This window comes from Telopea speciosissima, chromosome 11 (genome assembly GCF_018873765.1).
Source record: "Telopea speciosissima isolate NSW1024214 ecotype Mountain lineage chromosome 11, Tspe_v1, whole genome shotgun sequence".
Lineage (NCBI taxonomy): Eukaryota > Viridiplantae > Streptophyta > Magnoliopsida > Proteales > Proteaceae > Telopea > Telopea speciosissima.
In genome coordinates, this window is record NC_057926.1 from 16,505,303 (window position 1) to 16,577,391 (window position 72,089).

The 72,089-nt window shown below is 39.8% G+C and overlaps 2 protein-coding genes across 2 annotated transcripts; one reads left to right on the forward strand and one right to left on the reverse strand.

Moving 5' to 3' along the window:
• Positions 1-27,492: 27,492 nt before the first annotated feature.
• Positions 27,493-37,056, forward strand: LOC122644654. Its single transcript, XM_043838041.1, has 5 exons — positions 27,493-28,295; positions 28,422-28,523; positions 36,184-36,254; positions 36,352-36,417; positions 36,508-37,056. Exons 1-5 carry the CDS (start codon positions 28,235-28,237, stop codon positions 36,802-36,804), a joined length of 597 nt encoding a protein of 198 aa, XP_043693976.1. The 5' UTR covers positions 27,493-28,234; the 3' UTR covers positions 36,805-37,056.
• A 1,709-nt stretch (positions 37,057-38,765) lies between these two features.
• LOC122645929 (O-fucosyltransferase 36-like) lies at positions 38,766-49,579 on the reverse strand. Its single transcript, XM_043839342.1, has 3 exons — positions 48,099-49,579; positions 39,738-39,987; positions 38,766-39,116 (listed from the first exon to the last, which is right to left on the reverse strand). The coding sequence occupies exons 1-3, from the start codon at positions 49,385-49,387 to the stop codon at positions 38,940-38,942; spliced, it is 1,716 nt and encodes a 571-aa protein (XP_043695277.1). The 5' UTR covers positions 49,388-49,579; the 3' UTR covers positions 38,766-38,939.
• Between the last annotated feature and the right edge of the window lie 22,510 nt (positions 49,580-72,089).

Below are 72,089 nucleotides of genomic sequence, written 5' to 3' on the forward strand. Positions count from 1 at the left end.
ACTCCTCCCCATGGGCAGCCCAAATGGTGGGTTGGTTTCTCCATGCGGAGTTTCTTTATTATGGAAAGGAAAGTGTATAGAATTTTTCCTAGGTTTCCATTGTAATTTTAGAGGAGCTAGGACTCCCAAGGCATGTTGATGGTGATCCACATGTTGAGCTCAAAGTTTATGAAGATGCAAATCACTTACTTTGAAGACGTGATAGGGCAGAGGAGGTGATTGAGGCATGGCATCCATGGCATGTTTGATGCACCCAAGTTATTAGTTTTATTTTTATTGGGAGGATTCTTTAATTACTTCTGATAAAAATGCTGTCATCCCATAATCACTTTTAATTAATGTTGATTAATTATGTTGTTTAAATCTATCCATGATATGTGAGAGTTGATTAATCCCTCTTTGATCATAATACATGTATGATATGGACTAGTCTTAATCGATAGACATGTCCATGGCCTCCGATTGAAGATAAATGTAGAAAGTGTATAACATGACCCCGCATAAGCCGACAGGACATTGTCAGGACCTATGTCATACAGTTATCTATATTTACCTCTATCTAGATACGTTAGGGTATGGATAGTGAGAGGGCACTGCGACAGTGGGCCATCTTTCATGATTCCATGATTCTAACTAATGCAATAGGTAGGTACATGACTTGGGTGTATGTCACCTGACAGGATCTGGACATGACACCCAGGTGGCCAAAAATAATGGAAGCCCATGAGGCGGATAGCTTAGTCTACAATATCACGGTGTGTATAATGACTCCCGACAGGGTAAGTTATGCATGCAAGAGTTTTAGGTAGCCAATTCATCTTTTGGGTCATGAGGGAGACCCAAATCATGAAAGACCATTGATATGTATATGCTCAATTTTTATTTCCATGGTTGTTAATTAGTGGCCAAAAATAATGGAAGCCCATGAGGCGGATAGCTTAGTCTACAATACCACGGTGTGTATAATGACTCCCGACAGGGTAAGTTATGCATGCAAGAGTTTTAGGTATCCAATTCATCTTTTGGATCATGAGGGAGACCCAAATCATGAAAGACCATTGATATGTATATGCTCAATTTTTATTTCAATGGTTGTTAATTAGCATGTGGTTTTTACTTGTACATGTGTAGATTATTATACGATGGCTGCCTTTAATTCCAACCTATTAACACTTATTAACGAATACAAACTTAATTGTACAAACTATGTTGATTGGTACTGGAGCATTAAGTTGCTCCTGACTACTGAACGACTGTACACAGTTCTAGATGAATAAGTTCATCCGCAACCCGACCCAAATGATTTTGAGGCAAATAAAGAGATGCAGAATTTTCTCATGAGGGATTCCAAGGCATCACTTTATATCCTAGGATCATTGGAAAAATTAGTTCTAGACTCGAACAAGGATATACGCACAGCCGGGGGTAAGATGGATAAGCTTGCTGAATTGTTCAACAGGCAGTTAACACACGCCCATTCTGATGTGGTGAGTCAAATTCACAACACCAAGATGTCCCAAGGGACTCTAGTGATGGATCATGTAGTGAAGATGATCAATCTGTTAGAAAAATTGGAATCCATGGGAACAGATTTCAGCCTGTGATATAAGACCGATGTGATCTTAGCGTCACTCACTTCTGCCTATGCACCCTTTAAGATGTCCTACAAGATGTCCGATAAGGATATGGAGCTCACCGAGCTTGCTAATGCATTAGTAGAGGCGGAAGCTTCCTTGAAAAAGGACAAGGCTAAGGTCAATGCAACTAATGTGAAGCCTTCTTCAAATGGGAAGAAGAAGAAAAAGGGAAGTAAGGGTAAGACCCTGAAAACCAAGGGTGGGAAGTCTAGCAATAAGGCAAAGGCAAGTGCTTCTAGGCAAGTGCTTCTATTGCATGAAGGAGGGTCACTGAAAAAGGAACTGTCGTGCTTACCTGGCGACTTTGAAAGACAAGAAGCCGGATGAAACAAAGGCTGCTAAAGAAGGTATATGTGATGTTACACCCACGCCCAGATTTACTATTTAATAATGATTTCTCTCTCTCATGGCGTGTCGATTTTGCTGTCGTGTATACTGGCGAGTTGTTTTCACTTGTGATCAAACCTAGCTATAAGATCATTGACCATTCCACGGGCCTGCCTGTGGAGGAGAGGTTCATCAACTGACAGTGGGGAAGGTTTATCGATGGTGACTTCGTCGATCATCCCCCTAGCATGAGTCCACAAAGTGAAGAGAACCGGAAGGCGTTCCCTGTGTCCCCACAGTAAGATATCTCTTTTGGCGATGAGCTTAGTATCGCAATCGGGAAACTATTCGGGATCACGAAGGACACGTTGTGACAGCCAAGGGGTAAGACATTGACCTTGTGAATTCTACTGTACTTTACTCTAGTTGACCTTGAAATGTGGGCCAAAGCCCGATCAAACTCCTTATGTTCCTGCCTATGAAACAGCAACGGATGCACGAGCAAACTCACCAATATTGAATCCACCCGTTAGTCCGCCCGTGCTATTTTTGAACTCTCTATGTTCTCCTTGCGTGGGACCCATACCTCATGCCTCGGACACCCTATTTTAGCCTTTTGGACGAGGTTGGTATCATCCTTGGTTCCCTTGGGTTGTGGGATTGCCATTTGGGTGGACCCATTGGCTAAATAAACCTTTTAATGGGTTTTAACCTTAAAGGCCTAATCCAAACAGACCTTAGTAGGGGAGATTAGTCTTAAAACCAAGCCTAATGCTCTCAAGTCTCATTTACTTCTCTACCTACCTGAAACATTGGAGACTTGGAGCATTGAAGGTATTGGTGGAGGGAGAACTTGGAGGGAGCTGTGGAGGTGGAGAATCATCCACATATCTAACCTTAAGGTAACTAATCTCATCTACCTTGTTCTCTTTTCCACTTTCGGGTTCGGAGATCCCCTTGAAATTGATCCCAAGCTTAGGGATTTCTCATAAAAACCCAAAAAACCCTAGATAATGCCCTTTCAGACTCACATTCCCTATTCTAGGTGCATTCATGGTTTGAGTGATTCTTTTGCTATTCTAGCATCTAAACCTAGCTGGGGCTTGGGAAGAACCTTGGGGATGGACCTAAATCCCTCAAATCCCCTTACCCCCTTGGAGAGCCAGATATATTAGACCTCCAACGAAGGTCTAAGCTCACCTTCCCAACCCCAAGATCCCTAAGGATCCATGCATGAAGGGCTGGAGGTGATGCTCTTCGTAGCTGTTCAAAGGAAGGGCAGCGAACGAACGACTGGACTCACTGTCGTGTCTCCATCCATTAGTCCGTTCAGCCTAACCTGGCTGTTCCTCAGGGCAAAGTTACTAGTGGACCCACCTAAGATGAATCCGCCCGAAACCCAGAATGCTTAGGTTGCTCTCGGGTGTGTCTCAGGGTTGGGACAGATGCACGAGCAGATCCATGTTCTGCATCCGCCCGTGAGTCTGTTCCATATATTTTTTAGGCATGACCTGGACGGATCAACAACCGGACTCACCTGTCTGACTCCGTTCCTTCATCCACTCCTACTGTCTCGACCCAAACTTCATTTAGTTTGTTAGGACCCTTTGTGGGACCCACCTATATGCTTCTAATGCTACTTTCACATATCCTCAGACCTTGGATTCTATACAGGAGTACGTGCACTTGACCAAACTCCACCAACCAACAAGCAAGCAAAGGGTGAGTGGATTTTGGGTGATGACTGGGTTTGACATATACATATATAGAAGTAATTGTAGTGAATATATAATGGTTTATGTGCTTGCATTCATTCTTACCATGTTGCATTTGCATATAAAACCATGTCAGATATGATTGATGAGATGTTGATGTGGTGCTTTACGTTGTTATATCGGGTTACGGTGTCGGGTGTTACAGCTGTCGGGGCCCCAAAAATTCTTGTTATTATTGACTGCCATCCTGGTCTATATGCACCGTGCCATGCTGGTACCCGGGTGCTAGATGGAATGGGATGTTGATGCACCCGGAATACCTCTCGGGACTATAGAAATGCATGTAGTATCTCTGTGGTTAGGGTTTATACTCTCTTATGCTACGACCTTTGCTAATAGGGGTTTATGTGTTGGATAGTTGGAGCACCTGAGGTCTGTGGAGGTGGGAGAGGCCATGTCAGGGGTAGTAATGGCTATCCGGGTCTGCCACTGGGTGGTCATGATGGCTTCTACCGGCACAGGTCCCTTGTGATAATTGAGGTTTTACTGGAACGATAGGATAAGTGACCCTTAGTGTCTCCCAAGTTATCACAGTGGCATATACCATGACTTAGACTATTTGTTAGGTGGAAAATATGTATTTAACATCTTATGCATCATAGACTATGTGTGATTGTGTGTATGTGCACTCCCCTTTCCCCTCACTGGCTCAATGGAACTAACCCCCTGTGTACACAACTTTTAGATTCTGATGCAAGTGATGGATACTTAGCCGGCCTAGATGTATAGTCGGTGGAGTATGATGGTATTGGGACAGAAGAACCTAAGTACATGTCAGAGGAACACGGTGATGGTTGCCCCTGTGATGATTGTGCATATGGGCACTGAGGTTACTCGGTGACTTTCCCCACCTTTTGATTCTTTAGGGGCGTCGTGCCCATTATAAACTTTTGCTATAATAACTTATTATAATTTTGAGTAGTTATGTCATGGTCAGCTGACGTCAGTACTAACTATTAGATTATCACCTAAACAGCTGAACATATTGTAACCGCTTATGTAATTAAATGCTCCTGCTCTTTATAACTTTGACGATAATTTGGAATATATTTAAATTCCTTTTGCTCAAATGTATTTATTTGGGTGGGTCCTTGGTGGTGACTATGCGCTGGGACACTGTGTCGTGGATCCTGGTAGATATTGGGGTGACATGTGTCATCCTAATCACCCTCTTGACTGTGTTTGTGGCATAAGCTAGGGATAGGGGCGTGACAGCGTGGTATCAGAGCGTGATGCTCTGCACTAGCCATGGTTCACCAAAGGCTCTTGATTTACTCTACACAATAGGGTCTAATTAAAAGCTTTTAACAAGCATAATTGGAATGTGTGCAGAACATAGGAAGAAGACTAGTTAGGGAGCAACACGGAAACATAGCAAATAATAGGGATAACATGAGAGTAAGAGTTAAGATATATATATAGGTAAGTCCTGTACACTGCCAGCTGTCTGTTGCTCAACCTTTTGAGAAGGCGAGCACAACCACATAAAGACCCAAAAAGATAAAGTTCTAAAACTCCAACTGGAAGAACTATAATTACATAATCAAAGAGGGAAAAAAAAAAAAAAAAGAGCAAGTAAACAACAAAATAAAGTATTGTTCGCAATCCTTCCACAAGACCACAAAAGAACTGAATTTAAGAGAAGCCAATAGAAATTCCATCAGATTCAGGGTTTAATCCCCCATTCCACCATCATTGTCCTCGCCTTCATAGTAGAGATATGCATTCATGTCATGGATGTCCTTCTCCATCCACTCCAAGCAATGGTTGTATGAAGCGAATTGCACGTGGACACCTGCAAAACCATCCAGCATATCTAAATTTAGCCTGGCCAGGTTGATACTCATCTGATCGAGTGCACTCAGAACTGCACCCATCTCTGAAGTTCCAGAATTGGAGGCATCAGCGGCATACTACACTAGCACCTCACCCTCATCCTCCTCACTTGCCTCTGCACCTGCATCTCCACCACCTATTGAAACCACTGGCTCCCCATTGCTGTAAGTGTTAATTACAATTTTTATGCGAGCCAGGGAATTCTTCCCAAAGGGTTCCTTAAAGCTTTCGCATGGTGGTTCATCATTCAGGTTAACCTAAAAATGTTGGAAGATGCGGGTTAGAAGCCTCCCATAAGGAAGGGTTTTCTCAATCTTGGATTTGAACTGGACTTGCTCCATGTGCCTGATGATGGCATAAGGCAGACTTATTTGGTTTCCCTGATGCAAATGGTACCCCAAGGTAGCAGACCTGAGAGAAAGCTCTGTGTTGTGCCCTTTGATAGGCACCAGATTGGACTTGACTATCATGGTCAGGATCCTCTGAGAATAACCAAACTTGGTCATATTCACCCGGCTTTTGTGCTTGCCATGGGTCAGGGTCTCATACAGGTGTTTGTACTTTGCCAAAGACATGCAGGACAAAGGATCTCTTGCAGGAGGGTGATACACTCGTGCACCCATGGAGCTGATCCCTAGAATTACCCCCAGCTCTACCTCGTTGAAGGAAATGTTGACTCCTTTCACAAAGGAATTGATTCGAAGCATCTCCAGGTTTTCTTGCACTATAAAGCCGCGAGCTCTTCCACGATAACATCTCTTCCTGTCTCAATTTTTCGTTCTCGCAGTGTCTGGGTGTATAAGTTCTCAGCCTCTGCGGATATGAAGAAGTTGGCATCATATGGGACTTGGACCAGGGCTGGTGCTTCTGCAGCCGCAAGAGCCCTGTTTCCTCGGGTTCTGGGAGCCATTTTCCTTAGACTTAACGTGCACACATTCAAACAAAAATAAAAGAGACAACGTGAGTAATTAACCACTCCAAACGTAATAAGAACATGAAATTTGAGCATAAGAAAACTTGAAGAGCAATGGACCTTTAAAATAATATATGTATATATATATATATATATATACATATAATGAACTTGGGGGAGTGGCATTGTAATAAGAAATCAATGAACAAACTATGTAAGCATTGAGTTGTATAAGGAATAAAAGGGAAATAATTTACACACATTCGAGGTTGAGGATGACCCCATCACAAATGACAAGATAGGGATTTCCTCAAATTTCCATGAAGACATTGATAATAACTCTAAACAGGAATTATTCCAAGAATATAATAATAATAAACCCATGTAAGGTGGGGAGAATGAGAAATAGACTTCATGTCCTAGAACTAAACCACCAAAACTAAGGGGAAAAATTTTGGTCTTGGCAAGGGGTTTGGCTAACCCTAGCCCAAATCGATGGGGGTGTACATGGTCAAACATGTTCACAAATAGATCAAGAGTAAAAGAGAACTAGAAAATGATGTCTCCACATAATCTCAAACAACCAAACACAATGTGAAGAGTAAAGGGAAGGAAACATGAACAAAACCCTAAGAGAAAGACTAAAACAAGTCCAAGAAACCAAGGGAGGGAGAGAATCGCTTACCGTGGAGTAGGGAAGATGGAATTTGGGGTTGAAGAAGCCAAATCCACAGCCTTTGGGGCAACAAAACTCGAGCGGACGAAGTTTGGGCACCCTTTCCTTGTTCTCTCGCTCCTAACCAACCACCCCAAGATATGAAACTAAACTGAGCGGTTTCTGATTTGTTAAAATTTGTCGAGTGGACTCACTAATCGTGAATCCGCTCGTGGATCCGCTAAGGCTAGAAACTCTAACCTTTCATCTTCTGAACTAAGTGGACGAACGAACGGAACCACGATATGAGCATCCGCCCATTAATCTGTTTGACTCAGTTCCTCTTGGCCAATGGGCACCCTGAGAACGGACGAAGGAGCGGACTCACATTCCGCATCCGCCCGTTAGTTCGCCCAAGCCAACTTCGCGAACGAGGTCACGATCGGACTCAGAGGATTTGATCCGTTTGTGGATCTGCTTGTGTTCTGAAGGGCTATTGGCCTATATTTTTGGCTCAGCCTCCTTCTTAGGATTCTTGTTGCCTCTGTGTATTAGAACAGACATTTTCTGGTGCATTTATACGCTCTCTCTAAGTTGTGCTTATTCCTCTCTTCCTTGTGCTAGCATATGGAGCATCTTAATTAATCAGGTGCTAAAACATGGTCAATACTCACAATCGAAATCGTTCTCCACCTAGGGATGACGCCGGTGATGTTTCTAAGGAAGGATTACCTGCACCTCCTCCGGTGAGCACTAATGCTGATGTCACAGCACTCTTGGGAAATATTCTTCGTGATATGCATAGAGAACAACGGGATTCCTAAAATAAGCAGCGCGCTTTTATGCAAGATGTAACTGCCCAGCTTCAAAATACTGGTAGGGAAGGACCAAGAGTACCACCTCAGGTGCACAAAGTCCTGAATCCCCCGGCTAATGTCACTCTCATCATTCCTCCTCTTGGGCCGGCTGCAAATGAAGTTCTTGCAGACAGGTAAACCAAGATCCACCTCCCCCTCCTCCGGCTGCCCTACCGGTCAGAAATGTGGTACCAGAATGGGTTGATGCCTCCAAACTCTCTGAGAGGTTTCAAAAACATCATCCTCCCACTTTTACAAGTTGATCCATGACTCGATGTTCCTGACCACTTGGATACGGGACCTCGAGAGAATCTTTAAGGTACTACCATGTAATGATCTCGAGAAGATCCGGTGTGCTACTTTTCAACTCCGAGGTGACGCAGATGTGTGGTGGCATTCCTCGAAGGATCACTTCTGGGCTAAATATCCCAGTGCTACTTGGGCTTAATTTAAGGAAGCTTTTCTCGAGAACTACTTTCCAAGAAATTTTCAGGAAAAGAAGGAAATTGAATTCATGAACCTCAGTCAAGGATCCAAGTCAGTCCTTGAATACCAACAACTCTTTGAGGAGTATTTCTATTTTGCTCCGACCCACTTGAAGACTGACGATGTGAAGGCGAGAAGGTTCGAAAGAGGACTTAGAGCCAGTCTATGTACTGCAGTGGTGTTACACAAGTACCCCACCTATGCCGAAGTGGTTGAAGCTGCTAAACTGATAGAGGATCAGCAGAGGGAGAATTATCGGGCTATCCAGGCAGGCAAGAGGCCAATGCCATCTCATGACTCCAGGGGACCTAGCAAGTTCCAGAGGAGAGGGCCTTATACTAATGCAGCCCCAATTCAATTCTGTAGACCTGATTCGGCTCAAGCACCTAAATCTATACCTGCTTCTCATTATGGGGCTCTGACTCTTATTTGTTACAATTGCAAGGAGTCTGATCATATGGCCAAGGATTGTCCACAACCACAACAATCGAGTTCATGGCCAGTTGTGACTTCTAAACCATCCCTGGCAAGGACTGTTGTTCGCCCACTTGTTCCTTCTCCAGTAAGCAAGACTCAGGGGCAAGTCTATTTTGTTACATATGAGGAAGCCCAATCTGACCTTGGTGTTATCACAAGTACTATACTCAATCACCTTAGTCAAAATTAATTAAATTTAGTTTACCATATTCGGTTGTTCGGTGTTTGTTAGGCATGATTTATGTGTGCTCCTTACCTATTTATGTGTTATTTGATTTGGGGGCATCACATTCCTTTATATATCCCTCTTTTGCCGAGAAGTTACCTATTGAACCGGTCATACTGGAACAAAAGTTGACAGTTAGTACACCGATTGGAAGCAAAGTTGAGCTTGACCGATCCTTCCACTCTTGCCCTATTCGACTAAGCGACCATAGGCTTGAGGCCAGTTTGATCATTTTAGACATGAAAGATTTTGATGTAATTCTGGGAATGGATTGGTTATCCACACACAGAGCTAGTCTGATCTGTGCAAAGAGGAAGATACTCTTCCAAATAGGAGAGGATAATGAGTTCGTATTCAAGGGCAACAAAAGTAAGAAGCCCAAGAACCTGATCATATCGACTCTCCAGGTCCAGAAGCTCTTAGCACAAGGTTGCCAATGTTACTTAGCCTCTGTAATGGATACTGAAGCCAAGATTTCACCTATGGAAGAGATAAGTGTGGTGAGAGATTTTCCTGATGTCTTTCCGGAAGACCTCACACGGTTACCACCGAATCTAAAAACAGAATTTATGATTGATCTGGTACCCGGTGGTGCTCCAATGTCTAAGGCACCATACAGAATGGCTCCATCAGAACTGAAAGAACTTCAAGGACAGCTCAATGACCTACTAAAAAAAGGTTTTATCAGGTCAATTGTCTCTCCGTGGGGCGCGCCTATCTTGTTTTTGAAGAAGAAAGACGGTAGTATGCATCTGTGCATCGACTACCGTGAACTCAATAAGCTGACAATCAAGAATCGATACCCGCTGCCTAGGATCGATGATTTATTTGACCAGTTACAAGCTGCTAGGGTATTCTCAAAAATTGATCTCCGCTTGAGGTATCACCATCTGAAGATCAGAGATAGTGACATCAGCAAGACCGCGTTTAGATCACGATATGGCCACTATGAATTCTTGGTTATGTCTTTTGGGCTAACCAATGCCCCAGTAGCTTTCATAGAATTGATGAATAGGGTGTTTCATGATGTGTTGGATAAATACGTTATTGTGTTTATCGATGATATCCTGGTCTACTCCAAAAGCAAAGAAGAACATGTTGACCATCTTCGATTTGTGCTTCAACGCTTGAGAGAAAAGCAGTTATATGCTAAGTTTAGCAAGTGCGAATTTTGATTACAACAAGTGGCTTTTCTAGGTCATTTGATATCTGCGAAGGGTATTGAAGTTGACCCCGGCAAGGTACAATCGGTAGTTGACTGGGAGACACCTAAGAATGTAGTTGATATTCGCAGTTTCCTTGGTCTAGCCAGTTACTATAGGAGATTTATCGAGAACTTTTCAAAAATCTCTGCTCCTATGACTCGACTAACCCGAAAGGGGGTGAAATTCGAGTGGTCAAACGAATGCGAAAAGAACTTCCAGGATCTGAAGCAACGACTGATTTTGGCTCCGGTGCGTACCATTCTGATTGATACCAGAGGGATGGTGGTCTACTGTGATGCGTCAAAGATGGGCCTTGGTTGTGAGTTAATGCAAGGTGATAAAGTGGTGGCCTACGCTTCTCGTCAGTTAAAGGAATATGAGAGGAATTACCCAACTCATGATTTAGAGTTGGCGGCTGTGGGCCTTGCTCTGAGGATCTGGAGACATTATCTGTATGGAGAGAAAAGTGAGATCTACAGTGACCATAAAAGCCTCAAATATTTCTTTACTCAGAAGGAACTTAATATGAGACAGAGGCGCTGGTTGGAACTCATGAAGGGCTATGTCTGCACCATCCATTACCACCCAGGTAAAGCAAATGTTGTAGCAGACGCTCTCAGTCGAAAATCCCAGACCTTATCCATTGCATCCTTAGCGGTCAATAAGGAACTTGTAAAAGAAGCTAGAAGGATGGATTTGGAGCTATTGGTAGAGAGTGTTACCCTATCTCTAGTAGCTTTGTCAGTGCAATCAACCTTAGTTGAAAAGATTCAGACAGCTCAAGCTTCAGAGGAACACTTTAAGGAGATTATTGAAGCTATCCAGGGTGACATGCAGCAAGATCTGGATTTTACGTTGACAGATGGCGGCGTACTCATGTTTAGGGATCGCCTATGTGTTCCCAAGGACGATCAGCTAAGGAAGGAAGTGTTGGTAAAGGCACATGAATCTCCCTACTCGATTAACCTAGGTAGTACTAAAATGTACAAGGACCTGAAAGGACATTATTGGTGGAGTGGAATGAAGAGGGATGTAGCTAAATATGTGGCCCGATGTCTTACTTGTCAGCAAGTGAAAGCAGATAGACAATGGCCCCATGGCCTGTTACAGTCATTGCTCGTGCCAGAATGGAAATGGGAGCATGTTACTATGGACTTCGCCACAGGATTACCCTGTACACCGAGGGGCGTCGATGCTATATGGGTTATTGTGGATAGGTTGATGAAGACATCTCATTTCATCCCAATCAATGTCACCTATTTTATAGATAAATTGGCCGTTTGTATATTGATAACGTGGTTCGCCTACACATAGTTCTAGTTAGCATTATCTCGGATCGGGATCCCAGATTTATGTCCAAGTTCTGGGGTGGATTCCATAGAGCTATAGGTACCCTATTGAGCTTTAGCACCGCCTTCCATCCACAAATCGATGGTCAGTCAGAACGAATAATACAGACTTTGGAAGACATGCTTCGAGCTTGTGTGATTGATATGCAGGGCAACTGGGATGAGCCTATTTCGCTTATCGAGTTCGCCTATAACAACAGTTACCAAGCCACTATTGGGATGGCACCTTTTGAAGCATAGTATGGGAAGAAGTCTCGTACTCCATTGTACTGGGACGAAGTAGGTGTGCGACGCATCCTTGGGCCGGAACTGATCCAAGCAACCTATGAGAAGGTAAATTTGATCCGAGAGCAAATTAAAACTGCCCAGTCTAGGCAGAAGGGCTATGTAGATCAAAGGCAAAAAGATCTAGAATTCCTCATCGGTGACAAGGTATTTCTCAAGGTATCGCCTACTAAAGGCGTGATGCGGTTCAGCAAAAAGGGTAAGCTAAGCCCGAGATATATTAGACCTTATAAGATTCTTGCGAAGGTTGGACTGGTGGTTTATCGGTTGGTGCTTCCACCATCCTTGGATGGCATGCACGATGTCTTCCACGTTTCTATGTTGCGGAAGTATGTGCATGACCCCAGTCATATTCTATCTCAAGAACCACCAGAGTTTGCAGCAGATATGTCCTATAAAGAACAGCCTGAGAAGATCTTGGACAGTAAAGTGGTGAATCTCCGCAACAGACCTATTCATTATGTGAAGGTAAAGTGGTGCAACCACACAGAAGAAGAAGCCTCTGGGGAAGCCGAGGTGGAAATGCGAGCCAAGTACCCTTCCCTTGGATTCCTACAAGGTACGACAATTTTGGGGATGAAATTTTTGTAAGGTGGGGAGGATGTTACACCCATGCCCGGATTTACTATTTAAAAATGATTTCTCTCTCTCGTGGCGTGTAGATTCTGCTGTCGTGTATGCTGGCGAGTTATTTTCACTTGTGGTCAAACCTAGCCACAAGATCATTGACCATTCTACGGGCCTGCCTGTGGAGGAGAGGTTCCTCAATCAACAGTGGGGAAGGTTTTTCGATGGTGATTTCATTGATCAACCCCCTAGCATGAGTCCACAAGGTGAGGAGTATCGGAAGGCGTTCCCTATGTCCCCATAGTTAGATACCTCTTTTGGCGATGAGCTTAGTATCGCAATCGAGAAACTATTCGGCATCACGAAGGACATGTTATGATGGTCGAGGGGTAAGACATTAACCTTATGAATACTACTGTACCTTACTCTAGTTGACCTTGAAATGTGGGCCAAAGCCCAATCGAACTCCTTATGTTCCTATCCTTGCAACAGCAACGAACGCATGAGCGGACTCACCAAGACTGAATCCACCAGTTAGTCCACCAGTGCTATTTTTGAACTCTCTGTGTTCTCCTTGCGTGGGACCCACACCCCGTGCCTTGGGCACCCTATTTTAGCCTTTTGGACGAGGTTGGTCTCATCCTTGGTTCCCTTGGCTTGTGGGTTTGCCATTTGGGTGGACCCATTGGCTAAATAAACCTTTGAATGGGTTTTAACCTTAAAGGCCTAAATCCAAACAGACCTTAATAGGGGAGATTAGTCTTAAAACCAAGCCTAATGCTCTCAAGTCTCATTTACTTCTCTACCTACCTTAAACGTTGGAGACTTGGAGCATTGAAGGCATTGGAAGAGGGAGAACTTGGAGGGAGCTGTGGAGGTGGAGGATCATCCACATATCTAACCTTAAGGTAACTAATCTCACCTACCTCTCTCTCTTTTCCACTTTCGGGTTCGGAGATCCCCTTGAAATCGATCCCAAGCTTGGGGATTTCTCATGAAACCCAATAAACCCTAGATAATGCCCTTTGAGACTCACATTCCCTGTTCTAGGTCCATTCATGATTTGAATGATTCTTTTGCTGTTCTAGCATCTAAACCTAGCTTGGGTTTTGGAAGAACCTTGGGGATGGACCTAAATCCCTCAAATCCCCTTACCTCCTTGGAGAGCCAGATATATTTGACCTCCAACGAAGGTCTGAGCTCACCTTCCCAACCCCAAGACCCTTAAGGATCCATGAATGAAGGGCTAGAGGTGATGCTCTTCGCAGCTGTTCAAAGGAAGGGCAGTGGACGAATGATCGGACTCACTGTCGTGTCTCCGTCCGTTAGTCTGTTCAGCCTAACTTGGCTATTCCTCTGGGCAAAGTTACGAGTTGACCCACCTAAGATGAATCCGCCCGAAACCCAAAATGCTTAGGTTGCTCTCGGGTGTGTCTCAGGGTTGGGACGGATGCATAAGCGGATCCATGTTCCGCATCCGCCCGTGAGTCTGTTCCACATATTTTCTAGGCATAACATGGACGGATCAACGACCGGACTCACATGTCTGACTCCGTTCCTTCATCCGCTCCTTCTGTCTCGACCCAAACTTCATTTAGTTTGTTGGGACCCTTTATGGGGCCCACCTATATGCTTCTAACGCTACTTTCACGCATCCTCAGACCTTGGATTCTATACGGGAGTGCGTGCACTTGACTAAACTCTACCAACCAACAAGCAAGCAAACAATGAGTGGGTTTTCGATGATGACTGGGTTTGACATATACATATATTGAAGTAATCGTAGGGAATATATAATGGTTTATGTGTTTGCATTCATTCTTACCATGTTGCATTTGCATATAAAACCATGTCGGATATGATTGATGAGATGTTGATGTGGTGCTTTACGTTTTAATACTGGGTTACGGTGCCGAGTGTTGTCGGTGCCGGGGCCCGAGAAATTCTTATTATTATTGATTGCCATCCTGGTCTGTATGTGCCGTGCCGTGCTGGTACCCGGGTGCTAGATGGAATGAGATGTTGATGCACCCAGAATACCTCTCGGGACGATAGAAATGCATGTAGTATATCTGTGGTTAGGATTTATACTCCCTTATGCTACGACCCTTGCCAACAAGGGTTTATGTGTTGGATAGTCGGAGCACCTAAGGTCTTTGGAGGTGAGAGAGGCCAGGTCAGGGGTAGTAACAGCTATCCGAGTCTGCCACTGGGTGGTCATGATGGCTTCTACCGGCGCAGGTCCCTTGTGATAATTGAGGTTTCACTGGGGCGATAGGATAAGTGACCCTCAGTGTCTCCCGAGTTATCACAGTGGCATATACCATGACTTAGACTGTTTGTTAGGTGGAAAATATGTATTTAACATCTCATGCATCATAGACTATGTGTGATTGTGTGTATGTGCACTCCCCTTTCCCCTCACTGGCTCAGTGGATATTTGGCTGGCCTAGATGTACAGTCGATGGAGTATGATCGTATTGGGACAGAGAAACCTGAGTACGTGTCAAAGGAACACGGCGATGGTTGCCCCTATGATGATTGTACATATGGGTACTGAGGTTACTCGGGGACTTTCCCCACCTTTTGATTCTTTTGGGGCGTCGTGCCCATTATAAACTTTTGCTTAATAAATTATTATAATTTTGAGTAGTTATGTTATGGTCAGCTGACGTCAGTGCTAACTATTAGATTACCACCTAGACAGCTAAACATATTGTAACTGCTTATGTAATTAAATGCTTCTGCTCTTTATAACTCTGATGATAATTTGGAATATATTTAAATTCCTTTGGCTCAAATGTATTTATTTGGGTGGGCCCTTGGTGGTGACTATGCTCTGGGACACTGTGTCGTGGATCTTGGTAGGTATTGGGGTGACATGTGTCATCCTAATCAACCTCTTGACTGTGCTTGTTGCATAAGCTCGAGATAGGGCGTGACATGTGATGTTCACGTTCTTTATGACTCTAATTTATCTTTTGAACCGATCAATTCTTGGTTGGTGGATAGTGGTTCCATTGCTCACATTTGCAATGATTTGCAGGGGTTCAAGGAGACAAGGAACCTAAAAAGAAATGAGGTGCATCTTCAGATGGGCACTGGAGCTAAGACCATGGCATTGGCTGTGGGGACTTTTATTTTAAATTTTTGTTCTGCTTGTTTAGTTTTAAAGGATTGCTATTATGTACCCTCTTTTAAGAGGAAGAATATTTCGGTTTCAAAACTTGTTTTGGACGGGTATAGTTTTTCATTTAATACTAAATTGATTATTCGTTTTAATAATTCCTTTGTGGCATCCGGATATATGCAAAGTGGTTTGCACTTTCTAGATTGCCCTATTAGAATGAATGTTGTTTTAAATATTGATTTGAAACGGAAAGCAGCTCCAGTGAAATCAACATATCTGTGGCATCTAAGATTAGGTCACATTAATTTGGACCGAATCAGTAGATTGGTGAGAGATGGGCCCTTAGAGAGTTTGAGGGTGGAACCATTCCCCACCTGTGAGTCATGTCTTCAGGGCAAAATGACCAAGAAACCCTTTAGCAATAAAGGTACTAGAGCCACAGATCTGTTAAGTTGATACACACTAACGTGTGTGGACCCATAAACATAGAAGCAAGGTATGGGTATGAGTACTTTATCACATTCACCGATGATTACTCTAGATATGGTTACATATACTTGATGCATAGGAAATCGAAGGCCTTTGATAAATTCAAAGAATTCCAAGCCGAGGTCGAAAGACAGCTCAATAAACGCATCAACTCCTTACAATCAGGTCGTGGAGGGGAGTATCTATCGGATGAATTTAAAGAATATCTCATATCACAAGGGATAGTTAGTCAACTAACTAATCCAGGCACACCACAACAAAATGGTGTATCTGAATCAAACCCTATTGGATATGGTCCGGACGATGCTCACTTATAGTGATCTGCCTCTCTTTTTCTAGGGATACGCTTTAGAGACGGTGATTTATATCTTGAATAGGGTTCCATCCAAGTCTGTAGCTAAGACACCCTTTGAGTTGTGGAAAGGGCGCAAGCCCAATATTCAACACCTTAGGGTATGGGGTTGCATAGCATATGTGCGAAAGCAACAGACAGACAAGTTGGAATCCAGGACTTCAAGATGCTATTTCTTAGGCTACCCCAAAGGCACGATAGGCTATTATTTCTATGACCCGGTTGACCAAAAGGTCATTATAAGTAAACACATCATATTTCTGGAGGAAGAAATGATGACGCAGAGGTCCGAACCAATAGTCATTAAAGAGCTATCAGATAGCTCAGAAACATCACTTCCAGAAGTGAGACCAAATAACATACCCGCTGAAATAACAACACCTAAAGAACCTCAATGCAGTGGGAGGACTATTAAACCACCCACAAGGCTTACTCTTCTAACCGAAGTGGAAACAGTGGAATAGTTCCACATGGTATCGGTTGAATCGGATGATGATCCGATGACATACTTTGAGGCTCTTAAGGATGTTGATGCCACTAGGTGGCTGGAGGCAATGCGCTCTGAAATCGATTCGATGTATTTCAACAAGGTCTGGACTCTAGTCGATCCACCACTGGGCGTCAAGCCGATTGGATGCAAATGGATCTTCAAGAGGAAGAAGGGCGCAGATGGAAAGGTCAAAAGATTCAAAGAGAGACTAGTAGCAAAGGGCTATACTCAGAAAGAGGGTATAGACTATGAGGAAACCTTTTCACCAGTGGCAATGATGAAATCCATCAGGATTTTATTGGCTATCGCTGCACACTTTGGTTATGAGATCTAGTAGATGGATGTGCAAACTGCATTTCTGAATGGGTTTCTTCAAGAGGAAATCTACATGGAACAGCCAGAGGGGTTCTCTTCCTTGGAGGAAGAAAGAAAGGTGTGCAAATTGCAGAGATCCATTTATGGGCTGAAGCGGGCTTCCAGGAGCTGGAACATCAGGTTTGATCAATCAATCAAATCGTTTGGTTTTGATCAAAACATGGATGAACCATACATTTACAAGAAGATCAGTAGGAGGGCAGTATGTTTTCTTGTTTTATATGTAGATAACATATTGCTGATTGGTAACGATGTAGGTTTTCTTTCATCAGTGAAACAGTGGTTATCCACAACGTTTTCGATGAAAGACCTTGGTGAAGCTAGCTATATCCTTGTGATCAAACTCATAAGAGATCGCTAGCAAAGGATGCTAGGCTTGTCATAGGCTACCTATATAGACAAAGTCCTGACCAGATTTAGCATAGAGAACTCCAAACGGGGAAGTGTTCCCTTCCGACATAGAGTCAGTCTTTCCAGATCTCAATGTCCTCAATCTCAGATGGACATTGAAGAGATGAAAAGGATTCTCTATGCTTTGCAGTAGGGAGTCTTATGTACGCTATATTGTGTACGAAGCCGAACATTTGCTATGTAGTAGGTATGGTAAGTCGTTATCAATCTAACCCTGGACGCGAGCATTGGAGTGTTGTCAAGAATATTCTTAAGTACCTGAGAAGGACTAAGGAATATTTCTTGGTTTTTGGATCTGATCAGTTGTCAGTATTGGGATATACAGACTCAGATTTCCTAACTGACAAGGATGACAAAAAATCCACGTCCGGGATGGTATATCTAATGGGTGGAGGTGTCATTGTGTGGCAGAGTGCGAAACAGAAGTCTACAGTCGATTCCACTATCGAAGCAAAATACCTTGCAGCTTGCGATGCAGCAAAAGAAGGTGTTTGGCTGAGGAAATTCCTATCAGATTTTGAGGTTGTCCCTGACCTTGTCAGGGGCCCCATACCCCTATTATGTGACAACAGAGGGGCCATTGCACAAGCTAAGGAGCCTAGGGCTCATCAGAGGAACAAGCACGTGCAGCGAAAGTATCACCTCATCAGAGAGATTATCCAGAAGGGCGACGTGAGTATCTCCAAAGTGGACACAACTGACAATGTGTCTGATGCCATGACAAAGGGTTTGTCTCCAAGAGTGTTTGAGAAACATATGGAAGGCATGGGTTTAAAATGTATGGGAAATTGGTTTTGATGTACAAGTGGGAGATTGTTGGATAAGTGTGTGTCCATCAAACATGGTTCGGTCCAGTTCAACCCGGTTCTTCTTTGTATTGAACTTTTATACATTTTAGTTTAATATTATCACATGCGATATAGACTTTTTGAGCATTATGTGTCCGTAAGTTTTACTTAAAATGGTAGTCACGACTACGGTTGGGGCTGCGCACCCTTATCATATGGTCGTCGCATTGGATATGCCTAGACATGTAATGTCAGGGTATGAATGCGGCTGCTCACATGTTTGATGTGTGTATTGGTGAAGAATCTACTTTGCCGATTCTCTTATGTATTACTGTCAGAAGTAGGAAGGGATAGATATGTGTCACCGACACCCTTTGCTTGAGGGAACCCTGTCGTTGCAAAGTGTGATCGAATTCTTTGGTTCATCAATGACTGAGACTCAAGCGAGTCAAAGCCGGTGTTCTGGGAATGCGTGAACACTTTGTTAGTGAAGGAGTTATCCAACATGGTTACCACTGCCCGATTGGGGAACACCAAGATTGAGATTGTCTGTGTATGGTCGGATCAGAATCTAGATCCAGTGCCTTTTTGGAAATGGTTTTGCAAAAATCTATTTTACATAAAATGATAGATTATATATGATTATTTTGAACAAAGTGTTTTATCGAGTTTTGCAGGACCCGATCAGATGCACAGATGCTCTTATATGGACATATACTATGGATTGGGGTTTGGCAGTACATGTGTACATGCCCTAGATTCCATAATGATGGTGTTGATTATAGGGAGTTATTTGGAATTTGCTATTTTAATTGGTTCTTTATTTAGTTAATGGATATGGTGCTAATTATAATTATCTATAAATATTAAATAAAGTAACTAATTAATACTTTCCCCATTAGATTCTGCTTCTTCACCTTTTTGAAGCACTTTAAGTTTAAACAGAATTGTCAAACTGAGAGAGAAAGAGAGAGAGTCAAACTCCCTACATCTATAAAAGGGGACCAAAAACGCAAGAGGGGGCGTTGCTCTGCGTTTTCAGCCTGGCCCCCTCTCTCCTGCGTTTTGGTCTCTCTCTCTCCCTCTTGTGATCTCTCTCCTTCTTCTTCTAGTTTCTCTCATCTGTGTTTGAGAGTTAGGGTTTGTGAAACCCCGAATCTGTGCTAAAGAATTTGAGAGCATCTAGGATTGGTTTGAAGAACCTTGGTATTGCCATTGGAGGTTCAGATCTATTTACTTGGATCGCTCATTGGAGGAAGAACCATTGTCTATTGAAGGAGCAACAGTTGAGGCTCACCAGGTTAGCAATTCTTTATTGATTCTTTTAGTTATTGATTATTTAATATTTATGGGATGCGAAAGAAACTCGAATCGATTTATTTCCGCTACGCATTCGAGTATGGGATGGATCCCTCTATCCATGTGATGGATTAGAGATATTTTTCTCCCTCCCTAATGCGTTCCATAATTGCGTGGGACACATGAGGGAAGGAGAAACCCTAACAGGGATGCACTAGGGTTCCCATGGGCGACCATGGAAAACCCTAAAATTAAAATGGGGCACCCATGGGACACCGTGGGCTAACCCAGGGCATGCAATACCCTAATTGGTTTATAATTGGTTTCCCTATGGAACCATGGTTTTATCCCTGGACCGTAGTTTGACCTACAGATTTCTGTATCTACGTACTATCAGTTGTAACTTCCTCGTTTTTGGCACTTTGGTTGATGCGGGGCCTGTCATGTTTTAATTAGGGGCCTCCCATTTCCCTCTTTAAAACCATTTTAAAGGGGTTCTAGGTGGCTTTCTGTTTTTTGTATATTTATTTTTTCTTTTTTTTTAAATATAATTTACTTATCCAAAAAAAAAAAGTGATGCAATAGCATTTCAACGGACTATCTACTCCAAGTAATACCTAATCCTTGAAGATTTGAGCCACTCTTATGAATCATAATTTTTTTTTTCAAATGATAATACAATAATAGCCCATCTTCACATATGTTGTTCTCAAATTTGGAGGACTTGACTTTTTTAGAGTTTGTTTATTTCCCTTCAGGCTTTCATGTACATGATTGGAAACTATTTATAATGTTATGAAGCTTGATTGAATATCTACGGATCACAATTCACCACTTTTTTTCTCCCCCTACTTTTTTTTTTTTTCAATTGCAGAGAGCTAAGGCTGGGAGTATCAAGTGTGAAATGAATTGAATAAAAAATTTATAATTTTTGCGAAACATCACTTTGTTTTTTTTTGTTGAATGTGTTTAAATTGATTGAACCAAGACAATGGGAACCCTTATGAACCGTTCCTATGCACTTTCTTTTCAACATTGATCTCACTGAAAGAGGTTCAACATTGCAGGCTTAGGTACTTTGGTAGGGCTGATTTGTGAGATTTGACAACTTCTCTCCCTCTCCCTCTACCTCCATCTACATTCAATTCTGTCTATCCTCTCTATTCTGAGGTCAGGTTTATTCTTCTTTTATCCTATTTTTCGTGCTTTATTGATGCAGCCCAAAATTGGAAGCAGACCTAGTGAAGACCCAACTCAGTCAACGGTTTAAATTAATTTCAGTTCGGAACCAACCCAGGTGGTTCAGTTACCCCTTTACTAGGCTTATTGGGCTCCATATTAAGTAGTAGAGTGTGGGCTTGACACTCTTCATCAATGATTTCATTAATTAGGAATGATATTATGCGTGAGAGTGTGAAAGAGGCTAAACCGTGTGGAAATGTATCTTCTCAATAGAAATTCCTACTTTATTAGTGCTTCCTATTTTATTGGAATTGAATTAACAAATTTAATTCCTACTTATTAGGATTTATTCCTCTCTTTAGTTTGCATAGGATTTTATTTCTATTAATGTAACTTTTCTTTTGTTATTAGATTTAATATCAACCATAGGATCTTGGGGTTGATATTGGCTTTTGGGATTCTAATTTTTGTAATGACTATATAGCCACCAAATTGTGTAGAGAGAAGGGAGATTTTTTAATGAAATAATATTTTTTTTCTCCCTACTTGGGTATTTTCTTAGCAATCTTGAAGAATTGCAACCTACTGTAGTCTTGAAGAACTACTTCTCAACTGTGTCCTTGAAGAGTCACGTTCTATTTGTTCTTGTGTTTGTGTGTTTGACTCTCCCGATCCGTATCTTTCAACGAGGCTGCATTATTTATTTTCCTAGTTTTCTATCATTGAATCTAGTATATCTGAGTGCATATTACTTACATCTTTTAATTCTAAACTTCTTCTCGCAAGATTCAATTAATTTAATAAAGGATGATATATTTTCAATTCTGATGCCTGGCCAGATCGTTTTTTCAAAAACTTGATGATTTATTTATGCTCTTTTTTGTTTAAAAAACCGAGAAGTAATAGATAGTGAATTCAGCTCCTCTGCTTCAAATTTATGTGAAATTGTAAGAACTCTATTCTCTCTTTACCATAGAGCTTCAAGTTTGATTGGTTTCGATACGGGGAGGTGACAATAATACCCTTTTGAAGCCTTCTATGAATTTTCTAGCAATTTGTCTTCTTGACTTATGTTTTCATATTATTATTATCTTTGGTCTTTTTACATATTATAGTATTATGTTATAAAATCTCAACAGACATGGTGGACTGCTATTGATGGATCTTTATCCCCTGCAATTGTCTGTCCGGTACAGTTCCTACGATTTTCTAACAGGAGGCACAATGATCATTCCACCCTTACTGAACACTCTGCCCGAGTGGGATCCACCCTCCTCTTATTAAAGGCACTAGGGGAACTGTACATCACAGGAGATATTTTTCCCTTTTTTCCACTCGGTGAATTCATGTTGGTAGACATATCCTATCCTATATGTGTTGTGTATGCATGCAATTAAGCAATTAAAAGGTTAACAGCTCTGTCTCAACAGTTTTATTCTTGAAGAGCTTGAATGGAAATGTATGTACATGGAAACTTCTCGAAATGATTTGAAAATATGATGGAATGCATCAAAAACATTTTTCATGATTTTTGGCATTTTACAGTATTTTTTTGGATTTTAATTTATGCAATTATCAATGTCTTAAAAGGGAAATGCAAAAATATCATGCATGCTGACATCACCCCTTGGTGAAAGTATGCATGAAGAATAAAAATGGACATTTATTATTGAAAATGGCATGAATATTTTGGAAAATGCCAAAAAATATGCATGATGTCCCCACATACTCACATGCTATTTGCAAACACTGAGATGACCGAAATTGCATGTCATGACAATTTAATAATGCATGTTAGTCACTTAGTCCTAATTTTGGAAATAAAAAAATTGCATTTGATAAATGCACATAAATGATATAAAATTATGAAAAGCAATGCTAACATTCGTTTTTTTGATAAAGAAGCAATACTAACATTCAAGAAAGTGTTTCTTGACCTATCACGATGCTTGAAGCACTGAACATGATATATACAACTTTTAGATCATTTAAAGCGTTTTTTTTTTTTTTTTTGGGGTGTATTTTTTATCTTTTAAATTAAAACAAATAAATGACAGCTATGTCCTAAGGCGGATGAGGAAGCATGAATTTTTTTCCTATACGGTTCCCTAACCAGTGCGGTTTCCTAGTTCCTCTCACAAGAGGGGGGGTGGACCCCACCTGAGCAGAGTGTTCGGTCAAGTGTCCTGGGTGGGTCCCACCCCCTCTTATGAGAGGAACTAGGGAACCGCACCGGTCAGAAAACCGTAGAGGATAACGACTCGAGGAAGCATGCACGAATGATATGCCCATGGGGATAGTGGGTATTAAGCCCAAAATGTTAAATACAATTGTAAATCAAACACAGGCCAGGACCGGTCCAAGCCGCCCACAAGGGGCACGGGCCCGACCCGACCCGCTGTGCGTTGAGAGAACCAGCCACTTCTTTCTCCCTCTTTGATTGATTCTGAGTGGGAGTTCAAATAGGGGTAGGGGTCTTAGGGTTTTGGCTTTAAATAAAAAGCCTTGTAACCTTGACTATATCATCTCAGAAACCAAATTCTCCCTCTCTTCAGTGTTTTGTGTTTTTTTTTTTTGGGATTTCATCTCTTCCCATGGATTTGTGGTGTGAAGTTCTTTGTGGAGAAACCTTTCAAGATATTCGAAGATCGTTCTTGTACGATCACCTATCGAAGATTGTTCGTGAACACTCCGTCGGCGACGTGTTTGCTTGGCTGTCAATCAAGAACTTCTCGATTCATCTCTGTTGTGCTCGTGACATCGTTCAGGTAATCGTAAACGCTGTCCATAAGTTAACAAAAATGAAATCCCCTAACAAGTTGTCGATTGCAATGAATGGGAGGTCGAAATGTTAGATTGAAGAAATGGAAGAAGGGCAAAGGGTTTGCAGCAGTGGAGAAATGGAAGAAGGTATTTGTGGAGACTCTACACCACTGCAACCAGAAGGCATTTGGGGAGACTCTCGGGCAGCTACAAGGGTTATAGGAGAGGGTGAAGACGAAAGGAAATGCGAGCACAAGGGAAGAAGCATGGGTTTAAGATTACGATACGTAGGATTTGAAATGAGAAATGGGCAATGGACGAAGGAAGTTGGGAATATGGATTTTGGGGGTTTATTTTCTCTATCTTTGAGGGAGAAAGTTCTCTGTCCGGGAGTGTGGCCTAAGCCAGCACTCCCATGAGTCTATCTCTCTCCTCCTCGTGTGAAAAGACATCTCTGCCCCCTTGTTTTAAGGAGAAGAGAGATAGACACATGGGAGTACTTGCGTAGACCACACTCCCGTACAGAAAACTGCTTCTCTATTTTTAAATAAATCAATGTCTTACAAAATGGTATGTATTAATCTAACTATTCTAGTATGTTTACAGGACAAGTAAAAATGGGATAGGAGAAAACTAGCAACAAAGGTGAGTTGCTGGTCCTATTTGAAAAGAATAAGAAGTTGCTGTTGTTGCCTCTACAAGTCAATAGAATCTGACTGCCCTGTCAAAAAGAAAAACATATGGCTAAGACAGGTATAATAAGAGATAAACTGAAATTGATCATCATAGAGTTAGTTTGAATAAAATAAATGGAAAAAGTCCTTTCTCATGGTAACTGATGAAACTGATATAACATGAGTGTTTTCCATCATTGTTTCCATATCCAATAGTTGACTCTGAAGTGGTAATATATCAACTAATGACCCACGACTAACGGTAAAATTTTTCAAAATGGATACAGCATATATGAGAATTCACTAGTACCACCAAAAAAAAGACAGACAATTAAAACAAAGAACAGAGTTGAGCAATGTCAATGAGTTGGTAGGCTCTTCCCTACATAGTCCATAGATAGGATATAAATAGTCTAATATTTTATAAGATTATACTGCCAAACTAATGAAACCTCAATTTCACCTTGCTTCATTGATGCAGTTTATATAAGTATTTATTTGGTGTAAAGAAGAGGAATATCTCTATATATCTATGTACCTTGAGGGTAAAACATTATGAAATTAATAAGATAATTAACTAGAGAAACTAAACAATTGATGGTTGATAGTCACATACTCAACATTTTTGCATCAGAGAAGAATCACACTAGTACTAACTCTTTACTGAGAACACACATTTGAAATTTAATGGATACCTTGCCAAACAATGAAAGGGCAACGACTCAGGCATCTCAAGTCCCACATAAAAACAACGTATAAACACCTACATATATATCACTTCCAGAATTACAAACCGGAAACTTTCAAACTATTCTATAACAGAGATTCCAATTGTGAACATCAACCAATATTTCATAAAACAAGCATAGAACAACCAGAAGTTAGATATACTAACACCATAACATATCCGATTCCAATTGGAGTTAGAAATATTAAGGCCAATCTAAAAACTCTATACCACAAATACCATGACTTTATTGCAAAATGAAAGCCAAATTTTTACTTTCAGAGTGAGCATTGAATGTTATAGAAATAATATCAACAGAAAAAAAACATTCACACAGAGAGAGAGAAAGAAAGAAGATAATTGAAATTCCTGTGGTTGTATATGGAGAGAGGATCAAGTCAGATCGGTTCTAGAGCCCGGATTTGTTCCTAAGAATAAAAGTTTGTGGGAACAAATCAAGTAAACAACACAAATCAAACTAATTGTATCCATATATCTCTAACCCAACCACAAGTGACAGGTTGTAATGCCAATCTAATTAAGCATGTTTCGTCTGCAGAGTTACACTGACATTACTAAGAAATCGAGGATTGGGGAAGAGACTCACTTGTTCCATAGAAAAGGAGAACCAGGGCAGAGTCTAGATTTGTTTCCTCCACGATTGGGATCGCTGCAAGGCTGTCGGAGATGGAGAAGATGAAGGGGTCACCGGCAGATCGATATTCAAAGTGTAAGACCTGGGAAGAGGAAGAAGGGGCGAAGGAATCATGCGCTAAACTTACTATTTAACTCTAGAGTTGTTTCCTCCTCGATTGGGGTCGTTGCACTGTTGGAGATGGAGAACATGAAGGGGTCGCTGGCAGATCGCTATTCAACGTGTAAGACAGTAAGACCTGGGAAGAGGAAGAAGGGCTAAGTTGAATTACGAATTAACCTTTAGTTAAGAAATTTAGTTAAAGGTATTTTTTTTTTGAATTTTTTTATTTATTTTTAGCAATGAATGTGATTTCACTTAGTTGTCCGCATGAATTTATTTCTAACTGTGTTCCTAAGGGTAGTTTTAAGAGGATAGTTGCTGTCTTGTTATGTTTGAAAAAATAACAGACCCTTGTTATGTTAATAATTCCTCCATATTTTATTATAGTGTTATTTTATGTAAAATTGATAATGTTCTCCCCGAGCCACTCCAACTCATGCATTTCTTTCCCCCTGCCCATGATCAGGGCCAATCAGAGTCAGCCCAGCCCGACCCTAAGGATAGGTCAAGGTTGGATTTTTCTGGTCTTGAGTCAGGGTCGGGTCGGGTTTGGCCCAGCTAAGGGGGCTTAAGGTTGGGCTAGGGTTCTATAAAACCCGACCGGTTGCAACCCTACTAATTAGTAATAACCCTTAAACGGGTTCAAGATCTTTTCCACTCCATCGACAAAAGGAGAAACAAGGCAGAGTCTGCAGTAGCTCAACTCTTCAGAATTCATGTCCAGCATCGCAGCAGCTAGCTAGCAATTCCGACTGCAATTTTATTTCATTGTATTTTCTGTCTTTCAGTTTGTAGCATGTAAACAGCTTCATCGATTCTGCGTTTTTCATGTTTTTACACTAAAAAATGGCCTGTTACATGTGTGTTCATCATCTTTGTCTTATTTTTTTGGGCACCCAAATAGATGCCCTAGTTGTCATTCTTTTGCACTCAATAGGGTTTCTTTCATGCTCCAGTTGAAAGGGTGTGGGTTTTATTTCTTTTTTTTCTATTCAGTTTTTTTTTTTTTTTTGGTGGAATTGGTTTAATTGTTCCCTTGTTGTTGAACTTGCAACTTGTGGGCATGATAGCAGAGAGGGCGTTTCGATTTTGATATGGAAGAGAGTTTCTTTTCTGAACTAGTGTCTTCCCACCTTGAATGAGCATGCTTGTGGTTGTAACTGGGTTACTTGATGAGACCACAAGGCAATTTTTTGAATTTGGTCTGAGATTAATATCTCTATCTACTCTCTCGGTATTCCTTTCTTCTGCTTCTTATCAAACTGATCAATGGGGATGGTTCCCAATTATGAAAATAAAAACACATCCTTATTAGAGTTCAGTAGGGGAACCTATTATAACTTTGCACTATAGACACCCCACCCATTTTCTCCCCCAACCCCCCCCCCGGGGGGGGGGGTAGAGAGGAAGAAAAAATTGACGAGTAGAATAGTAGATTTTCTTCTGAATTGTAAAGTGATTGAGAAGCCTGGACTTGGAGTTGAGGTACAAGAAAACTAAATTTGAACAGCTTGACTATGGGAAAAGAACTAAAGGGAAAAAAAATTACGCGAAAAGCATCAGAAACTAGATGGTTTGAGTAACTAAAGGTTGTCTAGCATTTAATGTTGATTACGAGCACATTAGCAAACACATTGAACCTTATTTGAGACGTATAGCACATGCCATCCCCCCACCACGCCCCCCCCCCCCCCGTCCCCATGTCAATTATCCGAAAGTAATTTTCCACCTGGATTTGATGATGCATTTACAAAGAATAGCAAAGCCGCGAAAGAAATGAACAAAATTTCTCTGTTTTAATCCCTCAAAAAATGAGATAATTGGGCTATGTACATTTTTTCTCATGTAACTCTACTGCTTTTTATTTTTAACTTTCATTCTCATATTAGTTTCTTAGAGAAGCATTCTGTAATATATGGATATTGTATTGCAGGAGAAAAAATCTGTCCGCCTTACTAAGGAAGTTACTTTCATATATTTGCTCTTATAGGACAAGTTTCTTATGTTGGCCAACAATGCTTCTGTTTCTTCCTTGAGTTGATATCCATCATTTTTAATTCCCCCGAGTCTCTAGAAGAAGATTTGGACACCATTGTACTGGCTCAATCCAACGTGACTTTGGTGTATCTCTCTGTCTTGCTTGCTTGCTTTTGTGGAGTTAGTCAGAGGTTCTACCATCAGTCATCATTTAGAATCATATCGATGGGGCCAACCAGTAAAGATCTTTTGAGCTTGGAAAGAGAGAATTCTTCAATCTGTGCAGGTCCCTCTCTTATTTTTGAGATTGTTGTTGGTGTTGATTCTTTGATTTCATTGTTTGTGGTGATTCATTAATGTGTCCTTTACAATTTTTTGATTTCTGAAAACCCTCTTTGTTGGTTTTCTGCAGAATCTATCCTTCATGTTTGCAAAAAGGACTGTGTCTCTAAAACGCCCAAACCATCTCAGACTAATGAAAAGCTTTTTACAACTTCTGTTCCTGCAAGTGAAGGTAATTTTGTAATGGGATTTTCTTACTGACTCCCCCTCAAGGTGTCAAATACTTTGTAACCTTACTTTTATGCCCTTTAGTGTCATTTCATATGCGTACTCGAAAACTTTGCAAGAAAATAACATCGTTTAATAATGACATAATGATTTGTCACTTTCAAATTATTTTTGAAAACCTTTTTATACCCCTATCGTAAAAACCTTTTGAGACTAAAGTCAAGGGGCAATTAAAAGGTGTCAATTTCTATGTATAACCTAAAGAGGTGTCATTCAGACACTCCTTTTTTAATTCACTGGTTAATGAATATTCACAATTTACCCCCCTTTTTTTTTCAATCAGCTGAGTTTGCCAGCAGCACTGGAGAAACAACCCATGTTGTAGAACGTGGGGCCTGAATCTGTGAGATCTGATGCATATCATTCTTTCATGGATTTCTAACTGGTCTACTATTTCTCTTGACTAACAATGTGAGTCCCTAGACAAGGAAACCTTGGGTTAAAGGTTATAGGAAACTTGTACAGTCATATGTATGCCCTCTCTATAATCGTAGGAAACCCTAATTCAAAGGAGCTACCGAACAGATTTATTAGTGTTTCTACCATTTGCCTTTCAAAGGATGGGTGTTTCTGCTTAATTGAGAAGCTGAGCTTGTCAATAGCATTGGAGCAGCAATCCGTGTTTGAGAACATGGGACTTGAATTTTGACATCTGCTGCATGTCATTCTTTCGTGGATTTATAACTCTATATTCTGCACTGACTTTTCTTTGCCCCATTAAATCATTTCCAGCAGTCTCCACAGTTAGCGAACTTGGAACTTCTAATTCAGTTTAATTAAGTTAATATGAAATACTATTGAAAAATATGAACCGTTTATCTCTAGGTAACCAAATCATGAACAAGGCCCATTAAATCATTTCCAGCAGTCTCCACTGTTAGCGAGCTTGGAACTTCTAGTTCAGTTTAATTAAGTTAATATGAAATACTATTGAAAGTAAGAACTATATATCTCTAGGTAACCAAATCAAGGACAAGTCCTTTTGTTTTCAACCTGGTTTACAATGTGAAGCTAAACAGGCTTACATGGAAAAAAGCAGTATCCCTGTCAGTGTCCATAATGCTTATGTGATATTCACCCCCCCCCTCCACAATAAATGCTTATGGGATGCTTGACAATTGACATGTTAAATTTTTTAAAATTAAAATTTACGTGCTCTGCAAATTTGTCTTTTCAAAACTCTTGGTTATTGTATCATTGGCATCGTCGCTTACTGTACATAGATTGACCTAGGATTGGAATTGCCTTACGTTTGTGTATCCTTTCTTCTTCCCTGCATTCATCACTTCCATGATGATGCTTTTAGGTTAGCACATGAGCTTTTATCATTGAGCAGTGTAGCATCCACTGTAGCAAACGCATTGATGGCGCTTGAGCGCTTGATTAGGAGAGTTGATGATTTGAGTGTTGTTAAATAGTATAGCGCAGGGGGTTTTCTGTTATGTCTTTGTTATTGGTTGGGATTAGCTGTTATTATGTTAAACTATCCTTATTTGTATTTTCCACCTTATTATATATGTGAAACCTAGGCTTATGGTAGGCTAATCTGAATCCTACTGTGAGCTCTAGGGTTCTTCTTTTCTCCCATCGAGTTCTCTCTTTCTCTCTTCCTTCATTCTTCTTCTTCCTCTCTACTCTTGTAGGTAACTAGGTACTGATTTCCTGGTTTTTATATTGTCACATGTTATCAAAGCCAATGTAATCAGCCCCTACTATTGTATCCTTTGTTTTGAAAGTCCTTTAGGATTTTACCTTTGTGGTTTGCAACAACCTGTGCTGCCATATCAATTTTATGGAACCCTAGTTGGTAACGACACAAACAACCTATGCTGTCGTATCTATTCTTTGTGGGTATGCTTGCACTCAAAAAGGTTATCAATGTTATGATCTTGTCGTGCGCCAGTAATTTGTAAGTGCTGATGTCACCTTTTTTGAAACCACACCGTATATTTCTGATGAGAATCGTAGGATCGATACAGACCTTTTTAGTCCTCCTCCTACTATTCCTACTATTATTCCTCTTACCTACTCAACTACTACTTCACAATTAGTGCCACTGCAGGTGTATAAGCACCGTCCCAAGCCATCTTCAACGATTCCAACTGAGTTTTTACTGTCCTCTATTTAATTAGACTCTTTGCTTGAGGATCCTTCTACCTCCACTGACTTGCTAGTTGCTCTTAGTAAAGATATTCGTTGCTGTACTAAAAAATCTAATATTTTTTATTGTTGAAGTGTGTAACGTATCTAGGTACATTATAGTGTCTAGGTTCATTATGCACATATTAAATATGCTAGATAAGGATTGAGTCATCCTTAGCTAGCATTCCATATTTGTAGTCATCTCAAATTATAAATAAAGAGGTGGCCTCTGTCAATCTGACATGCCAATCTATTCTCTCTAATCCTCTCTTCTCAACTTGGCATCAAAGCCTAATCCTTTTGGGTATTTTTCCTTCTCTTTTTTATTGGAGATCTCACCGCCATCATCACCGTCGAGGCTTCGGCCTCCCATGGGAAGCATGGTTGACTGAATATGCTATTCCTGCATGTTGCACCATGCTGACCATCACCTGACCGCTGACCATGACAATTGTTGTCACTCCGCTCACCGTCTAAAGGCCTCCATGGCCCTACCGACCTTGGTCGGCTTCACCATCACCATCACTAGGCCCTAGTGGTCCTCCAGAATCTCGTGTCACCACTGCCTAGCTCCTTGCGCCTCTGCCAAACTCCGCCTACCTCTGCCAGACTTCCAAGCCGCTACCAGGCCACCGCCAAGCCAAGGCCTTACCAGGCCTCGCCTGCCTCTACCTGCCTTTGTCGACCTCTGTCAGGCCCTCCAAGCCTCCGCCTACCTTCGTCGACCTCCACCAGACCTCCGATAGGCCCTCCAAGCCCCACCTGCCTCTACCAGGCCATTTCAAGCCCCGCCCTGCCCTCGCTGACCTCCTCCAAGCCTCTACCAAGCTCCGCCAGGACCTTTCAGGCCCCTGTCGGCCCTCCCAACCTTCAATAGGCTCCTGTCAGCCCTTCCAGGCACCCTGTCGACCTCCCAGCCATTGCTACGCTCCTTGTCGACTTACCAGGCTCTTCCAAGGACATCTGCCCTACTTTTGTGTCCTCTCGTGCCTGCAACATAGCCCCTTCACCTATTTTTGGTTGTTGTTGGCTGCCTAAATGTTATAATTAACGTTGCCCAGCCATATTTTATTGTTGTTGACTTCTTCGCTTGCTGCCTTAGTAACTATTGGTCTTGTGATCATCTCCTTCACATTCAGTGAGTGTTCCATCTCTTTTGTGTCCTCTCATGCCTGCAACATAGTCCCTTCACCTATTTTTGGTTGTTGTCGGCTGCCTAAATGCTATAATTAACATTGCCCAGCCATATTTTATTGTTGTTGACTTCTTCGCTTGCTGCCTTAGTGACTATTGGTCTTCTATATTACTGTTGTGATCATCACCTTCACATTCAGTGAGTGTTCCATCTCTTATTTATTATGGAAAGTTCAGCAACCTTTACAGGAGCAATAAAAGGTAGTGTGGTGGGTCGTCTTGGCACCCATGGCCATAACTTTACTCTTCCAATTGGACCAACAAAGTTGAATGGGTCTAACTACCTTACTTGGTCTCGAGCTTGTATTCTCACTATTCGGGGCAATGCCCTCTTAGGGTACTTGATTGGTAATATCCCCAAACCATCAGATACTGGGGGCCACTAGTACATGGATGGCTCATGATGCCCTTGTAATGTCATTTTTATTGAATTCCATGGAACCCACAATTAGTTCCAGTTTAGTTCTGTTGAACTCGGCAAAGGAATTGTGGGATACTGTCTAGAACACCTATGCACAATCAAACAACTATGCACAGATCTATCAGCTGCGTCAACAGGTTCGGGAAACTACGTAGAAGGAGTTATCACTCCCTGCTTATTACTCTGCCCTTAATAACTTGTGGCAGCAGCTGGACTTCTACCATCCGGTTTCCATGGTTGACCCTACAAATGCCCGCACATTTCAGAATGAGTGCGAGATGGAAGGCATATATGAATTTCTTACTGGGTTGAATGCAGAGTATGATCAGATCTGTGTCCAAGTTCTCAGCTAGGACTAGTTTCCTGCCTTACTTGAGGCATACAACCTGGTTCAGCATGAGGAACACCGTTAGTCCCTTATGATATCGACTATTACTCTTGCCCGTTCAACTCTCACCTGTACTCCTCAGCTTGATGTGACCAAACCGGCTGCTCCTGGGAATGAACCGGTTAAGTATAACTACTATGGCCGCTCACGTCACACTAAGGAAATTTTTTGGAAACTTCATGGTCGTCCCAAGGGAGGAGACGTGGTGGAAAACAAGGAACCACACACTCTCAGGCTCATGTGGCTGATGCTAGTAACAATTCTTCAATAGTGGTCCCTACTTCTTCACCCTTCTCGTCTGAACAGTTAGTGGCTCTCCAACATATGATGGCTCAAATGGGTACTGCTACTCCTCCTACAACATCTTCCACCTTAACTTCTCATCTTGCCTAGTTAGGTATATTCCTTGCTTTGTCCCAACCTAGCCCCTCTTGAGTCTTGGCTCCTGGATTCAGGAGCCTCTGACCAGATGACCAGCTCTTCTGACATGTTTAGTACATATGCCCCCTATTCAAGTAAGGACAAGATCTGATTCGCTGATGGATCTCTCTCTGCCATTTCTGGTAAAGGCACTATTTCTTGTTCTCCAACCATATCTCTTCAGTCTGTCCTTCATGTCCCTAACCTGTGTGCAAATTTACTTTCCATATATCGTCTTACTATTGACTTAAACTGCAATGTTCACTTTGTTTCCACTCATTGTGTCTTTTTCAAGATTTGGTGATGGGGGCAAAGATTGGATATGGTAGGGTGAGAGATGGACTTCACTACTTGGATCCAGTACTTCCTACAACATCTCCTACAGTCTCTGTGCACACTCTTCGGGCTGATAGTCATCTTCAGCAGTTACATCAATGGCATCGCTGTTTGGGGCAACCTTCTTTTCCTATTTTTCATCGTTTGTTTCCTTAATAAAACATTGTCCATAGGGAAGTTTTACTTGTGATGTGTGTGAACTAGCTAAACACACTCGTAGTTCTTATTCATCTAATGACAATAAAAGTAGTATTCCTTTTTCTCTTATACACTCTTGACTTGTGGGGACCTTCTCGTACTGTTTCTCGGGGTGGATACCGTTGGTTTATTACTTTTATTGATAACAGGACTCGTTTAACCTGGGTGTATCTCCTTCGGACAAAATCCGAAGCTTTGTCTTGTTTTCAATCTTTTCATAATATGGTTTAGACTCAGTTTAATGCTCAGGTTCGCGCCTTGCGCAGTGATAATGGGACAGAGTAATAGAGTATATAGCTGTTCCCTTTCTCAAATGTCTTGATGACCATGGGATTCTCTCACAAACTTCCTGTGTTTGGACACCAGAACAAAACAGTATCCCTGAAAGGGAGAACTGATATCTCCTAGAGGTTGCCTGGTCCATTATGTTTACCACCAATGTCCCAAGTTTTATCAGGGAGATGCCGTTTTGACTGTTGCCTTCCTCATTAACAGGGTCCCCTCCGCTGTTCTAGACTTCAAAACTCCAGTAAGTCAGCTTCTTGATCCTGTTCTTGCTTCCCATCTTCCTCTTAGAGTCTTCGGTTGTGTGTGCTTTGCTCACAATTCTCCTACTTGTTCGAAGTTAGACCCTTGGGCTTTCAGGTTTATTTTTCTTGGATACTCCGCATCGCAAAAGGGGTACCGATGTTATCACCCTCCTTCCTGGAAGTTGATTGTTACCATGGATGTCAACTTTCATGACGATGAACCCTTCTATCTGCCATCCCTTCAAGGGGAGAGTAATCTTGAGGAAGAGATGCCTCCAAGTGAAAGTTCCCTAAGTTCTGTTGTCATTGATACTATCCCGTATAGGATTCAAATCCCTCATATTTAGGCTTATAGAATTATCACATTACAATAGTTAACCCAAAATATTAAGCTCATGGCCCATATAACCCATCACACTCAAAATTAAGCATATTAGTCCATTCTTGGTCCAATTTGCTGGTCTGATTTGCTGCTGGCCTTCTTGCTCTTTTGAACTGCATCAACTCTCCCCATCTTGAAAAAAAACTCATACAGGAGTTTCATAACTATGCCGAATCAGATTCGAACGATCATCCTTCAATCGGAGGTAGAATTTAGCAACCCTTGATATCGTCCCGTCAACGTAGTGGCTATGCTGTCCTTCCATAGCTCTGATACCAAATAATAGCATATTCTAATCACCTAAGGATTAGGGTTAGAGAATCTAACTCCAGAATTGTAGAGAGTATATGAACCAAAACCAGCAATTGAGATTTAATTAAACAGAGAAAAGACAAGTCTGAGGTGGCCAAATTTTTGCTCGAGTGGGTTAATAGGGAAGGAGAATAAGTCATTAAAGTTTAAACCAGAACCAACGGTCAGATTTAAGCATATTTGGCGATTACTAAAATATTAACTTGCTGGTAAATTGGAATCAGATATAGAAACGTCAGTGTAATAACAACTAGAAGGTAGAATAGCAAGAGAAACCAAAATCATGAGTGAATGGATTTAGTAACTAGAGAACCAACATGGGTCATGGAAAGTGAACATAGAAAATAGAAACTACCAAAACAGAATTAGAAATTAGAGAACAGCAATAAGTAACTCACAGATTAGCAACTTGAACCAAAATAGAAACATGAGAAAAGAATTAGAAAGTAATGCAAACATAATAGCAAGTGTTGTGCAAAATAGTAACTAAAAGGAATACCAGAAATAAGACAAAGAATGGTGTAGCCACAAGGTTCAAATTATGGTAGAATACTGCTATCAAGGATAGGAAGTGATGGGGAAAAGAGAAGAAGAAGATATAAGATAGAAGATGAAGGATATGAAATAGGCTTCCCGCCTAAAACTTGACTAGCATCTCATCAGTCCCATTTGGCATCCCACCAAGGTCTTCACTGCATCTCACAACAAAGGAGTTCTGAATCTCACAGAAATCAGCTAGCTTAAGATTAACAAATTGTTCAAAATGTTCTTAGTGGGTATGATCCCTACTCTTTATTTATAATTTCATGGAAATAAGGAAAATAGGAAACCCCTATGTATGATGGGGAGAATCTCTTATAATTTTATTTTTTTTTGGATATCTCTTATAACTGAAGTCTTATTCAAAATAGAAACTATTCTAGAACTTTAATAAAATAGAAATTATAGCTAGATTGTAGCACATCTATCCAACTCTGGGGAGGGTCATAATGTACATTATATATTTTACATATTACTTATTTATAGTGTTTTATACTTCAAAACTGTATTTTGCATATATCATAAGCATTTCCATGTGTTTCTTGACCATTTCCATATGTATCTTGCGTTTCTCCAAAACAATACGATACGTCTCTTAAAATCACCCTTCTGCTACGATACCGGATACCGATACATTAAACTTGCATATTAGTCCATTCTTGGTCCAGTTTGATGGCTCGGTTTACTGTTGGCCTTCTTGTTCTTTTGAACTGCATCATATGGTTCTTTCCATTGTCTCAGTTCTTGGAAAAGTGAAGGCTTTCTTAGGAGTTATGGAGGAAGCTAATAGAAGGTTGCAGCTTGATGCTCAGGTATAAAGAATAACCAAATAAGGAAACCATTCTTCATTACAGTTTGATCCCTCCCCTCTTAATTTATGGCTCAAGTGCACTACCCATCCGTGTGCAGGAGAAATCTTGTGAAGAATATGATATCGAAGTGCTCACCGGGAATGAAACTGAACATGTTGAAATGGTTAGTGAACTTCTATTTCCTTCCCCTCCCTTGGACAATCCTAAAGCCTACAGATTCATTTACTGAAATCAGTTACTGTGTCATGTAAAGGATTTGTTGCTGGGTGTTGCTGATCTTCACACCCCAGAGGCTGTAGCAGCTGCTGAATCTGCCATGGCTGGCTCGCAACCACCATGTACATTGGGAACTGCTAGTAGTGGATCATACTCAAAAAGCAGTGATGATGACAGTGATAGTGACGGTGACAGTGACAGTGATGATGGTGATGGCAATGGTGATGATAGAACATGCTCATCTGAAAACTTGAAAAACCCAAAGACAGATCTAGACAATTCCTTGGATAATGATCAGCCAAACAAGAGAGCAAAGATTATTGAGCTCCAATAAAGCAACATTTGGTTGGGGATGACGGGAACTGGATATGTTGGCTTCAAGAGTTACTGAATCAAATTTGTGATATAAGTAATTGTTTAAAATTAAAAATGGTTGTGGAGAGAGGTAGAGGTTTAGTAATCTGTTTGGAAAGGACTATTGAACTAGTTTCTGTGTTATTTCATGTAGGTGAGTATGAAGTACTGCAGTAGTTACTCTTCTGTACTGTTCTTTTTATGTTACTGGTGCAAATTGTGGTATGGATTCTTCTTGGTTGTCTTAGGGGGGGGAGGGGGGGGGATATAAGTAGCCTTAGTACCTTGATAGTGCTGGGTATGATATGATTATTTGGTCTTCAGCCCTGAGAATTCCGAGACCCACTGTCATATCATTCTTAAGACACCCCCCCCCCCCCCCCAATTTGGTGTATTCACGCAGGTTTTAAGTGGGACTAGATCCCAAATCTGAGGATTCACATGTTAGATTTTACCAGGGGAACACACTAGCACCCTAAGAGGCTAGCTAAACTGAACATTCAGCTCTGCCAAACAATTTCAAGCTTGTAATTTTCTTTATACCCCTTCGGATGATACAAAAAGTTCCAACAGTTTCAAAAGCTTAAGATATATATAATGATGATCTAATGGTTGATCACTCAAGAATTTTACATGTGTATTGTCGGTTTATAAGAAAAATGAAACTCTTTTAAGTAGTTCACGATCAGTCTTGACTTGAGGGGTTCGTATTGATATAGGTAGTTATGAACAATGCATTTTGATGTACCAATGGTTGATGTCTTTCTGACTATATATCGGTGCATTAAATTCATAGTGTTTGACTGTATTTGAAAGAGATAGTTAAGATTCTTTTGATTACTCGATTTTGGTAGTTGGGATCTTTTAAGTGGGATCCATCCATTTCTGGTGCTCACAATCCCAAACATACATGCTAATCTAAAACTCTAAAACCCATGTACGGTTCCTGAGGCCCAAGACCACAGACCTTCGGTTAAAATACTCCTGATTTCTATTTTCTTCATGGGTAAGTTTGTTTACAGAAACGTAACAGTGTCTTCCAATGGAAATCATTGGGCTGTGGCCCAAGACCACAGTCTTTCGGTTAAAATAGACGTGTTTTCTACTTTCTTCATGGTGAAGTTTGTTTACAGAAACGTAACAGTGTCTTCCAATGGAAACCACAGGGAAAAACATGCTATATAATGGAAAACCCATCACAAAGTTCATCTTATAAATATGCATGGCCGAAAGGGCGCGCACCTCAAACCTGGTCATGAATGACGGTGACAAAAAAGACCAGGCAGTATACAATGCAAAAGATTAAGGCAGTGTTTCGTATGCATTCTAGATCGGTTTCGCATTCTTGGATTATAAAATAGTTCTTTTTATGGTCTGAGCATACAAAATCGACCTAGAATGCATACGAAACACAGCCTAAGATTGAAACCAAATGGCAAACTCTAATGCAAGCTGACCTCACTTTTTCTCAAACCCCAACCCCCTCTTCCCGTGCAGGCGGGGAGAAGGAGAGCAAGGTACAGCTTGAATTTTGCTGCACAAATTCTGGCCATTTTAAGTTGAGATTGAACACTTCATTGAGCATGGCTGGTAGATTTACTCATCAACCTGAGATAAAATCTGGCCAATCCAAGGTAAATCAGTCAATTCTGTCGCAGTTTTGGACTCGGATCCAAAGCACAGCCTTTTGAACTGACTGCGTCAGGCAACAGAGGTTGCTCTCTTTTCTTCTTCTTTTTTTTTTTGGGGGGGGGGGGGGTGTGGATGGTTCAACCTGCTGGTTTCTATAAAATCAGTGATCACACAGAAAGATCAGGAACCAGAAACGTTTGACTAGTTCTGGATCAACCCGCCACTCCAACCGCAAATTCTTCTTTTTTTCTTGATTTGATACCTCATCTCTTTTGGTAAGGTAAACGGGCTCCAGTGATATGCACACGATACAAAATAGAAATTTTACTTGACACAAATACTATTATACACTAAATACATGTCAAACTAATATCAGGATAAAAACAAGCAACAAAGCTGTGGGTCATCATTGAATAGCACAGATATGAAGAAGCCGCAAAATTCAATAGCAGCCTCATCAGCAACTATTGGTAGTCCAGGGGTTCATTCATTTTCTGCTATGAAGTTGGGCTGCTCACCCTGACAGAGGTACTCATCACAGACAGAAGCTGATCCCCAATCTTTTCGAAGCCGGAGTATGTCTTCTGTGAATGTTGATCCTGACGATCCGATGAACACACTTGACAAAGCACAGATGGTCTTATCCAGCATTGCTTCAACCTTCCAAATGAAATTGGTAGAAATTAGGGAAATTTTCTATCTTCATTCAAAATTGCGAGTGTGAATTGAGTGAGTTTTGTATCTGTTAAAAACTGTAATCATCAATCTGATTAATGATGATAAACATCTGGCGGTTCACCTTTTCCTTAGACCTCCTATCATTATTCCTCAAGCTAAGGCTTTTGATTCCCCCATTTCCATGTCCATAACCTAGGTACCAATCTATAAAGCCCAAGCCCCAAGGACAAACTGAAATTTTGCCACAAGTCTGCTCCACAGTACTCGGCAAGATTTTGAGCAGTAGAGTTTAGACAGACAAAATGTCACGATAAAATGAGTTCATATTCTTAGGTTCTGCCCTATACACAAACACATTTTAGAGCAATACAACCCCATACATTAATGGGTCTCAATAAGTTCATGGATCAAAGGTTATGGAATTGTTGCAAGCCCATCTCTGGCAGGTTGATCTATGTCACATCTAATGGTAGACACTGCCCATTTAAAAGAACCTTTTCAAGAATATGCAAATTGGTGGCCTATTTAGTACAAAAACAAAATTATGTTGGGCTCTCCATCTTGAGTATTTTCACTGAATAAAAAAAGGCAGCACAATCTCACCTGGGAATCGCCTTCGAGGCCATGTCTATAGAGCAAGGAATCCCATTTCTCAGCAGAATTGCGAGATGGCCGTTTGACTAGTGGTACAACTTTACCATTCAGCATGACAAGTGATTGCAGTAGATCAGTTTCACTTTCAGCTGCATCTGTGGACAGATAGATTACTGGTGCATTGGCCCTTTCCAACACTCGAGTAATGCAATCTGCTGCTTGAGGAATTGGGAAAAAGCAACTTGTCTGCTTAGCATTACTGAACAACACAAAGAAGCATTGTTAAAGAGAATGCTAAAATTCTCTGCAGGGGCATAATAGCAGTCCAGCACTCTTTAAAAAAAGGGAAAATATCTACCCCCTCCCCTCTAAGTTTGCCTAATATCAATCCAGTACCCAAGTTTTGAAAAATATCTACCCCCTCCCCTACTTTATAAAGATTATATCAACCGTACCCTGAATGTTAAAAAACGTCATTAAGTGACGACATGGCATGTCCAATTTTTTTAAAACCCCAAATTACCCTTAATAAAGTTTAATTCCAATTTTGCCCTCTTCAATCCCAAAACCCCTTTTTCGTTTCTTCAGCATTTTCTTATTCTTCTTCCTCACCGCCCCTGCAACATCTTCGTTCCTCTTCTTCCTCTCTGCGTTTCTTCCTCTTCTTCTTCTTTTGCCAGCACCACCATCATAGCCACCACTGCTGCCGCTGCCGATCCTCTTCCACCGCCAGCACCACCGCTGCTGTTAATATTTCTAGGATCAAGAGACCTGAACCTGAATGCCCCACGAGCCCTCCTGGTCATCAGTCTTCTAGCAATAATGCAATTAGATCTTTTAATTGGCCACAATAGCAAGGACAAGTTCGTTGATTTTGGGGGTTCGTTCCAATTCTTAATAAATCTTCTCCATTTTATCTCCTTTTGATTTCTATCCTTAGAAATTTTGGGTCTTTTCAGGTGAATATCGTCTCGATCTCACCATTAGTTATGGAGTGGTGCCAGTAATTGTCCCTAGGGTCGCCGGAGTTCATACTTACTGGACATCATTGAGCCAATCCATGGGGTTCTTGAGAAGGTTTTCAAGCGATTTGATGCTAATGGTGACGGCAAGATCTCTTCCACTGAACTTGGCAATGTTCTCAATACCCTTGGCCCTAAGACTTCACCAGAAGAGATCAAACGGATGATGGCCGAGATTGATACTGATGGTGATGGCTTCATCGATCTCCAAGAGTTCGCTGATTTTCATTGCGGAGGTAAGAACGGAGAGGCGAGCACCGCCGGTGGAATGAAGGAATTGAAAGATGCTTTTAATATTTATGATCGGGACAAGAACGGATTGATATTGGTTACAGAGCTTCACAAGGTGTTGAAGAATTTGGGGGAGAAGTGATCCCTCCAGGACTGCTCCAAGATGATTAGCTCCATTGATGCCGATGGTGATGGCAACGTTAACTTTGAGGATTTCAAGAAGATGATGACTAACGGCAGAGCTTCCGCTCATTAGAACTGAATCTGTGAATCCTGACTTCTCCTTAGCTACTTCAACAATGGAACGAAGATATGACTCGACACCATAGATGCTTAATTCTACTTTAGTTTGTTCTAATGTGAATACACCTCCGATTGTAAGGTTTCTATTTCTGTGACTGAATTCATCCCTTTAGAAAAAAATTAACTCAGAGGAAAAACTTTAGAATTAGAATTAGGCTTTCACTTTTATTAAATGTTACTGCTACTACCTGCAAAAAAAAAGTCCATGGGGTTCTACTCTATGAAGGCGAAGACATCGACCCTTCACTCTACGATGCAGAGGCGGTAAGGTAAGTTTGTATTTATATTTTTTTTTGTTAGTTTCTAATCTTCTGCCTCTTTCAATCTCTGTTTTTTATTTACTTTGTTTCTAACCTTCTGTCTTTTCTTGTTGCAGAGACGAGATGGGTGGTGGCCAGTGGACATGGGGGGTGCAGGGGAAGGGGTGGGGAGGTGGTAGTTGCAGAGGCGGTAAAGCATGGGTAGGGGAGTGGGGTGCAGTTACAGGGACAGGGGCGGGTGGGCATGCGGTGCAGTGGCAAGGTGGCGGTTGGGCATGGGAGTGTAGTGGAAGGGGCGGGATGGTGGTTTGCAGAGGTGGTCAAAACCTGCCCTTTTGGAACTGGTAGGGGTGGGTTTTTTTTGTTTTTTTTAAATCTCTCTCGATTTCCCTGTTGCAACTCCAATTAAAAGAAGGGGATTGAGGTTAGAGACGAAGGTAATATCGTCTTTTAATATGTTGTTTTAACAGAGTTAGTCACTTAGGGTACGGTTGATATAATCTTTATAAAGTAGGGGAGGGGGTAGATATTTTTCAAAACTTGGGTACTGGATTGATATTAGGCAAACTTAGAGGGGAGGGGGTAGATATTTTCCCTAAAAAAAATTATTGTATTAACTCTCTACATGATGGTCTAATAAATGAACCACCTCCTGGATGGGATATGGCCTGAAAATTAAATCGAGTGGATCATGAAGTCAAATGAACAGATGCTATGATTAACTATTCAAAAGTCATCATCAAACAGTTAACCATAGGGAAAAATAATTTCAGGTTGGAAACTTCATGAATGGAGAGAGATGCATGGGTGGGAAATCCACCATTTGAGGGTCATATAATTGATGCCTTCTATCCATGATAGAAAGGCAAAACAACATGTTGAAACTTTAAAGGAACAATGTCAAGCAATTTCACAGCTTCCAATATTATGCATAATCATGCCATTTTATTCTAGGTGATGTGAGCAACCAAAACTCCAAAAGTACAATACTGAAACTGCAAAAAGATTAGTATATCAGAAGCCCCTATACACTAACGATTCTTCTCCCCCTGTTATCCCTCTCCACTAAAACCTGAAGGTCCCCTGGGAGGTCATTTACATCAAACCCAACTCCCTGATCCCTGCCTGAAATCTATATAGCCAATCAACCACAGAATTTATCTCTCTGAAACCAAATTCAAAGAGAATTCTGCCAAACCTGGATGCCAGTACATAAAAACTTTAAGGTGAAATGTTGGGTAAAGATTGATCCTCTGATATTATTACAGGTTTCTTTTTCATTTTAATGGCCAGCTGGTTAAGATGAGTCATAGGATTCAGCAATGGAGGTCTTAGGCTAGGATGAACATGGTATTTTATTAGATTTGTTAAAAGAATGATTTGAGTATTCATGGCTGTTGGTAACTGAACTTGGTGGACCCAAAACAATAGCAGGCTGCAATGAAGTAATGATAAGAAACGATAATGTGAACTAATAATAGATTTGGAGCTTGAAAGTTGCTTATTCTGATATCACTTAAACCATTGCTCCCTCTACATAGAACTTGACACAGAAATTAAGATACTTAAATCTACTTGCACGAATAAAACCCTGTAAACAAGTTTTCCAGACATTATCACAACTTTCATCAACTGAAGTACTCTACCAACTAATAAAACCTCAAATTGAGAGTGAAACTTTGTAGTAACAAGATGCATCAGCGAAAAACTAGCTTGGACATTTCAAAATTTATCAAATTAATGAAAAGCAGCTAACCCTCTCTGCTTCACTAAACATACAGACCTATCTTGCAACTCCAAATAGAGAACGATAAGTACTCACCACTCAATTGACATTACCCCTGCCGTTCAGTTCAGCAGCTCTCTTCGATTTTTCATCCCCATTCTATTGGAATATTGCATATTGATAATATTGTTTTGGTGATTCTAACATGTTTGTCGAGTGATGAAAAAGCTAGGTCTCAAATATGTATGCTTTTCCAAATGTCATTCAAAGGACCATAATCATAGTTGTCAAGGCAACTAGGCGACCCAAGGCATTGGAGGGGGGCTAGGCAACAAGGCACTCGCCTAGGCGTGCAAAATATGACTATATGCAATATAGTAATGGTAATTTTATATAATTGTGCTTATATGCAATATAAAAGCCATATCAAAGCAATATGATATAATTATGCTAGTAATGACCTAATATGAGAAAATCAATATATAATAAACAAAGTATAGGATGTAGGATAAGCATGTTCATTGAAAAACAAAGCCATAAACATAAATCAACGTAAACTCATGAAGAATCAACTAGGCGTGCTGTCACCTTGGACCCAAGAAAGAGCCTGGACCCCTAGGCTCATAATGACGAATAAGCGTTAATCTGGGCAACTCCTCTGAAGTATCAAGACCTCAAAAAGCCAAGCAAGTATTGATCACTGAGATATACAAGCAACAACAGCAATTTCCAAGAGCAACCAAGTGTAAGACGACATTCTATGGAGATCAAATTAGAGCTCAAGTGATGTAGATGTGGAAGCCAAGTGTCTCTCTTCACCAAGCATCAATGGCATCAAGTTTTGAAGAATAGAGTCTTAGGTTTTAAGTACTTAGGATCTGCCTTTATTGGTTTATTCTTGGTAATCCTCGGTTGTAACGATTCCTCCACTACTTTGGCCTAGACCACCAATGGTTGAACCCCTGCCCTGACTGGACTAATTAATGGTGTTAACCCTGACTCTTCCTATGTAGAACTTGACCAAGACTTAAACATGGACTTAGAATGGTTGACCATATTTTTGGACGAGTCAAAGAGTCTAGAATACCCTTGAATATCACTAGGCAAGTTGGTCGAGTCTCCTGCCTGAAGCTGAGCTAAAAACAGTGTCATATATATAGGCTTACTGGCCTTACAGAAGAACCTAGGGTCGACCACCGGTTAAGCAAGGTTGAGCGCGTTGCGTGGAAGAAGGATGGCAGTAACTAATGTTATCAGACCTCAAAGGCCCACGAGGTCAACCGCGAGATCACCGAGGTTGACTGCAATGCAAGATAGAATCTTTGAAAAAAATATATAGCAACAGCTTTATAGCAAGTCGACCACGACTGGTCGAGGTCGACAGCAGATGAATCTAACGACTTAATATATAGAAGTTAAGAGACATCTATAAATAGGGTTAATGTGCCTTAATGAACAAGATTTTTGAAAGAAGGTTGATTAAGGTTGAAACCCTAAAAAATAGTGACATGAAAACCCTAGCATTTGAAGGCCATGGTCATACATCTAATCTGAGTATCTGACGACCATCTTGTGGGTAATCGAGTAAGTACTTTCATTGTAAATCTACCCTAGCATAGAGGGTTTGTTTGTTTGTGCTTTCACTTGTTTATTTACCTATTGAGAGGCTTGTTTTAAGTTGAGTTGAAAAACTCAAAAACCGTCACTTGTGAAGTGAGTGTAGGATTGATCTTCCGATAAAGAATCATGTCGTAGGTAGTGAGCTTAGGTAACTACTGGGTTTGTTCTGAATCCAGAAAACATGTAAAGGCTTTATTAGCAACTTAGGAAGCCAATAGTGATAGTGGAAATCCAAGTGTGTGAGTAGCACTTGGTAGTGGATGCATGTAAAGAGAATCCAACCACTCTAACATCTTATGTTTTCCTTAGTATTTGTTTTGTTGTTTCCTTAATCCCTCTTAGTCCTTGAGTGTGTGTAGAAAAAGTGATCAACACAATTCACCCTCCCCCCTTGGGTTGCCGTACAGCAGTCCAACACTTTCTGATATCTAACATCCATCAAAGATGTTAAGCGGTTTATTTATTCAGAGAGAGAGAGAGAGATGCTCATTGACAGTATTCAATGAAAAACTGTCATTCTTCTATACATGGACTATGTAGATTTGACTGAAGAGATAAAGCAACTTTTAATACATTGGCTCCTTGACTAGGATAAGAGCTTATAAGTACAAACATTAAAATCTTCATGGACCATTGTCCTTATCATAGTTGTCATGCCAACAAGGCAACCCAAGGCGGTGCCAAGGCACCTAGGCATCACCTTGGTCGTCTAGGCATGGCAAGTTGCCTAGGCATCACCTTGGTCGCCTAGGATAAGAGCTGACTCATAAGTACAAACATTAGAATCTTCATGGACCATGGGTCCTTATCATAGCTGTCATGGCAAATTGGCAACAAGGCAACCCAAGGCGGTGGCAAGGTACCAAGGCGTCACTAATGTAAAACTAGAACCAAAATAGGTCTAATCCCAGGCAGGATCAAATAGAAAACCAAAAAAAAAATTAACCAAAGAGAACAATGGAATCTCAAAAGAAACCTTAACCCTCTCTTGAAAACCGATGGCAGGGTTGTCTCTGCTGATTCAGTTGATGGAGATGTACCCTGGCAGCAATGATCTTGATGTAGAATCTTCAAGAAATCGATGTGACAACCTGTTGACAAGAAATTCCAGCACACTTGTAGAGTTTCTTGAGATCAGCTAGGGCAGAATTAGGGCTTAGGGACAATAATTGATGGACGGGGATAGAGGATGGGAATGGGGAAAGGTGGGGTTGGCTACCTCAACCTGGGCATCTCACCCATCCTATCTCATGATTTTCACAAAGGCACAAGCCAATATTTCATTAATCAAATTCGTGTACAATGCTGCTTCCCTTACAAACTTATATAGAAGAATCAAAAATAGACTTAGACACTAAAAAGGAAAGACCTAGCCCAATACTTAACTAATAAGGTAACCTAAACTGACTAAGAAAGTGAAATAATAAAGGAAATAGACTCAAAAACGAGACTCTAACTAAACTAATGAAGTAAATCCCGTTTTCCTACTTTCTAGCTATATTTTAGGTTCATTAAATTGGCTAATTACAAAGTAAACCCATGGGATCAAAGTCCCAATACATATATGACCCAACCCAAAGCTTATTTTCAATAAAATAAACCCTTTTAGGTAGACTTATCTAAATCAGTCACCTAGGTCGCCTAGGATAAGAGCTGACTTATAAGTACAAACATTAGAATCTTCATGGACAATGGTTCTTATCATACTTGTCATGGCAACAAGGCAACCCAAGATGGTGGCAGGGCACCTAGGCGTCACCTTGGTCGCCTAGGCCTGCACATACAAAGGGAGGATTACTAGCAAAATATGGGATTAAGTGAGGATTACATGTAAAATCTGAAATTTTAAAATTTTAAGGTATAATTTTTAGGGGGTTAGAAGTAAAATATAGTAAATATACTAAAAATATAATTTTAACTATTAAGTATCCTAATCTAACCCAAATACCTAACTAAAAAGGACTACTACACTAAACAAACTGTACAGGATTAAGTCCCCAACTATGGGCATAAAAGAGGCCCATTACATCAATAAACCCAAAGTCCATAGAACCGAACCACGGGCCAAAATAAAGTCTTCCAAAGCCCGATTGATCCAATTGGACAACCTTAACTGCATCACTTACTTCTGGATTTGATTTTCCTATTTAACTTGCTTTCTTGTGCAGGCTCAAGGTTAAGAAAAAAGCACGCTAGTGATTGTCACATCATACACCATTGAAATCCTGTATGCACCATGGTAATAGCTGTCAGTGATTGTCATGAAACGTTCTTGCCCCGCAGTGTCCCAACTCTGAAGTATAATAGTCTTCCCATCCTGCTCGAAAGTTCATACTTTAAACTACATTCCAATGGTGCTGATGTATCTTTCCATACATGAATCATCAACAAGTCTCAAAAGCAGACATGACTTGCCAACACCAGAATCTTCAGTAAGTAAAAGCTTGAACAGATAATTGTATGACGCTGAGGAGAACTGAACTATGAACAACTACAGAAATGACGAAGGACTCCTCCACTTCTCCAGCATGGATTCGAAGTGAAACTCATACCTTCTTCGGAAAATATGAAGAGAATCGTGGCAGAGGAAGATGGTAGTTTTGGAGATAGTAAGTGTTATTTTACAAAAATATCCTTCTTATCTAACTGTTTGGGATTTCAATAAAATGACATTTTCAACCTCAAGAGTCACCCCCAACATGATAAAAACAGGGGAATGAAATTTAGGTTCCAACTCATTTTGTGACCAGGTAGGTAACATTTAGCTGGACCCAAACTTAAATTACTTCAGTTCCATTAAGATCTACCATTGATTTCATGATCTAATCCTGCAAATTAAAACTTATAAAGCCATTTAGTTTTGTTTTTCTTCGGGCAGAATGCACAGTTTCATTCACGACCGCCTCATATAACAAATATAAAGCTACAATGTTAAATCTACAGTATAAAATTTTTGTCACCACTGACTACTAAAATTTTTAGAGCAACCACTTCCTACCACAAACTCTTGTTTCCACTTTCCATAAGTGCTTCATTCCTAGTTCATGCAGACTAAGATGTGTATGCTACTAAATATTGTAATAGATCATACTGTTTCATACACAGTAATAACACATACAAGCACAAACAAGTCAATGTAACATTAAATTCTAATCTTGCAACACTCAATAACAATATGTTACTCCACAAGGCAAAAAATGTAACATACCAGAATTTCAGATATCCATGTCGACGGAAATGAAGGGCTATGAAGTTCTTTCCCAAGAAAGTTTGAATAAACCGCTGGGCTGTAAGCTTAATAAGTCGATTTGGCTCAATTAGACTCTTGCAGTTGTGAGCAAGCGGACCACCTGGCTGCATAAACCAATCTTGCTCCACCCTGGAATAAAACACATCCCCTATTGCAAGAACATCATCATTAGAAGAAAACTTTGCCTTAACATCTTCCACCGTTCTTTCTTTTGGCTCCTTGACATTCTCAACCCAGGCAGCCTCCAGCTTACCCATAGAGAGTCCTAGATTTTTTAGCTTCTTAATATGTTCTTCATCCACATAACAAGGCTGAGGCAATGAGACATAACAGACAAACCTATCTATGTGCAAGTGATTCTTTTTTGCTTCAGAAAACTCTTCAAAGGAGACGACAACCTTTCTCCCGAGACATTTATTTACGTGATCAATATCAATAACCCGGCTGTACTGGTAATCGACTTTGGGGCTTGGGATGACTAAAGTACGACCAAGAAAAGCTGCAAAGAACATATGTTTTTCTAGACAAATCAAATGGTTAGACATCTGGCCAGAGACACAGATAGCAAACAAATACTTATTAGATTTAGGTTTCCACTCAATTGTCCTCCTCTCTGATCTTTGGTCAACAGTTCGGCACCTATCAAATCGAAAATCGCCGAACACAGGATTTACATTATCATCAACCAATGCCGAAAAGTTCCCACTACGGTGAGGTGACAACAAAGCTTGCTGAATTTCATTATTTAACGTAATCTGCTTAAGCACTGCAGATCTGAAATCATCAAACAGCAATGATGACCGCAAAAGATCCTCCCTTTCCAATCCTGAGTTCGAAGTTGAATTCGAACCAGACCCCAAAGTAGAGTTCGATTTATTCTCTGAATAAACAACCGAATTATTAGATGTAAGGTTCCACATATTAAGAAGCCCCAATTGTTGCTTCCTCAACAAATACAAAGCTTGCAATTCTGCTTCTCTCATCCTACTACTCGTAGAATCGACTCTCACAGTCGTAACGCGACTAAACAAGCTTCTAACATCGACGGAGAAGAGAAAGAAAACTAGAAACAGTGGGAGGCAGATCCAAAGCAGGTACCTTTTACTGAAAGTAAGGTTTTTAAAACGACGAGAGATCTTATTCTTGAATTCCTCAATCTCGAAGCTTGATCTGCTCGGCTTCGTTTCGTTTGGATCGATCAGGTTTTGTCGATCCTCTTCTTCGTCTGAAGAAGATTCTCTATCCATTTATTGTGTAACTGTCACGCAAGAACCACAAGATAGACAGAATTGGAGAAGAATCTGAGCTAGTTGTGGTTTCAGTGAAGCCACATTTAGGGTTTAGCTCACGAGAATATCTGAAATTTGTGGGAAATGTTTAGGGTGTTGAGAAGTGAAGCATGAGAAGCTCTGCAACTCTCCTCCTGTTATACGAACTCTCGCAGACATTGATGAGAGTGGATTTCTCTTCTATTTTTTTTTTGGAATGATTTCTCTTCTTTTATTTTGTTTTCGTTTGGAAATGGAAATAAACCTAGGGTTCAAATTTAACACCGTGGGCCTTATCTTAAAACGACGATTTTTGGAATCTCTGTGAATATCAGGGCTACGCATGCAATAGAATGGAAGTTAAAAGATTCTGATCCAACTACTCAAGGAAATTGCTGATGCTCCACTCTATCTAATCAAGATGCCAAAATAATGGTTCTATCATTACAATCTACCTTCAACCAAAAAAAAAAATCATTACAATCTACCTAATTCTATCTACCCAAAAAAAAAAAAAAAAAAAAAACCAAATTGTAGGTGGTCGAAGGCTTTCAAAAAAAACAGAAAGAACCAAAAAGAAAAATAACGTTCCTTGGTGCCCAGGTCGTGTGGGGATTCAGCTCAGGTTTATGTACTAACTTTCTATTTCGCCTGGATTCCATCCGGATTGAATCTAGAGGAGGAGTGGATTCCATCTAGATGGCATACATGCGTAGAAAAATGTTCTCCTAAGTAAACTGAGCCGGCCATGGTCGCATAGCAACACACAAGAACGCATAGAAAAAAGGGAAATTATCACTGCCGCCCCATACTTTAAAGCACACTCATTAACTACCATAATATCAACCATTACCCAGTTTTGAACGGTGTTAACCTCTGAAATTTCTTTGAGTACCATTACCCAGTTTTGAACGGTGTTAACCTCTGAAATTTCTTTGACCAAAATACCTTTTATCCTTTATTTTTATATTTTTTTTCAGATTTTTTTCTTGTTACAACCACACCGTTGTCTCTTCTTCTTCTTGCAACCACACCCAAACCACCCCACCAGCCTTGCACCTTGCTGCAACCAAGGTACTAAAGCTCAGAACTCGACCTCAACTCAACTAGGGGAAAAATCGAGATCTCGAGATCTTAGTCGAATTGATGCATTTTTTCTTTTTTCAACTCGAAACTTGGGCCCGGTGGGTTTTAGACTTAGTTTGGGTCTGAAACTTGGTACTCAACCTATTTTAGGTCATTTAAACACAATGACACTATCAGATTTTGTAAAACACAAAGTCCAAATAGGAATTTCGATCAGTAAGAAACCAGGACAGGCACTTTATGCCAGAAACCAAGACAGACATTTATGCTTAATATCATTTAAGTAAATGCTTTTTATTTGTATTTCATTTACTTAAGATATTATTCATAAATAACAAATACCCTCTATTGAAGGAGTTGTATATCGGTCAAACTTAATTTGGAGTGCGCGAATACTGTCAAAATTGCTCTGAATGAAAATATTTTTTGGACATCAAAACAATTTTACCACACTTTTGGTTTATAGCAATGTTTTACCATATTAAGATTTATGGAATTTTTATATTTGAGAAAAACCCCAGCATTAGAAAGTTGAAAATTGCATCTACTGTTGAAAATCCAGTTTTATTCTTAAACTGGGGGGTTGACTTTTTTTTCTTTTGGAATTTATTTTTTAACTATTTTTATTGGATTCAAATAGGGGGTATTTGCTTATTTATGAATAATATCTTAAGTAAATGAATTACAAATACAGAAACATTTGCTTTAATGCTATTAGGCATAAATAAGTGTTTGCCCAGATTTCTGGCATAAAAGAGTGTCTATATACCAAGAGATAGGTGTCTGTATACTAAGATTTCTCAGTATACCTAGATTTCCATCAAGATTTCGCCCAAATCTCGGATCTGGCACTCATATAAAGGACTTTGGGTCGAAATATTGAGATCTCGACCGAGATTTTGCACTTTTTTAACTCGTATGACAACTCGACTCGATCTCCCAAAAAAATGAGATCTCGATCGAGATCTCGCGAGTTCTTGAACTATGGCTACAACTCAAACCACCTCCTCCTCCTCTTTTTCTTGTTCTTCAAACCATCCACCCGCCCCCTACCCCTACTGCAATACAACCCACCACCATGATGGATCTTTATCCTCTTAATTTGCTTGCCTGTACTTAACGTCAAGTATATCTAATACAGGGAGGTGGACCTCACATGGACCCCACCTCTGCCAGTGTGTTCGGGCAGGGGGTAGGATATTCATTTCCGCCCCTTGTTAGATGTACTTAATGTCAAATACGGGCAGGCAAATTCAGAGGATAAAAATGCCCACCATGCTGGCCCCCACCATCAAAACCCCCTGAAAACACACCCCAGCCCATCATCTTTCTTTCCCCCTCCCCCTTTCCTAACTCTTTGATTGACTGCTGGTTTTCAGAAACTACCTTACATGCTCTGTTTTTCTGGTGACCAATCAACTCTTCATATTGACGATCGATCACTTTTTTTGTTCACCCATTTCAGTCTCAGACTTGGGGGGTTTCAATTGGTACCCATTATACTGAACCTCAGTTCGAGGGCTTGCAAGACTTGGAAGTTATAATACAGTTCAGATCTGATCTTTCTTTCCTACTACCATATGTTATAGAAGAATAAAATATCAGTTTATATTGACCTTTATTGGGGCTGCCTTTTCTTGCATTCGGTAGGGTTAGAAGTTAGGAATTTATCCCTTAACTTTTACTTTGATTGAATTCCTATCGCATCAGTTTCATTGATCACACCTGAGAAGCTGAGATGGTCGCTGGTTTCGGTTGTGTATGAAAGGAAGAATACGACCCAGTTGATGGGTTGTTAAATGTTACCATGTCTCCTCGCTTTACATAATTATCCTTCTCTTTTACTCTTAACTCAGTAATCCGAAACCCTAAAACAAAAACAATAAATAAATAGAAGTGGTCACCGCCTGAAATAAAGCAACAACTGCACTTTGATCGCTCCTATGGTTGCTTTCGATCAGACCCCAATGGGGTTAGGCCCTGTGATCGAACTCCAATGGCCATCACAAATTTATTTTTTTTTGAACAAGCCTTCACTGGTTCAGTATCATTCAGAGCTGAAGGAAAGGGTTAATGGGGGGAAGAAAGAGAATAAAGGAGAGGGTGAATGAGAGATGATATGGTGAGATCGGTTTCAAAGGAAAGAAATGAGAAAATGGAATAGATTATTGGCAGAATCATATATACGGTTTGGGTTTGGAGAGTTCAGTCAATGAGTTGCTAGGTAAGAGACGAGAAGAAGGCATGAAAAGGATGCGAGTTCGGCAATGATGAGGTTTTTGTTAGTTGTCGGCTGAGTGCGAGGAAGAAAGGTTTGTGGGTGTTTTAATTAAAAGGGTAAATTAGGTACTTAGTAAATTAAGAAGGGCAAAATTCTCTTTTAAAAAATATTAAATTGCTGACATCACCACTTAACAGCTCTTAACTAACGGTAGGGGATCTGTGTGGAATTAGTTTGGTAAAGTAGGGGTGGCGATAATATGGTAGTTAGTGGGTGTGTCTTAAAATATAGGCAAACATTAGGGGTTGGCACCGATAATTTTCCTAGTAAAAATAATAAAATCTTATAATAATAAAAAAAAAGAGGCAAGAAAACGCTAACTGATCATGTAATCCATGCACATTGCGATAGCCAATGAAAGTGCTTATAGAAGCATTGGTATGGTTGTGATTTTTTATTTCATTGGGGGTTTGAACTGTCTTTCCTCATACAAAGATATTGGTTTGGTTAGTGTTTCTTTTTTACCTAAAAAAGTAAAAAATTGAAGTATTTTTACCCACATTCCAATCCAGATTTAAATAATGGAAAAGGCTGGGCACACCACCCACATACTGTAAGCTAGTGTCGATTGCATCTCTCTCTCTCTCTCTCTCTCTTTTGAAATAACCTCCCTACCCTTCATGTATGATGCCCCGTCCCACGTCCCATTGGTGCCGCCTGTTAACTTACCACATGTGAGCGTTGTTCCTATCCCTCTCCCATTAAATTATTCTTTTTTCACCATGTGTGACACGGTTTCAAAACACGATATCGGTTCAACCAATCCATACTAGTGTCGGTTGATGTCGATACTATATTTCGACAAATACAGGATCAATGGAACAATACATGTCAAGGGCAAAATGATCTAAAATTATTTTTTATTCAAAATTAAGGGCAAAACGATTTGATTCAGCCCCGATGTTGCTGGTTTGTAATGGTATTGGTATCAATATCATTACTGGTCGAAATCGATACCATTATAGATACATTGATTTAAATCCCTAGTGGGTGAAGGAAAACTTGATCCATATATTTATTTTTACAGATAAAAAATAGGTCATGATTCGGTGGATTAAAGAGAGGTAGCGTTTGGAATGCATTCTAAGTTGATTTTGCATTCTCAGATGATAAAAATAGTTGTTTTATCGTCCGAGAATGTGAAATCGGCCTAGAATGCATACCAAACACAGCCTGAAACTCACCCTCCAAGCAACAACCCATTAGATTATATAGGTCTTGTTGGAAACATTTTGACTTGCATACAATTGGTCATGGCCTCGTGGGTCACTCTCAAGGTTTTAAAACAAGAAATCGGATCCGGATCGGTCCGTGTTGATTCTTATCCGATTCCAATCCGGATCGGCCTAGGTCGATTTGGATTGACCAAAATTGATCTTGTTGGGATCAGTTTGGGGATCGGACATGAATAGGTTAAAATAAACGTGGGTCCAGACCTTAGTTAGTAAGTTCGGGAACGGCAATTGAACGGAAACGGATACGTACGGGAATTAAACGGACTAGACGGTAATAATACTTTTCAAAAATCCGACTTCATAAAACGCATACGGTAATAATACGGTACGCGTTTAATACGGGTATAATACGGCGTAGACGGCAATAATACTTTTAAAAAAATGGACATATATTCATTATATAACATGCATTCACCACCTAATAAACAAAATAATATCTTGATTTTATTAACTAAAATAAACACAATAATATAATATGCTATATAACATTTCTAAGATTATCATTTAACATACCAAAATATCAATAATCTACAAGAAATGAATGTAGATTGTCTGAAAATGACATGAGCAAGTTGATTACCTTATCATTAAATCATTCTTCCAACATTACATTTCTTTCTATCTACAATGAGATAACCATATATTTTTAACCAGATGTGTTCTTGTGAAGGGGGATGAGTTCCCACTAATTAACCAACACAAGACAAGAGGGAGAGTTCCAGATATGGATCTCCACTGTACACATTAGCTCCAAGAGAAAAAAACAAGAATAAAATAGAATAGAGATTGAACCGTTCTCGCCAATATCACACCAGATTCATTTGCTTCACTACCACCATCAAAGTTCAAAGACCAGAGAAACAAGAGGAGAGTACAAGACTTAAGTGCCGCTTTGTTGAACGGAGATGGCGAGGATGATTGGAGATGGAGGGCGGCTACTGTTGCCTGCTACGGTTGGATGTTCAACGCAAATCGAAAGGGACGAAAGGGAAAGTGAAATCGTTTCCCTAAATTCTAATCTTTTGGGTAATTTTTTTTATAAAAAAAAACATATAATACGTGTATTATACGAGTATAATACTCGATCGATTAAAAAATGCATTTTTTTATAAAAATATGGAAAAATACGGGGACAGGAGTATTATACGTTTAAAAATATGGGAACGCGTATAATACACGTATGATATGCGAATTTACTAACTAAGGTCCAGACTCTTACCCTCCTGTGAGGACTAGAAGTTTTGGACAGGACCGGATCAGATCGCGGCTAAAAAGGTCTCAAATTGATAATGACTCGCCACCTAGATTAGGGTCTAGAACCCACACATAATAACACATAAGAAAAAATATTGACTCAACTCCAAACTTATCCGACCTAAGGTCAGGTTCGTGTCAGATTGTAGTCTGAGGAAAGTGTTAGGTATCTCGATTTACCTAGTTAAACTGGTTAAACCAGAATTAAACTATTGGTGTGCTAATTAAGTCTAAACCAATACATCATGAATAAAGAATAAACTTTTTTTTGGTAAAGATGAATAAAGAATAAACTAAAGGGGAGGAAGAGAGTGATTGGCTTAGGTATATTGAAAGTAAACAAATATACAAAACCCTAGGTTCTGAACAAGATATCAAACTTAGGCTATGGTTAGAACATGCTGGAAATTATAAAAAATACAACTATGCATGTGAACATGGCATATAGGCATCTAAAAACATTATGGTCAGACCTAAGACACATACTAGAAATATACAACATGGTAAACAAAAAAATAACTTGATAAAACTAAATCAAAACCCCAAAAAAATTCATGCACATGGAAAAAGCCAAAATATCCCTAGGTATAGGAATAACCTAGGGAGGAAAAACTTGAGAAAACAGAAGGGGAAGACCCTATATAGAAAACTTGCTGGAAAAAATCATGTATACACAGTAAAAACTTCGATAAAAATGTCACGTACTACGGACTTGGAAATCCAAGTCAAATGATAAAAACCAAAAGCTTGAAAACAAAGAAACCACAACATGAAATATATCGACTAAATAGAGAAATTAAAAGAAAAACAACATAAGTGATTAGAAATATCACATTAGAAAGGTAAGAAATAGATCTAAATAGTGACATAAAACATCTAACAGAAATTAAAACATGCTCTAAAATATGGCATGTCATGGCTGCCCTACTAAGGCCAATAGTGATGTACCCATAGTAAACAGAGGATATATAATCGTATGGTTGATGAAATTGAATGAAATTAAAGGAAAAGAAAGAAGACTCACATGTCTTCAACTTTTGTGAAGGATGTTAGAAGGTTGGAGCAACCTAGGCTTGGGTTTGGAGAATCTCAACTCTAGATTTTAGCAAGGACTTATAGAAAATCAAAGCTCTCTTTCTTGGGGACTTTTCTCAGGCTTTCTAAGATCTTGTGAAAGCTATTAGAACTGTTGAAAACCACTTTGGATCCTCAAAAACGTGCCACGGGCCACTTATTTATAGCCTAGGGTGTTTCCCACATCCAAGGCAAGTATTCTTTATCCCATGAAAGACCTGAGGTGGACATGAAGATCCCCCATACCATCGAATCTTTTAGAGTTCTATTTAACCTTATTTGGAACTTGACGTGGGGAAAGAAATAGAGTCCCTCAATGTCAATGATCTTACCTTAAATGTCTTTGATATTTCTAATCATATGCTTAAGCCGATTGACCTACTACTTCAGTATCGGATTTTCACTACTATCAGATGAAATTGGAGATAAGGTATTGTCAAGACAACCTCATCTTCATCTCTTGGCATATTGGGGACGAAGTAGTCATTGGAAGGTGAGGACGACTTTGTTGATCTTGGAATTTTTCATGTCGAGTAAAGTTCATCTATTATTGCATCATCACAATGATATTGGCAAGCATTTGTTCCATTTTGGTAACTCGACCTTCCATGGGATCCTGAGTAGGACGTCAACCAGCTTAAGCTTTACTGTTTCAACTTTTAAATTTTAACTCCCAAACCGTGCAGTTCACCTCTCCAATTCACCCATTCGACAAAAAAAAAAAAACACCCTCAAAATTTAGAAACCCTAAATCCCTAATACCTCTGTGATGGCACTCGACAATTCTCCCAGCCTCCATCACTCTCAACAGCAAGCCGTGAAGGTTGTTGTTGTAGCGCTCGAAGGGCCGGCCATTGAAAACCTGCAGCGCTCGAAGGACTCTTGTTGCTGCTCCTACACAATTTCTCTATGCTCTCTCTCGTTCCTAGAGACGCTTACGACTTATCCAAGTAAGTTCCCCTTACTTCCTTACGACCCTGCTATTGAGTTATTCGTTTATCCTTTTTTTTTCTTTTCCTCTCCTATCTTTCTTTCTTGGTATGCTTTGAGAAGATGATAGTCGCAGACTCAAGTGCTCAACCTACTTTTACGGTTTTGTTGAGATTTATATATATAATTTATATGTATATAGTCTGTTTAATAGACTCTTTTACTCTGTTTATTTTTTTTTCTATTACTTTTTTGTTATCTTTCTTCCTTACGATTCTGTTGAGCTTTTACAATTCTGTTGATCTTTTGAATGTTGGGTTAGATCTTGTTTTAAGAAAATGAATGTTGTAAGATGTTTAATCAATTGTTGAGTTGGGCCTCAAATTCTTTCTTTTTGAATGTTGGGTTAGATCTGTTTTAAGAAAAATTAATGTAGTAAGATGTTTTATTTTCACAAAAAGATAATTCAAGTGGACTGCATCCAAAAGTGTCCTCAAATCCTCCGAACAACAGGACCTGGAAAAGTATCACCTAGATTCTTTTCGAAATAAAATCCCTGTAATCTTACACTTTATTTTCTCCAAGAATACTTGGATGCTGATTTTGCAATTTAAACACAAATTATGTTCTTTCCTGAATGAAAGTTTATTTATTTGAGCTGATTACCAAGTTAGGGTCAGGTCAGCCCGACCCTAGATGGCGAAACAGAGTCAGGGTCAATCAGGGCGGGCTTGGGTTGGGCTTGGCCAGTCAGGATCAGGGTCAGGGCGGGCATGGGCCCAGTTAAGGGGACTCAGGGCTAGGTTAGGGTTTTAAGAAACCCGACCCAACTCGACCCTGTTACAGCTCTAGTAGAGGCCTCTTGAGAGTCTTAGGGTACAACCTTATGCAACCTATGAATCATGTCTACAAGGCTAAATTGCCAAGAAGTCCTTCCCTAAAAAGGGAGGTAGAGCCAGTGGTTCATTGGATCTCATCCACTTGGACATATGTAGACCTACAAATATCCCTACTAGGCATGAATATCAATACTTCGTTACATTTATCGATGATTATTCATGTTATAGGTACATTTACCTAATGCATCAGAAATCAAAAACCTTTTAAAGGTTCAAAGATTTCCAAGCCGAGATTGAGAACCAGTTAGGTAGACATATTAAATGCCTTAGATTAGATCGAGGTAGTGAATACTTGTCTGACAAATTTTTGGAACACTCATGAATTAAGAGAACCTTATCTCATTTTATTACACCTGGAATGGCACAACAAAATGGTATTTCAAAGAGAAGGAATCGAACTTTGTTAGACATGGTTCGATCCATGCTCACTTACTCTCAGTTTTCTCTATCTTTCTCAGGATATGTCATAGAAACGATGATCTACATTTTGAACAGGGTTCCAAGTAAGTCTATACCAAAGACACCTTATGAGTTGTGAAATGGACACAAGCCTAGTCTATAACATTTTAAGGTATGGGGTTATGTTACACATGTTAAACGCTAGCTGACAGATAAATTAGAACCCTGGACTGACAGATGTCAATTTTTAAGGTATCCCAAGGGCACCATAGGATATTACTTTGAATTATAACCCTATGGAGCAAAAGGTGTTTATTAGTAAACATGCTATGTTCCTCGAGGATGATCAGATCCTCCCTAGATCTGAGCAAATGGTGAACCAAGAATTGGATAACCTTGATTATCAAACAGTCCCAATAGCACTGACCACTAATAATCTACCACATGTGGATAAACCTATAGATCTTAGGTGTAGTGGGAGGACAGTTATACCTCCAGATTGTTTGATTTTTTATTATGAGGATTCAAATAAAGTAGAAGAGTTCTACATGGTCACCAATTCTTCGGATTTGGATCCCAACACCTATCAAGAGGCTATAAGAGATGTACATGTTGATAAATGGCTTAATGCTATAAAAGTTGATATGGATTCCAGGTACACCAATTGTTACATCCGCACCCAAATTTTCTATTTAATTATAGTTTCTCTCTCTTGTGACGTGTAGATACTGCTACCGTGTATGCTGGTGAACTATTTTCACTTGTGGTCAAACCTAGCCACAAGATTGTTGACCAATTCACAGGCCTGCCTGTGGAAGAGAGGTTCCTCAACCGACAGTGGGGGAGATTCATTGACGGTGATTTCCTCGACCATCCTCCTAGCACAAGTCCCCGGATTGAAGAGTACCGGAAGGCATTTCTTGTATCCCCATAATTAGACACCTCTTTTGGTGATGAGCTTAGCATCGCAGTCGGGAAACTCTTCAGAATCACGAAGGACACGTCGTGACGGTCGAGGGGTAAGATACTGTCCTTATGAATGTTAGTATACCCTCCCCTTGTTGACCTTGAAGTGTGGGCCAAATCCTAATAAATTTCTTTAAGGTTCTGCACTTTACAGCAGCAACGGACGCACGAACGGATTCACAAGACTGCTTTCGCCCGTGAGTCCATCCGTACTATTTTAGGCTTTTGGGTGTTTTCTTAGTGTGGGACCCACACCCCGTGCCCCAAGCATCCTACCTAAGCACCTAGACAAGGTGGACCCCACCCTTGGTCTCCTTGAATTGTGTGTGTGCTATATAGGTGGATCCACTTGCCTAAGTTGGCATTTAAATGAGTTTTAATTCTTAAAGCCCCAAGCCAAACAGGCCCTAAGTGGGGGCTTGGATATAAAAGTACAGCCCAGCCATTTATGGCTTATTCACTCTCTTTACCTACCCAAAATCGTGGAAGCTTGGAGAGCTTTGAAGGCTTTGAAGAAGGAGATTGGAGGGAGCTGTGGAGCTGGAAGCCATTCATTGGCTCATCTTTGAGGGGAATACTCTCCCCTTCTCCCTCTCTCTTCCATTTTAAACTTGGGGATTCCCTTGGGATCGATTCCCAGCTTAGGGTTTCCTCTTGGAGACCCAATACCCCCCTTCAAATCCTAATTTGAGACCTACCTTTCATCTCCCTTGCTGCCTTCATGGCCTTGATGGCATGAGTTGCTGCTCAATGCCTTAAGACCTACAACTAGGTTTAGGAAACCCATGGCTCCAATCCCTTAAAATCCTCCAAGTCCCTTATAGGGCTAGGTATTTTGGACCTCAACAAAGGAATGGACTCACCTCCCTGACCCGAAGACCCCTATGGTCTCATGGATGAAAGGCTGGAGATGGATTTCCTCCCTAATCTCAAAAAGAGATTCGATGGATCCACTGTCATGATTCCGTCCGTTGATTCGTCCGGTATATCCTAGCTGAATGCTTGGGACGAAGCCATGAATGGATTCACTTGGAAGCTCCGTTCGCTCTCGGGAATGTCTCAGGGTTGGGACGGATGCACGAACGGATTCACTTGGAAGTTCCATCCGTGAATCCGTTCCATCTATTTTCATTGAATGCTTGGACGGAGCCAGGAATGGACTCACCTAGTTGCCCCCATCCCTGCGTCCGTCCGTGCTGTCTAGAGGTATACTTCAAAACTTATTTTTTTCCTGTGAAGAGAAAGTACTTTTACAATTTTTAAAGGAAAATTTTTCTTTTTAAGTGTCAATCAAGACATAGTTTCTAAAACTGAACCAACCCATTTTTCGGGTTAAACACTTAAACCGGAGTGTGACTCATTTTCAGTTCGCAGCCTAGCCCAGTTTCTAAAACTATGGTGCTATAGAATTGATGGAGTTTCTACACCAATGATTCACTAATTTCAGAGTGATTGAAGAAATATTTTTAGTTTGCATTTTGGGTTTGGGACTCAATCCTAGCGTCAATACTAATGCGTCCAACGCCGGTCATAGCCCTATAGACGGCACGGTTCAGCGAAGGACCGGAAGCGGACCAAGTGAAACAGGTATACATCAAGACAGTGCACGACCGAGTTCTTATGCCCAAGCAGCAGGATGAGATGGTTAAAACGTAGCCACCTTCCCAGGTATTTGAACTAGCGACTGACCATAGCCCCAACTTTTCCACTTCCCTTGAACTCTTTAGCATTCTGCTCAAAGCCTCCTCTGGGTCTACCCTTGGCAATTAGGAAGCTTGTGCACAGTGCCTCCCAACAATTAATCTTCATAATTTAATTTTGGGTTTTAATTAATGAATTCCATGTTTATGCATTTTTTTTTTTGGCAGTAAATAATTAAAAGAGACTGTCTAAATGACGGACACCAGTATTGGTGTATTTCGCACTTGTAATCTTCTTTTGATTACCCTTTGTTTTATTCACAGTTCTTTAAATTAGGATAAAAAAAGGGATTCCAAAATAATTTGAAAGTGATTTGTCATTCTTATTTCATTATGAAAAGATCAAATTATCTTTGCACATTTTTTTAGTACATATGTGAAATGATAAGATTTACTTTCATTATAAACAAAATGTGCTACACTAGATGGGCAAAAAAGTAAGGAGACCAATTATTTGACACCGGCCTCACTACAACACTATCTTAAAGGGATTTATACTACATCAAATCCTTTAGACCCCCCACCTTTGTAGATAGTCTTTTTCCCCCCATTGTTTCTTAATCGATGAATGAACGGATTAAGATCCTCTACTGCCGAGCTTCCCAATAGGACGGTACTGTCGAGACACAACAAGGCAGGGAATGACTGCTTTACCCCTACCCGAGTAGGGGTAAGGCAGTCATTCACCGCCTCGCTGTGTCTCGGCAGCAGGGTCCTGCCGGGCAGCTTGACAGTAGAGGATCCAAGTTCTGAATGAACATCTCTTTATGTTGCACACCTTAAGAAGAGGAAATCAGAGATGCGGTGGTGTTCAGTATTGGGGTTCTTAAAGCTCCTAGATTTGATGGGTTTCAATTATGTTTTTATCATCAATATTTGGAGGTTATTAAATGTGATTAATTAAGTTTGTTCTTTAATCTCATTTTATGCTAGGGAAGGATCAATTTGTTATTTGCCTCTTTGCATAGGGGAAAAAAAGAAGAATATGAAACAACGAAAGAACATAAAATTAAAATGGAGAAGTTATTCTAATGGGGTTCTCCTAAAAACGCTGTCTGTTCAATATATGCAGCTAGTAAATAAGCTAGCACTCTGTGTAATATTCAAGTTGGGTTAGGACTGGGCGGGCATCTTAATTAAGGTAATAAATGAATAATGGGTGATATTCGATTTATCAAGATTAATTAAAAACTCATATTGAATAGTTCGAATTTGGAACTTCAAAAGAGAGAACTGAGATCGAGGAAGTTCCGTCTAAAAGTAATAATAGATCAACTAGTGAAAGTAATCATTCAGGGGAGAGGCAGACTTACATCGATAGAGGAGTTACTGTGTCTCAGACTACTCTGAGCTTTTTAGGTCTAAACGTGAAGGGAGCCGAGGAGCTCGAGACCTCCGCTTCGAGTCAGATTATAGGGGCAACTCGAACTCTATTTTCTTTTTCCCTTGACCTAAATGGAAACTATATCACTCCATCAGACATGTCTGTCAGTCTTTCACAATGAGTTATTTTCCTGATAGATTGATTCACTTTACTGTTTTCTATTTTTCTCTCTCACTGTACTATCTAGGTCACACACAACAGAATAAAAAACAAAATGAAGAGCATTCTCCTATTGATTGTGAGTTTCTTATTACTTACTGGTTTCTTGGCTGCAAAAAATGGAACACAAATGCATGGAATGCAAGCATTGGCAAGAATATTGGTATTGGAACCACCTTGACGCCACTCAAATCCGTTGATGCGGGATTCTCACACCCGGATTCGATCTTGGATTGGTACATTTTCTAATCTTCAATCTTTATTAGTTCTTGGTTTCATCTTCAGTATTATTTTTTTCCTTTTCTTTTCTTCCACAAGATCAGTTCTACAATGATCTTTTCTAGCTAGCGGTCGGTGTACAAGAAAATCTTTTGGCTTTTCAATGTGATTCCTCCATTTTATTCTTCTATCTGAAACTAAAATGGGTTAATTAATTTCTTATATATTATTACTTTTATTAGGTTATTCCAAGAAAGATTGTCTCCAAGTTCAAAGAACAACTTGTAAAAAAAAACTGCAACTCTTAAGAACATGATGAGTGGTAAATCATGGAGCATTGGAGTAGAAGAAAGATGCGAAGTGATGAGCACATTTATGCGTGAAATCTTAGGGCATAAAACATATATTTTACCACATTGGACAGAGTTACTCGATGCTTTCTTGTGCTTTTCAGGGTTTAGGTGAATTCATGTGAAATGGAGGAGACGATGCTAAGGAAATGTTTTTAAGCTGTTTAGAAGTGTTAATGACTTGGATGCGTAGCCCATCGAGTCAGCTTCGCAACGGTTCAAACGGCACTTGATTCCGAGTTGAAACGAAGAAGTTATGGTCGTTTCCGTAACGAAGCATGAAAATGGTCTGTAGGGATTTATTTGTAATTATTGACAGTTGTCTGGGGATAAAGTGAAGCAAAAGTTCAGATTCCAGGAGCCTTAACGCAATAACCAGAAGTTATATTTCTTGTACCCGAAAGATTCCATTTGGAGGGCTCTAGACAGTCCAACTTCAACTTGAGATATCTTGGGCTCCCGAACTCTAACTTGGACGAAATTTGGGTCTATTTGAGGTGATTTTTCGTAAGGAACACAATGGTGAGGCCTATATAAGCATTCCATGCTCTACATTTTCTGAAAGATAGAATGGATATTTTATTTATTCTTGAAGGAATCCTAGTCATCACCTTTATTCTCTCTCTCCTTCAACTTCTCAAGAGCATTTCTGGAATTCTACTTGGGATAGATTTATTTTGAAAGATAATCTCTCACCTATGGAAGGTTGAAAAGTCAAAGATGCTTTGATTTTATTGCTTGGAGAAGATATCTACAAAGAAAAAGAAGCACTAGTTAGAATTGAAAGTTTACTTTTCTAGAAATAGAAGGTCAATGTAAACAATCTTCTCTTCTTCTTCTTTCTATTTTTTTCTTTTTTTCTTAGGATTCAAGGCATTGTAAAAGAGGAAGGAGAAGAGAATATTCTCTTTTCTTAGAGAATATTTCTCCTACACTTCCCTCTTCTCTTTTCTCCTCTCTTCCCCCTATTAATACCCCTTGCCCTTTGGCTTGTAACAAGTTAGTTTTTTAGTTCAGTTTTTAGTTAGTTTTTAGTTCAATTTTAATTCAGTTTTAGTGTAATTTTTGGTTCATTCACTTAGTGAAATTTTCTCTGCTTTTCCTATTTTTTTGCTTTAGTTCTTAGTTTGATTTCATAAGATTAGTTCTTTCAAGTTCTTAATTTTGCTTTCATAAGATTAGTTAATGGCTGTAATAGGATTAGTTTATGCTTTAATGTCTTCAATATGGTTGTAATAGTTTCAGTTTTAAGCTTCCTAGTCTAAGCTCCTATGTTGATGACAAGACTTGGAGATTTAGAAGAGGAGGCCATGGTAAGTTCATGCAATTATTCATTCAAGCTTCTTCAATTAATCCGGTTCAAGCACATCTAGGTTTGCATTCTCTAAACTCTCAATTGCATTCTCCCTCTCCTCTATCTCATTCTTCTCCCTCTATTTCTTTTATTTTTCTTATGTGGTTATTTTGTTTATGTGGATATGGATGTGTGGCTGCATTTTTTATTACTTCCAACTTGCGTTAGTATAGAATTTTATTTTTAATTACTCCCAATTTACGTTAGTTTGATAGGTTAGGTGTTCATGTGTTAAGACGCCAACTTAATCTCGTAGATGCGTAATTTGTTAGATGCTTGTGAGTTAGGATCCGTTAGTTTAATTATCATTAATTTAGTGTTTAAATTAATTTGGTTCACTTTGCATTACTTTTAAGTTAGTTAAATAGAGTGGGGTATATCTCCTTGTGTTTGACCCATAGTTATGATTGACCCCTACGCTTGCGGTTTTATTTTAACTCAAACAAGTTTTTGGCGCCGTTGCCGGGGAGATTATTGACCACGTTATTTATTTTTATTTTTAAGTAATTCGAAGTGCTTTAGTTTCTTCTCTTTCTCCTCTTTCTTTCTTTCTTTTCTTTTTTTTCTTTTTTTTTTTTAAAATTTTTTTAAAATTTTTTTAAAATTTTTTTAAAATTTTTTGAAAACCTCTTCTTGTTTCTCTTCTGTTTCAAATAGTGTGCGCCCAATCTAAAGTCCTTCATATGCCCAAACCCAGCCAATCTTGGTGCCTCTTGATTCGTTGGGTGATTTGGATTGGCATGTGACTTATCTTTGGAGGTGACCACTCTTGATAATAGAAAAGCGACATAGTGAGAGCGTTGGAAACATAAACGTATAGTAGTCCTCCACCCTATATCAGAATCCATTTGGAGTCGCCCGTAGGTGGCTCGTGAAGACTATACGGGTTTCCTTGCTGTCAACCTATATGGCAACCTTACAGCTTTGGAACTATTGTTTCGATTTCTGAGGGATAGATGCACTATCTACCTTGGGCTCCCTCTTGTTTTTAGTATTTTTTTTTCTAGTCTTTTATTTTTCTTTAAACTTTTTTTTTATGGGAGACCTCAAGTTGGGATAGGTGGTTAACTTAGAATAATGGGAGATACACTTCCATATAAGACTTTGGGGGAAAGATGGACCTATGTTAAGGCAACCATGATTTTGGAGGAAATGTTTAAATAGGTTAGGGAAGCCAAAAATAGTGAGATAGAGAACAATTTTGCACCACCCCAGTACAATTTTGCTCCCCAACCCAACTATGGGCTTTCGAAAAATTTTGATTGGTCACTTCCCCAGACAATCCGTGTTATGGAAGGATGCCTTAATCTTTATGGGGGTAGCTATGGTGATGAGAATGTGAGTCCTCAATTTCAATACAATTCTTTTGGCACTTACAATCAGGGGTGGAGTGATCATCCCGATTTCTTGTGGGATCAATGGAATAACCAAGCTAGACCACCCAATTTCCAATATCATGGTCAGTTTGGTCCTCCAATGCCCAACCCTCCATTAAATCTCAATGGGCCACCTCTCCTTGAACCATATCACCAACCTCTTGAGTTTCAAAACATGGGTGAGGAGGCCAGACTGAATGAGCTTGAGAAATATATAGACCTTCTCACAACAAGCCAAAATACCATGGAGAAGCAACTCTCTCAACTGATAACCATGGTGCAAGAGGAGAAAACGGGTACATTTATGAGGAGGACAATGTTAGTCATTATGCTTTTCAAGCAAATTTCCATGATCCTTATTTAGCAAACCAAGTTCTGTAAATAGCGGATAGTTGTATTGCTAGGATTGATTTGAGTAAATCTTCAATTTTTGATGATTATTTAGATGAGGTTATTCATAATCCTTTTTATGCTTATTGTGATCCGTTTTTGGTTGATTTTTCAAAGAATGACAGGTGTTCTACATTGCAAATGGGAGAGAAGGGAATGATTTATGGCCTGAGTTTTAGTGCCTTCATTTTCCACTATCTCATGAGGACAGTTTTTTCTATTGGATATTTCTCAGTTGTGCGTAACTTTTATATTATTTCTCGTTTTACTAAAATTCATGGTCGAGTGTTTTCTGGGTCTGAAGCTATTTCTCCATTTACTGGCCATAGATTGAAATTTCTGTTGCTGCTCCTAGCACTTTTTGTAGAGCTCATCATTCTTCATGATCTTCTTTGTTGATTATATCTGGTAAGCCCCTTCATCTCCTCCCTTGTCCTTATTCTTTATTTTATGCATGCATTGAGGACACTGCATGAATTAAGTGTGGGGGGGATATTGGGCTTAATTGGTAAATTTTGATTGTGGCGATGGTTTGGTTATGTGCATAAGTCTCTTCGATGTGCAAAGTAAGAGAAAGAGGGAATTAGGTGCCCTAGCATGCGAAATAATAAAAAAATCCCTTTTCAAGGACGGTGGTTGGTTTGTATCCGGTGAGAGTGATTGAATTGGAAAATATGAGCATTATTTCATTTGATGGTTAGATTTATCTATGTATTTTATGGACCCTTTGATCTTTTGGCTAGTAGTTGAGACCAATTTATTTGTGGCAAGGCAAGGCATGAAAGTAAATGAAAGAAAAAAAAAAGGAAGGTGGAATTCCTTGGGACTCGACAGGGCACTGTGCCTCATGAAGCAGGGTGACTTGATCGAAATTCTTTGGAAGGAAACTCAAAAAACTCTTGCATCAATGTCTCAATGTCTCATGGATATATACAAAAAGCGAAGCTACCAAATATTTGGGTGTCTGGTGTATGCTCCACCATGTCATTCAGAGAACAGTAGTGGAGTAGAAATAGAATTTGTGGTTGAGAAAAAAAAAAAAAAAAAAAAACTTTTGCCTTAATGCCTGAAAAAAATAAAGAAAGTATGGTAAAAAATACTCAAAGCCTAAGTCTTTGGTTCCATCGATGCTATGAGTGATTTACTTGAAGGTGAGTAGTGTTCAGAAAATATGAGGAGATCCCTTGAACTTGATGCATGCTTGTTACTTGAATTGATGTGGGGTGATAAAATTCAAGTGTGGGAGAACCTTTGGCTCCTTGATCTTTAGTTGAACACTTTTTGGGATTATGTGCACTGTCCTACTTATGCCATGATTAAAATTTATAGCATTCATTTACAATTGAATTTTTGGTGTATATTCACTGCAAACACCTACGAGACACAACTCGTCCACTAGGGGTAACCTAGGGGTTCAAAGGCTTGTTGCACATGTTAAGTGCAACCGTGATTCCTATGAAAGTGAGTTAGGATTTTCTGCATTCTAGGTTAGTTTTTCTTTTGCTTTACTTGAGACAAGTAACGTTCAAGTGTGAGGGAATCTGATGAGCACATTTATGTGTGAAATCTTAGGGCATAAAGCATATATTTGACCACATTGGACAGAGTTACTCGGTGCTTTCTTGTGCTTTTCAGGGTTTAGGTGAATTCTTGTGAAATGGAGGAGATGATGCTAAGGAAATGTTTTTAAGCTGTTTAGAGGTGTTAATGGCTTGAATGCGTAGCCCATCGAGTCAGCTTCGCAACGGTTCAAACGGCACTTGATTCCGCGTTGAAACGAAGAAGTTACGGTCGTTTCCGTAACGAAGCACGAAAATGGTCTATAGGAGTTTATTTATAATTATTGACAGTCATCTAGGGATAAAGTGAAGCAAAAGTTTAGATTCTAGGGGCCTTAACGCAATAACCAAAAGTTATATTTCCTGTACCCGAAAGATTCCATTTGGAGAGCTCTGGACAGTCTAACTTCAACTTGAGATATCTTGGGCTCCCGAACTCCAACTTGGACGAAATTTGGGTCTATTTGGGGTGATTTTTCGCAAGGAACACAATGGTGAGGCCTATATAAGCATCCCATGCTCTACGTTTTCTGAAGGATAGAATGGGTATTTTATTTATTCTTGAAGGAATCCTAGTCATCACCCTTACTCTCTCTCTCCAACTTCTCAAGGGCACTTCTGAAATTCTACTTGGGATAGATTTATTTTGAAAGATATTCTCTCACCTATGGAAGGTTGAAAAGTCAAAGATGCTTTGATTTTATTGCTTGGAGAAGATATCTACAAAGAAAAGGAAGCACCTGTTAGAATTGGAAGTTTACTTTTCTAGAAATAGAAGGTTTATGTAAACAATCTTCTCTTCTTCTTCTTTCTATTTTTTGTTTTTTTTCCTTAGAATTCAAGGCATTGTAAAAGAGGAAGGAGAAGAGAATATTCTCTTTTCTTGGGGAATATTTCTCCTACACTTCCCTCTTCTCTCTTCTCCTCTTTTCCCCCTATAAATACCCATTGCCCTTTGGCTTGTAACAAGTTAGTTTTTTAGTTCAGTTTTTAGTTAGTTTCTAGATCAATTTTAATTCAGTTTTTAGTATAATTTTTGGTTAATTCACTTAGTGAAATTTTCTCTGTTTTTCCTATTTTTGGCTTTAGTTCTTAATTTGATTTCATAAGATTAGTTCTTTCAAGTTCTTAATTTTGCTTTCATAAGATTAGTTAATGGCTGTAATAGGATTAGTTTATGCTTTAATGTCTTCAATATGGTTATAATAGTTTCAGTTTTAAGCTTCCTAGTCTAAGCTCCTATGTTGATGACAGGACTTGGAGATTTAGAAGAGGAGGCCATGGTAAGTTCATGCAATTATTCATTCAAGCTTCTTCAATTAATCCGGTTCAAGCACATTTAGGTTTGCGTTCTCTAAAGTCTTAATTGCATTCTCCCTCTCCTCTATCTCATTCTTCTCCCTCTATTTCTTTTATTTTTCTTATGTGGTTATTTTGTTTATGTGGATATGGATGTGTGGTTGCATTTTTTATTACTTCCAACTTGCGTTAGTATAGGATTTTATTTTTAATTACTCCCAATTTGCGTTAGTTTGATAGGTTAGATGTTCATGTGTTAGGACGCCAACTTAATCTCGTAGATGCGTAATTTGTTAGATGCTTGTGAGTTAGGATCCGTTAGTTTAATCATCATTAATTTAGTGCTTAAATTAATTTGGTTCACTTTGCATTGCTTTTAAGTTAGTTAAATAGAGTGGCGTATATCTCATCGTGTTCGACCCGTAGCTACGATTGACCCGTACGCTTGCGGTTTTATTTTATCTCAAACATGAAGACTTGATTTTTCAAAGGGGCTAGAGAGATTTTGTTAGTGTTTACTCTTTGAAGACAGGGGGCATTCTTACTTTTCAGTATGGAGGGGATTCCACTTTCACCATTTCTAATTTTGATGGTGAGAGTGGTTTTGAGAAGGTAGTAGGCCTCCCAACAAACTTGCAAACAAGTAGGGAAAATGAGATTTTTGAAACAGAGAGCAAGAAGAAGAAGCTTGGTGGAAAGGCTGCAGAGAGCGATTCAATGATACAGTACCACCGACGATGATTCACTCATCGTATCTCCTCATCATCTACTAAAGCTAAATCTGTTTGCGAAGAAATGAACTCCTCAAGATCAGGTCAACAATCATTCAATCAATCTTCCACTCTATTTTATCAAATCATCCAAGTTTGATTCTTTTACTTGACCATCCCTTTAAGCTCTATTTTACTTCATATTTAATGGAAACATAATCTGCTGCTACTGCTGCAGATACTCGTAGAAGGGTCATCGGTTTCGGCAATACCTAATCTTGGTAACTATCCTAAACACCTACCTTATTACATAATTCCTAACCCCACATTTTAATTTCAGTGCCACCCCATATTTTAAAGCACACTCATTAATTACCATAATATCAACCATTACCCATTTTTGAACGGTGTTAACCTCACTTTTCATCAAAATACCTTTTATCCTTTATTTTTATTTTTTTTCAGATCTTCTTCTTCTTGCAACAACCACACCGTTCGATCTACTTCTTCTTGCAACCACACCCAAACCACTCCACCAGCCTTGCACCCTACTGCAACCAAGGTACTAAAACTCAGAACTTGACCCCAACTCAACCAGGGGAAAAATTGAGATCTCGGTCGAGATCTCAAGATCTTAGTCGAGTTGATGCATTTTTTCTTTTTTCAACTCGAAACTTGGTTCCGATGGGTTTTAGACCTAGTTTGGAACGGAAACTTGGTACTCAACCTATTTTAGGTCATTTAAACACAATGACACTATCAGATTTTACAAAAACAAAGTCCAAATAGGAGTTTCAGTTAGTAGGAAACCAGGACATGCACTTACTTATGCCAGAAACCAGGACAGACACTTATTTATGCTTAATATCATTTAAGTAAATGCTTTTGTATTTATATTTCATTTACTTAAGATATTATTTATAAATAAATAAATACCCTCTATTGAAGGAGTTGTGTATCGGTCAAACTTAATTTGACGTGCGCGAATGCTATCAAAATTGCTCTGAATGAAAATATTTTTTTGAACATCAATGAATATTTTACCACACTATTGGTTTTTAGTAATGTTTTACCATATTAAGATTTATGAAATTTTTATATTTGAGAAAAAACCCACCATTAGAAAGGTCAAATTGCATTTATAATCGAAAATCCAGTTTTTATTCTTGAATTGGGGGGTTGATTTTTTATCCTTTTAGAATTTTATTTTTTAACTATTTTTATTGGATTCAAATAGGGTATTTGTTTATTTATGAATAATATCTTAAGTAAATGAAATACAAATACAAAAACATTTGCTTTAATGCTATTAGACATAAACAAATGTTTGTCCAATTTTCTGACAAGTGTCTGTATACCAAGAGATAGGTGTCTGTATACCAATTTTCCATCGAGATCTCGCCCAAATCTCGAGATCTGGCACTCATATAAAGGACTTTGGGTCAAGATCTCGACCGAGATTTTGCACTTTTTTATCTCGTATGACAACTCGACTCGACCTCCCAAAAAAAGGAGATCTCGCGAGTTCTCGAATTATAGCTGCAACTCAAACCACCTCCTCCTGTTCTTCTTGTTCTTCAAACCATCCACCCGCCCCTACCCCTGCTGCAATCCAACCCACCACCAAAACCCCCTGAAAACACACCCCAACCCATCTTCTTTCTTTCCCCCTCACCCTTCCTAACTCTTTGATTGACTGCTGGTTTTCAGAAACTACCTTACATGCTCTGTTTTTCTGGTGACCATTCAGCTCTTCATATTGACGATCGATCACTTCTTTTGTTCACCCATTTCAGTCTCAGATTTGGGGGTTTCAATCGATACCCATTATACAGAACCTCAGTTCGAGGGCTTGCAAGACTTGGCAGTTATAATACAGTTCAGATCTGATCTTTCTTTCCTACTGCCATATGTTATAGCAGAATAAAATATCAGTTTATATTGACCTTTATTGGGGCTGCCTTCTCTTGCATTCGGTAGGGTTAGAAGTTAGGAATTTATCCCTTAACTTTTCCTTTGATTGAATTCCTATCGCATGAGTTTCATCGATCACACCT

Bases quoted from the DNA above. Each gene is read 5' to 3' on its own strand.
- LOC122644654 (XM_043838041.1), top strand. From the start codon at position 28,235: ATGGGGCCAACCAGTAAAGATCTTTTGAGCTTGGAAAGAGAGAATTCT. The intron at 28,524-36,183 runs GTAATTTTGTAA...CCATTGTCTCAG, and splicing joins TTCTGTTCCTGCAAGTGAAG to TTCTTGGAAAAGTGAAGGCT. The intron at 36,418-36,507 runs GTTAGTGAACTT...TGTCATGTAAAG, and splicing joins AAACTGAACATGTTGAAATG to GATTTGTTGCTGGGTGTTGC.
- LOC122645929 (XM_043839342.1), bottom strand. From the start codon at position 49,387: ATGGATAGAGAATCTTCTTCAGACGAAGAAGAGGATCGACAAAACCTG. The intron at 39,988-48,098 runs GTATGTTACATT...TGTGTTGTTCAG, and splicing joins CATGGATATCTGAAATTCTG to TAATGCTAAGCAGACAAGTT. The intron at 39,117-39,737 runs GTGAGATTGTGC...TTCATTTGGAAG, and splicing joins GCCTCGAAGGCGATTCCCAG to GTTGAAGCAATGCTGGATAA.